The following is a 72,089-nucleotide window of genomic DNA, read 5'->3' on the forward strand; positions in this document are numbered from 1 at the left end:
AAGGACTGTGGTGTAACTCTCCCATTACTGTCACGCAGCACATACTCAGCATTAAAATTATGCTAGCTACATGGGAACACAGACAAATAGTCAGCTGCTTGTTTAAGCTACACAAATTTATATCAGAAAAAATGCATCTACATGTGCTTTTTTGTACTTGTACCTAGGACTGGGGACAGACTGCAGGGTAAGGGAGCAGAATAAGGAGGAGTAAATGGTGCCATGTCACTCGTAGTTCTTCCTTTTCACCTTCTCCCAGTTAGCTTTGGCCAGTCCAGTTCACGTTATGGGGGAACTGCTGTGACTCTTGGTATCCTTCCTTCCTTTATTTCACATATGCAATTCTGTTACACTGTTTGTTAATCAGTTCAACTGGAACTGGCCAAACTCTTCAAAATAGATTAGCCCTAAAAGGTAATTTATTGCCATAAATAAAACCTTAAAAAGTATAAATAGGGTCCACCATCCATATGCTTTGTCTTCAAAGAAAGTCAACACCAGCAATGCTTACAGAACCGTGCTCATCAACAGATTACTCTGCTTGTAGTGATGGGTCTCTCTTTACAGGAAATGCTTGCTCAGGAATGACCTTCTCTAAACGGTGTCCTAAATTATACAGTGTCTCAGAGGGCTGCCTGATTTCACAGCCAGACAGCTAGCCAGCAATAGTAGGTCCACCGCCACTTTAATCAAAGCAACTCCATATTATAAGCTAATGTTTGGAGCAGCTTTTCAGAGAAATCCCAGAGCAGCCAAAGACAAGAGCATCTGTAATGGACTCTTTTGTTTAACAACAGCATGGAATGGCTTTAATTTCTCTCCCAAGATTTTCAGATCTCTGAAACAAGGTGGCAGGTATCGCCAAGTGTTGAGTCTATGGAAATACCCTGGACTTTCTTTTTAATTCTTCTTTCTATGCTCCAGGCAATGGAGATGAAATGGAAGCAAGAGCACAAATTCCCATTTTAATTTGTATCCACTGTGATTGCACTGCTTCATCCTCCTCTTTCAATGGGCCTTGCTTTCTAGCACAAGCATTTTTCCCTTTTACAGCACAAAACCAATCACACCCACAAGGTTTGTCACACCACTAAACAGCAACACTACACTGTCTCGTCCTTTCCTGTGGGAGCAGCTTAAAGGATGGAAAGTCCAGCCAGCTGGTTTTGAAGTGATGGAAGCTGCTGGAAGGAGATTACCCAGCAAAACAAATCAACAAGTAACACTGGGATCTGCCTTCTGCCCTAATAGCTGGTGGGCCAGTCTTACGTATCATTCCTCAAGATGAGTTTTTGCTTTTTTGTATTTTTTCCTGCCACTGGTAGGAGAAAGACACCCATGAATAAAGTCTAAGCTAATACATCCAGAAGGCCAAAGGGTCGTACTATCTCTTCTTACTTTCTAATTCAGCAGGATGACATAACAGACTGAAAGCAGGATGGATGCTGGAGAGAGTGAGTGGCTAGTAAGCAGTACTTGAGAGAGGATCACTGGGAAGGACACCTGGTATCAAACTAAATGGAGCTCTGTTGGTGTCTTGAAGAGTTGCAGAAGTGCTGGTGACTGCCTTCTGGGTGGCAGAGGCTTTCTTACCTTCAAGCCAGTATGTTACCATGTCTCCCTTCCCCTAAGGAAGAAAATGAGTCGTGGGATTATAATACTACCCACCATTCATGTAATAATCTTCTTACTGCAACTCAAAGCAAGTCCCAAAAGGAGACCGATGTGCCTGTCAGCCATTTTACATACAGGAAAACTGAGTCATAAAATTTTCCTTAAAAGACAGTGGCAGCACTATCAATTAAAACAATTATTTGACGTCTCATCCAAAACTGGGTCCAGAAGTATATTAGTCCTCTTATGGAATTCTTATGATGATTTATGATGTTTCTGCATGATCTTTTTTGATTTCAAGCAGTTACGACAAAGTGATGTGCCACACAGTACTTACAAGTTTGGTTAAGTCCTTCATCTCTGAATTATCAAGGTTGTCCCATGAACAAGCCTGCGGAATTAGTCCTGGTTTAAAAACTGAGCTTGCTTTCTTCAGGCACAGGAACTAGTCTAACCCAAGGACTGCATGGTTTAAAATTCAGGGACTCCAGAATACTTTCACACTCCCCTCTCCAAAAAACTGAGTATAAATGTTGCATACACACCTTGACTTGTAAATTTCCACGGCATACTAGCACATACTTTCCAATCTGTTCCAACAGCTGGTACGCACTTGAACTGCACTGTATTTTAAGAGCTGGAAAGAGAGACAATTGTCATATAATCACAACCACTTAAACACCTAAGACAGACCCATCCCCCTCTGGTGCCAAAGACTTCAAGTCTCATTAATGTACTTCCCCTTGCTTTTTTCATGTCTTTGCTGTCGTTCCTTTGTTATTTTAAATGTTCGCACACAAGCTCCAGCATCCTGGGCCTCTTTGTAAGAGCATCTCAGGACAAATACGTGGCTGTCAACAAACACTACTCTTCACATTCTGCACCTAATATTATTTGTCTACTCTTCATAGCTGCCTGGCTGGAGTTACTGATGAGCACCCTTTTCATCTTGCTAAGAAAACAGTAGTTCTAACTCCTGGTCAATAAAAAGACAGTGCTTTCTTTGCACATACAATTTTCAGCAAGGACTAAACATTAAAGAAACTGCCACCCTTGCTCTGCCTTCAAACCTGTAAATACAAGCGGAGGGAAGAGACAATATTACTGTAATGTCACTATTTTTTTTTAACAACATGATTTTTCCTTAATTGGCATTTATCTTGATGTAAACCATGTCTGACTCAGCTTCTGCAAATGATGGAGGAAGGATCAAGGAGGAGGACAGATAGCACAAATTCTGAATACTCCTCCTTTTCTCAGAGAGCAAAATTTTGCCAATATTTGGAAAATTTAAAAAAAAAAAACAACAAAAGCTGGATATTTTTTGCCTCTAACATTCTGCAACACAGAGTAAATCATTATGCTTCTTTGTTTGAAAAAAGATCCCAGACAATAGTAGGACTGGCTATGATTGTCTTACTGATTTTTCTTACATCAGAAAATGACTTTTGTAATATTCACTTTTATTGTTGTTGTTGATTAAATGTTTTTTATTGAAAGTCTCAAAACACTCCCTGTAGACCAGGAAATATATATTTCAACATATCCAGATACATATCTCTGAAATACTATTTCCAGTAGACACATGATATTTTAACTGGTCATCCTGCTTGGGAACAGGTTGCTAGCACTCAGATTCCAGCTGACAGCAATTTTAATTTACATTGCCAGTAACTAATCTATTTTAAAATCATAGAATCATCATAGAAATGATCATCTTAGGTTTAAAACATGTTAATGTAATATGAGATCCTCAGATGTACTTGGCCAAAGAAAGAGGGAAATGAAAGAAAGGCTTAAAAGATAAGAAGCTCTGTCTTTATACAGTTTTTAGTGTTGATGAACCATATAAGAAATAGACTGACATAGAGAACAAAAGATGAAATATGAAGAATGATGGAAGCAGATTTTTAAGGCATTAGTTTTAAAGCAGTCCAGATGAGATGATACAAGGAGCCTGAAAGAAGGAGGAGGAGAAGGAAAGGAGTTATATGGGAGGCTGACAGAAGGAAAATAATGTTATATGTGTTCCATACAGGCTAGCACTTGCTTTGGAAAAATGTATAAAATGGTGAGAAGGAATGGATGCCCATGGAGGTTGTGGAGTCTCCTTCTCTGGAGACATTCAAAACCTGCCTGGATGCGTTCCTGTGTGACCTACTCTAGGTGGTCCTGCTCTGGCAGGGGGGTTGGACTAGATGATCATTTGAGGTCCCTTCCAACCCCTAACACTCGGTGATTCTGTGATTCTGTGTGATTCTCAAATCCTCTGACTAAACCTTCAAAGCCATCATGTAGGATCACTCCCCTGCCTTTCTGCCTTGTTTCTAGTGAATCATGATAGATGTTGAAAGCATCACTTGAAATTAAACTTTAAAACACTTTGGATTTTGCCTAATTCAAATCGATTTACAAAGCATAGAAATGTGAGCCATAAAACTATACAGCTTCATTCCATGAATGAAAGAAGCAAAAACAAACCTTCAAGGTTGTTTGACCTTGAATCACTCCCTCATTCTTTTTTTTCCAGTTCTTGTAGACCAGGGTAAAATATTTCAAAAGGTGAGGTTCAAATGCTCATACTGGCTAAAGATGAAGCTTGCTAACTAAACATGGAGCTCTGTTGTCTCCTCGGATGAAGTGAAAGTGAGGATATCTCCATGATTTAATCTCTAGAGATTTCCGTCTAATCTCTTTGCTGAAGGACAGATACATAATTTCTGTGCTGGTTAAAGACAGACACAGCTCCCATGGTGTCCTACAATCTCCTGTGTTCTCCATCAGAGGAAGTTATCAGCGAAAAAGAGCAGTCATGAAAACATTTTTACTCTAAGTTTGCCTGAGTGACAGGAAGGAATAGAAACAGTGAACGTATCCACTTACCTCTCACTTTATCTGATTCTTACCCTTTTTTATTGTAGAGAACTTCAAAGCCATGAAAATCCCTTTCTGAGACTTGGGGAATGGGGGCATATTGATAAAAAGTTGTAGAGAACATCACTGGCATAATTTGCCCATAGGCAGATTGGAGCCAGAAATCAACAGGGTCCTTACAGTGTTTGCAGTAATTTAAACAGGACAGGACTCAAAACTCAGCATAACATTTTTTTCAGAACTCATTAAGGTTTGGTCAAAACCACATCTGCAATCTGTTCCTTGATACCTTCACTGGTAGATTCCATCCTGGAAGCTGTGTTCACAGTATCTCCAAATAAACAATACCGTGGCATTTTGGTCCCAACAACTCCAGCTACAACTGCCCCTGTTAAAGAAAAGAAAACAAGGTATTTTGTGTTTTTAAATCATACAATCAGTCATACAGCCTCAGGGCTGCTTCCTACATTATCTTATATCTCCTTCATTAACAGGTAAAGACTGAGTGTCAGTATTACATGGGTTATATATCTGACTTACAGATGGCTTCCAGAGCCATGGAAGGAATTGCGGAAGGGCCTCAAAGGAGAACAGCGTGGCAAGTGATGATGGGACAGAGATAGCGTGCACGAATTAAGGCACCTGCAGAATTGTGTTTCAACACGACAACAGACATATTTTGAGAGGCAGTGAGAGAGGAATGCTGCCAATAGGAGTTGTGCATGCAATGCTCACTAGTCAGAAGGAAAAGCAGGAACAGGAAGTAACCTGCTCCTGCTGAAGGCAGAAAATTAGCATTTTGATTCCTTCATGTCAGCCCCAGGGGATTTAAAATATAGATAATGTGATCTCTTGCTAAGACAATGTAAGCCGCTTAATTTCCAGATGCTGGGCTGCACAGCACATGTCCAAATCTGGCTGTCTTCAAGAAGGAGTTGCAATCACACATCAGATTAGATCAGGGAGCTGGGAGTCTGAGAGTGAAGGATAGATCAAAGAGTCAAGAAGCGACTCACTGCTTTGAGAAGAGAGCAGCTGAGAAGGACAAGTAACAGACACAGAATGGCAGTCCTCACTCACAACAGCAAAGGCACTGGGGCCATGTGGTGTTTCTAATGTTGTATTCCACACTGTGTTCCAAATGCCCCAGGTATCCAATAATTTATTCTGTTGGGATGGCCTCTATGAGGTGTTCCGTTCCATGTCAAGAAACTTAACTTCATTTTTAATGGAGAGGAAATGCCACTACAGAAACATTTGTTTGACCAGAGGAGACTCTTTTGCAGTCCTCTCAACATACCTGAATGGATTCCTGCTCTTATCTTTAGGAGAGTGTTGGGTTTGTGTGGGATCTTAAAAGTCTTGCAGACGTCCAGAAGGTCCAAAGCCATGCTTGCTATCTCACCAGCATGAAGGATCCCATTCTCTTTGGGTACTCCTGACACCACCATATCTTAACACAACAATGCAACTGTGTTAACCTTTGGCATTACACACAGATTTACCAAAGGATGCTGCCTAAGTTAGAAAAAACCAAAGCCCCATCCCCTCATAACCTGTGGCACAGTTGTGCCTGCTGAGCAGAGAAAGCCAGAAACGAAAGAAGGGTAGGCCAACACCTCATGTGTGTAATTACCCTAGCTTTGTGAAATGCTGGATTTCCTTCCTACTTTCCCATAAGATTTATTCCCTTCTACCCTTTCTTCCTCCCCCCGCCCCTCCATTGAGGATGCTTGAAGTGGGACAGGTAGTGGGAAAGTGGCTGTTCAATACCTTTTGTCTTTGGGCAGATATTATGAAAAGAGACAATGATCCCCACTAGGCATTGTCCTATGCTTCCTGCACTGACTCTTGCTGTGTAGGACAAGAGGGATGTCTCTTCAGGATCCCTTGGGTGCATTTTTTAAGGAATTTTATGCTCCAGAAGGTGCTCAACCATGCCACAGAAAAAAAGTGGGTTTTCTTCCATATTTCTCATAGCATTTCCTGTCTGTCTCATCCAAAAATTCTGCTAGATTCTGCTAGGCTTTTGATGGAACTCAGTTTTGATGGTTGTCAATCCCCATCAGATTCCCACGGTAGCAAATTGAAAGCCATTGGCCTAAAAATCCAAAAAGAAGAGGTAGCCAAGCCCCTATAGAGTATACAGACGGGGATCGTTGTCATGGTCTTTGCAAAAAAGACAGAGATAATAAAACTTATGGAATGGCATCTATGCTCCCATGGAGAAGGTAAATTTTTCAGCTATATTCCTGTGAAACAGAAGTTGCCAACTGGGATTAATGCCAAGGCTTAAAGTCAGACCTTACAGGTCATAGGAACCAAATAAACAGCAGCATTAGTTTGCTCAACTCATTTGTCCCATCTACAACATTTATCCATTGTAAAAATGATGAAAGTTATGCAGGAAAACATTTCTAAACTTTGCTAGATCTCTGCTAGGATTTCTCCCCTAATTGTTTTGTGTGGTCTTCCCAGTAGTAATAAGTTTTCCAAATCTCCTTCATCTATTCTTCCTTGTCATCAAACCAGTCTCTACCCTGATGAAATACTCATGCCCCATCATTGTCCACAGCTCAAGGAACTTACAGGCATCTCCTATTGTCTCCACCTTATAGACATCATAGTTATCTATGATTTCATCAAAAGTGGTATAAAGCTTGTTCAAGAGATCTACCACTTGGTAAGGTGTGCTGCTGCTGGACAGCTGAGTGAAGCCAACAATATCACTGTTAAAACACAACAGAAAGAACATACTCATCCACTGCCTTAACCATTGCAGATTGGTAATCCTAAATACACAGTAATACTTTCTCAGTGGAACTACCTCAACCTTCTCTTTTTTCAGTATTTTGCTAAAGATCTCACAGAATAGTTTTGTCTTCAAACATTTACTTAAACTGAAAACAGACTCCTTCCATGTAAAAGGACTGACTGACCTAAGCCTTCTTGCTTATCAATGCAGTAAACAATTTTTTACAGCTAGACTTTAACCTGCAACAGATGCAGTAGTCTTCAATTTTGGGATATGTACAAATGAAAAAAGGGAACTTAATAACTGTCCATTCATGACAAGTGAAGACATGCAATTTATGTGTTGCTTCATGCACACATATCAAGTCAAAGACTGTAAATCCATGTGGACTCTAAGGACAAACAATTTTCCTTTACACAGCTAAATGCTAGAACATTTACTTAGGCCTATCTTATGAAACATGCATGTGAGTATAACATACACAAAGTGACGTGCTGCTGTGTGTTACAGCTTCACAGTAATCCCATTTTCTATTTAAGTAATCATAATGAAAAATTGAGAGGTGTGAGAATTTTGAAAGACACTAATTTGCACAGTTAAATGTTGCCAACCTGGTACATAGTTTAGATAGAAATTCTGTGCTTGGTTAGGAGATTCACCTCCACTAGAAGCCTAAAAGTTTCTTCAATAGGAGTCAGTTCTAGTCCTTTCTTTTCTGTTTACCTGAAAAAGATGGTGGCACTTAAGTAACTTTGAGCTTGTGCATGTTTTCCCTGCCTGAGATCATCTGCTACTTGCTTCGGCAACATACCTGTTGTAGAAAATAAAGCAGTCACTCTTCTGATATGGATAAAAGCACACAATAAACAGAATATATTTGTTTAAAGGTATAAAAACAATGTTCATCAATGTGAAACATTCTGAAAGTGTGAAGCACTCTTCAGCATCAAAATCTGCTCTGCTGTAGTGTAAGAATTCACAGTAAATCTCGCCGATAACAAGTCCAGATTTTTCAGATGACCCATAACTTTTAGTTCAAACAAACCAGTAGCTATACATACCAAGACAGAGTAGGGCTAGATTCTAACAGTATGACTCTGGATATACTAGCTGCTTCTTTGTCGGCTCTTTGATAGTGTTTTGTTCCTGTGTTAGGTTTGTTTACTATCTCTTCTCTGACTTTTTTGATCTTCTTTATTTCTCCTATCTTGCACTTTCACAGCCTTTTACTTTTTCTCTCCTATGTGTTATGCCTGTTCCTTTACCCTTTTTTCTTGAAGAATTCCAGAAGATACACTGCCATCAAAAGTAACCTGAGGCCAAAAGCAATTCCCCAATATTTATAACTATACAGAAGGACTGCCAAGCAAGATCAAAGTGAGAACACTGTGGATTCTGGAGTCATAGCTCTCAGATGAGTGCAGTGATTTTTGGGGAGGAAAATATAAAAAGTGGCTAAGCATCTTTCCAGCATTGCAAGGAACAAGTATAGTAATTCATAGCCAACTAAAAGTTATCTATTAAATAATCACCTATTAAAGGGTCTCTGTTCGTAATTAGACAGTTAAGATCAAATTATTATTTAATTTGATCTTAATATACCTTAAAAATAATGGAAAATATTCCAAAAATACTGGAAAAGAATATCCAGTATTTTTGCTATATAACTTACTATACAACAGACGATCAGTCTTCTGTTTTTCGTGCATTAAATCCTGGGTTCTCTCAGAAACCAGTATCTCCAGATGTTTGCTATATTTCTCCATCTAGATAACATAGAGAATTACATAAAATGATCTTTTTGCTGAAACAGATTCATAGTTGGACAGGATTTAAGAATGATTCTGCTTTAAAAACATTCAGATAAGCAAAGGCTCAGTTCAGATTTCTCCCTAGGTAAATTTATGATTCCACATTCAAGATTGTTGATTACACATAAAGGGGCAGAAGCCAATTCCAGACTTCAAATCCTGTGTAAACATTTGGGATCAACTCCAATGCAGAGACCAAGCTGCAGGCATGGATTAAAATATGTTACCAAACCCAAAGGTTTCTAAGTCTCAGTGTTTTATCAAAAGCCCACAATGCTGTTTCATAAATTATCCTGTTATGCTATGCCACACTACACTTTTGCATCCCTGCTCTATGTGAGGCAACAGGCTGTGGAGGCAGGAGTGTCTTTTCTCTGCTGATGGGCTCAAGATACTCTGCTCAAAATACGTCTGTAAACATGCTATTTGTGGCATGCAGGGATTCTATACCTTTAGCACTCTAAGACCACCACCAAGCCACAGCAAAAGGGAAATACAGTTTCCTGTGTTAAAAACCAAGCAACATTTGACTGAAGAAACAAAAGTGTTCAGCCTGAACAAAGTTGAGAAAGTTAAGAAAAACTGACATAATGGAATGAGAAGGAAAGCTGCGTCTCAAGCAGAACTGCAGCTACAATCAGCCCACCAGAGGTTAATGAATGATAGTGGATTTTGTCATCACATAAGGGGTACGAGATCAAAAGACAAACCTGAAGGATAGAGGTGAAAGTTATTGCAAGTGAGCAGAGTGACTTGGATTGGATTAAAAAACTAAATTTACCAGAGTCATCATCATGTCAACAGGGCTAACTTTATTAGGATTCATCTTGGACAACATTTTCTTGACTTGTTCAAATGTAGGCCTTTGCGCTGGATTATTTTTTCTGCACCTTCTGATTAACTGCAGCAGGAAAAGAAAGTGAGTGAGAAAAGCAAAGAGCCTTTTGTCATTCCAAGCACAGGCAGTGTTTCGAATTAATACTACTATTTTCTCAGTGCATACTGTGCATGTGAAGCCCTATCTGCAGCTGGTGAAAAGTGGCAGAGCTATACTGAGGCCTCCGGAGTTCTACAGATTTATGCTGAATGAAGGACATTAGTTCATGAAAATGCTGCTGTAGGAAATCATTAATTAGATGCTTGTCCTTTCTGCCAAACACTGTTTAAGCTCTTCTCTTGTGCTATGTGTTGTGTTATGCTATTGGAGTCACATATTGTTTTCAGAGGACTTGACTGTACGCAAAATTCACAAAAGATTAAAAACTGAACTGCTTCTTAAGAATGTTAACTCCTGACTAAAATCCAATAATGCTTATGAGAAGTTAGTTACATTTAGGTTGCTACAAACCACTAAAGGTGAATTATACAGCTCTCGAGCTGAAACAAAGATGTCACGATTTTGTTCTGATTTAATTGAACTGGGAGAGGGTGTACTTTGTTTTATTAGGCAGTTTGAGGCTACTGCAGACACAGACCTTTTGCATGAGAATCAAACCAAACTCATACTTTGCCTGAGACACATATTTCACTATTTGAAAATCCTTTGCCAGTAAGCTAGACATATTACTAATATAAACTAGGTATGGAGCTCAACACTTTATAATAAAATGAAAATGCACAAAAATCAATGACTGAATATTAAAACCATCATTTATTACACTGACAATTTAAGGGGATAACTGAATCTTTCAATTTGTCAGAATGACTGTTTTTTTTATTAAGGATATTAAAGCCTTGTTTGAGATGTAGTTCTTGATGTCTGGATTGTTTACATTCGCCAAAGGTAATATTGCCATAAAACTTCTGTGACGTCTTAAATTCACTTCAATGAAGAATTTTTGTACACAATATTGTATCTTACTCACCTCTATGTAATCTGTGGGACAAGGGCAAGCATCCTCAGCCTTTCCTGAAATTAATTCTGCCAAAGGTGGGCACCAAGAATATTCAGCTGAATGCACATCATCTTTCTAGAGAAAAAGGGTTTAAACAATGTTGAAGTGCTGTGTTTTTCATACTACCCACTGAAAATATATTACTATGATCATCATTACTTTTATAGTATCTTCCCTATCACTTCCAGATCACCTTTCTTACAGGAGAGTACAAGAAAAAAAGAAAAAAGGATATAACCTAGTCTAAACTACGTGGCCTTGTTTAAAAGCTTTTTCATGACTGAAAGACTTTAATCTCAGTGTTTATATGAGGTAAACAACTTTGAAAACACATAATACCTGGCAAGATATTGGGAAACTTTCAAGAAACCACGAGGCCTACATTGGTCTATTATCACAAACTGTCAGAAATGGAAGGATGGCTGTTTCAGGTCTTCGTGGTTAGAATTCATGTTAAGTAAATTACTTCAGACAAAACCTGGTCACATATCCAGAACATCTGGTTTCAATTTCAAGGTGCATTTTTTTGTGTTTGCCATTTAGCACTGATCACAAGGCAGTGCAAATAAAACGTTTTCCTTATGGAAAGCATCTCATTTTCTCTTCTAGCGTATTCTTACCACTGCAAGACTCTACCAAAAGGGCCTGTGCGTGGCAGAAAAGGGAAGGAACAACAGGAGAAAAAGGAAGATATTATGGCATACTTTCCCTCTCCACCCCCATTGCCATAAAGCCTCACAGAGCTAATGAAAAGGCAGTTTTGGAGCTACATTATTTTTGTCAAACACTATTCTTCAAAGTCCTGAAGGGAAGACTGGTAAATGCATGAGGAAATCCTGCTTGCATCTTCCATTGGAAATGTACTTGCACCCACAAAATCAAGAGGAAAATGCATGCTTAAGAATAAATTAAAAGTACAGTTACTCAGAGTTAGGTGTGCATCTTCAACAGAAACAGAATCAAAATTGTCAAGCAAACTTCAAAGTTCATCTTTACTTACTGCCATAGGGTCACTTCTCGTGGCAATTTCCAGTAAAATGATGGCATAACTGCAGGATAAATGCAAACCAAAATCTTAAGGAAATAATTTAATGGAGTCAGTGATTTCTTCTTTCCCTGATTTCTTGTTCTTCCCCATTTTATAACTGAAAGCCCAGTGTCCCAAAAGGAAGGAAACAGTGCTGCTGTTACTACTTTGTGTTTTCAGAGATCTATCACTGGTCATTTCATAGCAGTCTTCTCTCAGTTATCAGAGATGAAGCATTTGTGTTTGATAGACAGGAAAGCAATTTTTTCTGGAAGAATTAATGGAATCCAGACTGGGTATGTGCAGGGACTTACGTAATACCTACCAGTTAAACATACAGGACAGGTTTGTGCTGTAATCAAGGGGCAGCAGCAGGTTCATCAGGATTATCAGCTGGAGGAGTGGCTTCTTTTCACCATAGATCGCTGTTCTGGAAAATCTCCATAAAGTCAATGATGAGACAGTATGTCCAGAGTGGATCTTTTACAGTAAAGTACACATTTTTGCTTGTTATTTCTGATTTATATTTTCAGCAGCAGCAGCAGCAGCTTCCTCAGACGTACCAAGGTCAAACACATTCATCAAGGGTGAAGAATGGAAAAAATGGGGTAACAACTGGGTGTTCAGTCTCGTTATTGCACTCACTAGAGATCTTTTAGAACCGTGATCTTCAAGAAGCCAGCACCTCCTCCAGCCAGCAATCCTGATAAAGATGCTGTTGCTTCTTTATGTATTGAAACTGTGTAATAATTGACTCCCAGTATGCATCTCCATGTGATATCATTCATTTTTATGAGGAATATTGGTTCGCAATCTATTGTATTGCTAATGGTTGCTCTGAGCTGTAAGGCATTCTAGCTGTATAATGGGGTATGTCTACCTATCTTTCAGTCCACTCATGGACCACCAATGGCAAGTAAAATAATGCATACAAACCATGCTGAATAATGTAGAAATTAATCTGATGAGATTTTTATGTTAATTTTGGGATGATTTGGTAGTAGAAAGGAATACCCGTCCTGGTAAGACAGCAAAGCTGAAATAGATTTTTAAGGAGAATAATTAGATGATGGTAACTCTGATAAAGCAGTATTGATTTCATTCAGCTTCAGCAGCGCTGTTCAAAAAAGTCCTAACACAGGGGATAGTGAAATTCACATAACTATTACGAATCAAGAGGATCCAGTCTAGGAGAAACTGTGACTGGAAACAGCCTCTTCAGCTCAAACAGGAGATACTCTCATGTTCCTGTTCTCATTCCCATTTTAGCTTTCCCATCTGACCAACACATTCTCTGGAGAACTTTAAAATCAAGTGATTCACCTATAAGAGCACACAAAATTTCAAGTCCCACTACTGCAGTTTCTACTCATTTTTTATTTGGGCCATACCTTCAGGAATATTAATAGAATTTTTGCACAGATAAAAACTGAGGATTTCAAGACTGGGACACTGCTCCTGGCCAGCAAGCCCACATGCATGTATCAGGAAAGCTTAGCACCAGCTCATAACATCAAACACAAACTGTGTTAAAATGCAGGTTCTGAAGAATAGCTGAGTTAAAAAGACAACCCTTTTAACGCTACAGGGTACATACATCTCTATCTTTCTTCCCTAACTGCACATTGCTCCTCTCCCTTTTCTGATTTCATCTTTTACTGATTTTTCTTTCTTACCAAGAAAGGACAACTTACAACAAAAGAAGACCTGGATTTTGCAGGCACAAGGACTGACAGAAAGACAGATTCAGCAAGTGTTTACTGAATCTGTCAAAATTTCATTGTAGTCACCTATGATATGAGTAAATCAGCTCTATTTTAAGAGGAGTCTTTGGCAAGAAATGGCTTCAGGAGGCTACGTTGCCTGCGAAGTCAAGTAATGATATCTAACCTGAACATGGGCAAAGTGTGAACTGGACAAGTACCAAGGAAATATTTTCTGGAATGCATTTTGGCTGTGGGGCAATAATAAACTGCAATGCATAAGACAATCCTAAAATTACTGCTCAGTTGTAGCACAGTACTTTCTGTCACCAGTTCGTGTTGAAAAAGTAAACACCAATACAGGACAAATTTCAATAGTCAGAAATATCAACACAGTGACAAATGGCCTTTAGTTGAGCTATTCTGAAGCAAATTCTAAGAGTATGTTTAAGCTTACAGATACAAATACTACTGAGACCTCAAAATCTTGCTTACATAATCTTATAGAATAGATTACAATTCATAATATTCCAGAACAATGTATATGCATACATTTCTTTACTAGGGATTAATGTGCATTAATCCAGTAAATCCTATATACAAAATCATGTCTTCAATTCATATAATTTTTAGTGAATCCTAATTGAGAAAGAGGGGAAGACTGAAACTTATCTGTCTCTGCAACTAATTTTTCATTAAAAGCCCCATAACAGTCACTTAAGGCAGTAAACATTTCTTGTGGCCTGCTGCAGGCCAGAGTAATACTCAGAGCTTTTGATAAAAGGTAATAATAGCTACTCTTTGGCAAATGTTGTTAATGAACAGCGCTAATAACTGTCCCTCCTTCTGCTCAACTGTGTTGCACTATCAGCATTTCAATCTCTAATTGAACTCCTGTTCTTCACATTCTGCTAGCTACCAAAGTCACAAGGAAATAGAAGACTTCTGCTGGGCTGGGAATGTGGCAAGAAAAAGTAAAAGAAAAGGGCCACAAAACATCTTGTAGTACCGTTCTGCATTCTCCCCTTTCAAATGCTTTCAGCAAGTCACAGGAAATAAGCAGACAGAGGAAGTATCATTGTTATGAAATACAATACACCAAGAACACAGTGATTTTCCTACTTAACACAGAAAATTCATGCAAGAACCAAGAAATACAGATAATTTTCTAAAAAACCTAGTTCAATGACTTTTTCATTAGAGATTATTCTCTGAAAATTCAGTTGTAATCCCACTTATTTGAAAAGTGGTTGGATAGAAGCTACCCATCACTAGCAAGTCTAAACCTGATAGTCAAATAAGCCATTGCAGAGTGATCTCCTATAAAGGCTTTCAAAAGGAAAGTGACAGAGCTATTCACTAGTGCATCTATTTCCTTTTCCTACCTCTATTTTTTCTCTGCAAACCAAATATTGTAATTTTGTGTATGCAGCAAAATAATGTATTGACACAAATTATAGAATTATGGGATGCATATGTGCATTATGACATCCTGGAAAACTGATGCTATTAACTGTTAAGGTTTTAAGGTATTGACATTATTGAAAATTATCTACCTTTTCATAAGAAACAGCAATAAAAAAGAATTACTAGATAACAGCAGACCTTTATACCTTTTTTATCTACCAGTCCACAGTAACCTTTTATTAATCATTAGACCAACTCTGCATTTATATAACATCAGTGAATTCAGTATTTGATTACCTACCTTGAAAGAGAGGATTCTGTGATATATATACTGTTCTGTATTCCAGAATCAATCGTTTTTAAAATACAATTAAACATATACCTGGGGTGACCACAGAATTACACTGATCCTAATTGTGATTAAAGAATAGTCATCTTGAGATGAGATTTTTAAGTATGAGAAACAGGAATAGTTAACTACCTGTAGACATCTGTCACTGAATTGGGTTCAAAGTCTGAAAAGGAATGGATTTCAGGAGCTGTGTAAATCTGTATCAAATGCTGCTGGTATGAGCCTGACCCCTCAGGAGAATCTTCTTTTCTGTATGACTGTAAACCATAATCTAACACGGAAGAAAAAAGAAAGCAAACTGTTGAGTGGGTACTTCTCTGAAACATGTGCATTAGCAGACAGTAACATAACTAGTCTAAAAGAATTAATTTTCACTATTTGAAATACACATCTCAGTCTAAAAAGAGTGTGTATCTGGTGGTCTTGTCCCTCTAAATCAATTGCAAATACAGAATCTGGAAACCAAATATTTGGGTGAGACTGCATGACAGCAGGGAAGTTGAACTACATGGCCTCTTTGAAACAAAATTCTTTTATGATTTTACAAAATTATATTCAGAGAACAAGCTCACTTCGTTGCAAGAGTTAGCATGCAAATGCAGGTTTCTGTTCTACTTGTCCCCTGATTATTGTCTGTGGTGGCTGGTTGCTAGAGTAATTACAGGTTAGACAGACTAGAACTACTGCAAATCAGATGGTGGGCTTTACTTGCACACCACTAGCTTCAAAACAAAGGCAGCATAAACATGACACATCTTTGCAGCTATACTTTTAGCCTAACATAGAAGAGATTCTCAGCATGTGACTCAGCGTTGGAGAGGAGAAAAATCCAACTGACTTCAGTTTTCTTTCTAATATAACCAGCACTCTGCTGAGTGCATGGGAATGCAGAATCAGACATCTGGTTTTGTCTGGAGGGATCTCTAGTTAAAATGGTCCTAAAGCTTCATTCTTTATGTTGGAAGTCATTGGAGTTTCTCAAATAGCTCCCACATTGCTTATTTGTGAGGTTTGTTTAACATTATCATATCCAGATAAAACATGAATAATTGAAGTCTCTACAGTGCTACCAGTTAACTTCTGAACAATTTCACAGAGACGGGTTATAGAGTGTGATAACTACTTTGAGGAGGAAACAGAAGATATGATCATTGCTATCATTCCCTTTGGCAGCTGCAAATTAAACTAGACTCTCCAGTGGTTTTTCTGTCCCCACAGGAAGTCTTCCTGTATCAGGAGCAGAGCAGACCTGTAACTCTGTCTCTGGGAGAACACAATTCAGTTCTGTGTACAGGACTGAAAAGCTCCAAGATGAGTCTGCTTTTCTCCATGAAATTATTTTGCGTTTACCAGTCAGCATCACCCCATGTCTTTACAGCACTGTCCATGGCTCAGGTTTTTCTCTGTATCAAAACTGAGAATGAGAGACTTTCTGCTCAGACTGGTGACAGACTCCATCATTTGTGGGATCTGATGTGTGCATCAGTGACACTTGTTAAATGACTTGACATGATAACGTAACATGAAATTTGCTTCAGCACGGGGCAGTTCTAGTGAAGGCTGGTATAGTCAGCATTTCCACATGAAATGTCAACATGGAAGTGCTTGAGAGGAGTGTTGCATTAGTGGGTTAGCTTGACAGTTTTGAAATGTTGTTTCTTATTTTCTTTTTACCTGCAATTTTACAAACCCATCGGTCATCTATCACACAGTTACTAGACTTCAACCGTCCATGATACATTTTGTGGTGGTGAAGATAGGCCATTCCTTGCGCAATATCAGTAGCAAAAGAAAACCTGAAAGACAAAAATCAGTGAGCTAGTATTTCCGCTAAACCTTCACTCAAGAGTGGCACCAAAGCTGAAGCTGACAGAAAGCCTCCCTATCACTGCGATAGCTTTCAATTTGTGTCCCCATGCTCACTTTTCCAAAACACTTAAGATGGGTGCTGAAAGCCCTTAACTCCCACTCAGTTGTCTAAGTCCACAGGCCTTCAGCCTCTTTTAAGAAAGTTGAGTTTCTTCTAGAAATTCTGAGTACCTTTGTATCCTTGAGAGTGCTTTCAAATGTTTACAAGTGAAACAATTTTTTATTAACTTTCTCACTTTACTAAGAGGGTTTCCTCCCTTACAGTCTTTTTCTTTGCTGAAGGCAACATAAGGCAGAAGTAGAAAGAGTGTGCCAAGATTATTCTTGAAAAACAATGTCATTGTCTTTGTGGAAGTTTCATTGACAATGTGAGATCATTTTCTATATTGGTAAATATAATGAAGTGTAGGTTGGCATGCTAATCATTTCACCAATACGTCTTCTGAAACAGAGATGCAGTGATTTTTAATTAAATGGGAATGCCCAAGATATTTGAGAACAAAATGAAGTTACATGTGAAAAAAGGTTTAAAACCAGTTTTGCAGTATAATTAGAGGTGGGTTGAAAAGTCATTTTCTTTGCAAAACCAGCACTAAACATGATTGCTCAAAAATCCAGAAGAGAAGTTGGGCCGGATATTTTAATTCACTTTCTTTCTTTCTTCATACTCTCCATATCACAGTGCAGAGGTCTGTGTATCCAAGGACTTTATCTAAAATTAACATCTTGTCCTAAACTGCACAAAGCACAGTTTGTGTCATTTAGCTTATCTAAAGTTTTTCTACCTGAAGCCCCAGTTCAAAGGAATGTCTTCATTGAGTAGAACATCACTCAGGCTGCCTTTGGGGCAGTACTCTGTCACGATGGCAACATTTGGCACTTCTATACAACCTCCAATGAATTTGCAGAGATTGGGATGGTCAAGTTCCCTGTGAAAATCAACAGAAATCACAGCACACTAGCAATTTGCATAGATACCCCTCCTGCTTTTTGTAGGGTAACTGGAAAACCAAGTGCCTTGTCTCACAATGTAGAAAGAAAAGTAAAATCGGCATAAATAAATTTTGATCTGGTGTCAAAGCAAAGTTTGAAAGAAAGAAAAATATGAATTTACAGTTACATTTGGATAGATTGTAACCCCTAAAGAACCAGTGTAAAAAAGAAACAACATACACTTCTTAGGTTTCATTTCTTACCTCACTTGCTTCACTTCTTTACGTATGGATTTGGACAGCGTGAATGTCTTCTTCATTATTTTCTTTATGGCCACTGTTCTACCATCACTGAAACAGAATGAAATGCTGTTCACAGGCCAACTTCATAAGCCAGGCAGACTACAAATACAGACTGGATATTTTTTCTACAGTGGATAGCTTCATATCTCTAGAGATGAGGCACAGAATTTAAGCTTTTCTGTATGTGGGTGTAAATGTGAGTCTGAGCACATGACAGGTGATAGGGCCCTGTTTCTATGATAAGGGAAGCATTAGTGACTATACTCAAGCATCCTGCATGTGTGGATAACATTTGGAACGTGAGAGTGTTAGAGTTAGTTGAGGTAGTCAGATGATGGAGTATCAGCAAAGGAAATGTTAGAGTAGTGAAACACATACAGCAACATCCCTGCTATCTGTTGCTTCTGACTACTGTTTTGGAGATCCATCACTGATACTTAACATCCTTTTGTTCTCATGGGTTGAAGCATTCTCAGCGATGAAGCAGTTGAGTTCGATAGACAGCAAAGCAATTTCCGTTGGAAGAATAAAGGAATCCAGTGAAGCTACATGCAGGAATTTAAGTGATACCCACCATAAAAATACAGAGTACGTCGTCTGTAGTGTAGCAGGTGTAGGTGCTTCACAATGAGACTGAATGCCCCACTCTTACATCTTTCACCCTTGATAAATGTGTTTGACCTTGATTCATCTGAGGAAGTTGATGATGATGAAAATGTCATCATTCAGAAAGAAGTAGCAAAAATGCTTACTGTAAAAGACCTACACTGGACACAGTGTCTCATCAATGAAGTGGCTGTGATTTTCCAGAACAGTGATCTATACTGAAAAGGAAGCTGCTCCCCCAGATGATGATCCTAAGTACATTCCTCTATTCTGCAAAGCACAGATCCTGCCCTGTGTATTCAAATAGTAGGTATTATCTCCATCTTTGCACATGTTCCACCCCTATTCCCTGACTATATTATTTTTAGGGGAAAAATTGCTTTCTGGATAGCAGGATATGGCTATACTGTTTGCCCGTATAGTCATAATGATATGTACCTTTATAAAGTGATCCAGAGGTGAAATGCTCCGTATCTTCAGTCACACCAGCTGGTTTAAGGACAAGATTTCTAATGTGCTACTCTATAGGATGCTACTCTCTAGTGCAAAGAACCTAGCTGTGCTCTGCCTGCATTTTAGAGAAAGGGCTTTAGAACCAAAAGGTCTTGGTTCTAAATACATTTGAACAGTAAGGGCCATTCACTAATGGGTGTAAGAGACATTATGCAGCCACAGACTTTACCAAGTCCCCAAAAGAAAAGGAGAAATGACAACCAAACCAGAATCCTGGCATATAATATATGCCACAGCCAGTATGTGGTACAGAAGTCAGATGATGATGTTAACTTACTGGATTTGGCCTAAAAAGAGAAAGGCAAACTTTTGCACTACCCATAAACAGTAAAGGCAAGAACTGGAAAGCAATGTGAAACTATAGTATAGTAGGTACTACATGAAACGAGCAATGTATTGACTTACTATCTCCCAGTCTGGGTGAAGTAGTGTTTCCTGGACATGTTAGCAGTTGCTGTGCAGGAGCTCAGAGCAGTGATACAGCTGGCATTGGAGTCACTGCATGCTGGGTGAGCACTCATCACACTTCCTGTTGCTGTCCGTACTATGCAATCTAAATGGGATGTGGGATGAGAAAAGGGACCTGAAGATGCATATTATTGACAAGGTAGAGACTCCAGAGGCAGACAAATATGGGAATTCTCCAAATCTTTGCATCTCAGTCTTGTTAACACTGAAGACAGAAAGCCATTGCTTGAAATGTGACTGCTGCATAAAAAGTAAAAAAGTTTCAGAGATGATTCATTGCCAGAGATTTTTCTCGCTAATCCTCAGGATTTGATGCAAGTTTCACTTCCCTGCTTTTGGGATGGCTAGCTCTTGCTGCTACTTAGATGCCGAGGACAGAACCCAGGGAAGCAGAGCAAGCCCTGTTCCATACTTTAACAAGTCTATTTGGAGCTCCTAGAAGATTGTAAAGGGATGTGGGAAGTGATTCTGACACCAGAGGGAAGTCAGAGCAATGATACAGTCAGATGAAAGAAAATCAGTGATCTCAATGTGTGTGTTTTAATATCTTAAGGTAACCAGCTCAAGGTAAGAAAATGGATTTGAAAACAAATTTAATGAATTACATATCATTTCACCACTGCCAATTAAAACCCAGATTTAGCCAATTTGTCTCAGCATTGCTGAAACCTCTCAACTCTCCCTGGTATCAGTATCTAACAAAGTGTTGCTGAGGAAGTTCAGCATCTCACCTTGCATCAGGACTGCCATGTTCCCACACCATAGTATTCTCCATATGCAGCTCAAAATCGTGTTGACGTTTGGAGTTTTTCTACAGCTTTCCACCCAGAAATATATCAGAGATCCCTGAGATAGCTTTGAGAATAAGAGTGTGTGTGTGCATGTGCATACATATATATGGCGCAACGCACCAACAGAGGAGTTATCTTGAAAAAATAGAGCTAAATTTTCACAGTACAGGCTACATATCCTGGGTACAGGACTGCTGATGTGTTTCCATTTAGATAAGTGTACATGTCAGGCTACTGTGTGTATCTCTGGACAGCTCTGTCAGGAGAAGGCATACTGTCTGTTTCCAAATCTCATCATATTATCAGTCCTCATTGCTCTTAAATTGTTAATTATCACTCCCAGGTCTTAAACAGTATTGTTGCTTCACAGGCCTCTCTCCAAGAAAACTATGTCTTTAATCTTGGGTTTTTCAAATTACTATTTAATGTGTTATTTTTTGATCATGCTTCTAATTTCCCTCAGTCTCTTTCTATTGTTTCTCCTCCCTGTGATGTTTATGACCTCTTCTAATTCATTGTCATCCGCAAATTTGCTTGTGTTCCTTTTTGCTGTATTGAAAGGCACTTTTCCTTCCATTTTCCATTTCTGTTTCCGCAAATTGGGATTGAAATTCAGTTTATGTATTCAGATTAATTTCTAAGACAACATCTGTTCTTTACAGCAACAAGTATATCATATCAAAACTAATTAATGTTCAAATCCAAGGCTGAAAGTATATCTACTATATATTAACACAGGAATGTCTTGACACTTCTACAAGCAACACAATGACGTAACACAGATAAAGCAGATATCTTTCTAGCAATTCCTCACAGAGGCAGAAAGTGAGAGAGTGAACATCAGCACACACCTATCAACTTCATAAGATTTCTATGGATTTACCCTTTCTGAGTGTCTAGGCATTTTCCTTCTGAATACTAAAATAATGAACAGCAAAGCAAATAATCTATACCTATTTTACGTGCAGCATAGTAAAGCATATAATAACATCTGGTTTATTCTTAACATGGTTAATTAGAAACAATTAAACAGTATTTTATATCCAGAAGGTAAAATGAAAAAAACTCTGGCCACAAGGAATTACTTTTTGCAGCAAGTCTGTCACAGATAGCATACACTGAGAGAAATTAAGATCTCATTATATCCCTCATTATATTTGTGCAAATCCAGGGCAAAATAGTGAGACTAATTATACAGAATGACACATTCACTGAAGCAACTGTAATTTATTTTGTCCAAGTCCAGAGGTTATCTGTTTATTTTGTTTAATAGGCCTCTTTTTTAATTGAAAAATCACTATTAAAAAACCAAGGAAACTATTTAAAATAATGTTGACATCTAAAGTTTCAATTAAAAAAAATCAGTGATCAGCTCACAGAGGTTACAGGGATGAAACTTTGGATATGTCTTTCACAAATTCTTTCACCTTAAAACATGAAGATGTACTTATGATGGAGATTATTTCTCAAAATTATTAAGGAAACTGATCATAGTATCAAAACGACAAGTTACTAACCTTGTTTGATGCAAGTGAAGTCTATAATCCAGCTTTCATCCCAAAACATCTTTTGTTTCTGATATTCAAACCACTACAAAAATAAATCAAATTCATTCCTGATTAATCCTTACTGTCTTTGAAGGAATTAAACCAGAGATTACTGGGTTTTTCAAACACGAAAGTTTATGAGTATCCAAACAAAATCTGATGTTGAAGCGTCCATCATACGAGTAACATTGCAAACAAGAGTTATTAGAAACAGGCTTAGAAGAAAACAGCATCTAATAAATGTCTTAAAAACCAGTACATTCCTTATTCTTGAATCTAATTACATGTCATAGTACGCATTGGCTACAAACTCTCCCTTATTGTCATTACTTCTTATGCACTGCATTTACCTCTCAGCCTGGACATCAGATGAGTGATCTACATCACCTCATGTCATGGAAATGTCCTATGCTATGTAAGTGCATGTCAAGAACACACTACATCCCAACCCCAAGGTAAGGAGCAGTACATCTTATATCATGTAATAGAATTAGCCTCCAAGCCACAAATGAGATCATATTATGTCAAATATGCTAAAGAATATTAGGTAGGGATTCTGTGGGTATTTTGTAAAGAAGGCATTGCTCTAATAGATGATTTTCTCTAGAGCTGACATGCAAAACTAACATAGAAAGCATAAGCACGTGGTTTCAAAAGAGGAACAGCAGATTGAATTATACAGCTGTTACAGCTGCAGTCAGTGCCAAAATGTCAAACCAGAACAGCATTTTACCATCATTATAGCATTTTCTATAGTGTGGAATTTAATATTAGGAATTATGCATTCATTGAAACAGGTAACAAATGTCCAGATAATACAGAAGGAACACGACTTAGAGATTGTGATGGTGGTTTTGGTAGAAATTTATGACAAATATAGAGATCACTGAATCAAAATTAAGTTGTATCATTTATCTCAAAAGGCTTCTGAGAAAAAATATCTACATTTTATCTTGCAAAGGTACAACTAAAGATATATTAGCTAGAAGTGACCACTGGGCTTGCTACAGAGATTGATATCCAAGGAATCCTCTTCTCTACTTGACTGATTAAAGAAGCCAGATGGTTCTTTTTACTTTATCTTAATTACTGAATTGGACAAAAGGATCTTTCCTATCTTTTTTACTTACCACCTAACTAAAACATGAAAAAAAGAAGATACTATTGCAGAAGTAGTAGGAGTAAGTATACAGAAATGCAAGAAGAAAAAAATAGACCTCAAAACCTACAGAAAAATAGCAGAAATAATAGATAAATTTTGCTACAAGGCCTTTAGATAAACCTATGCAAGGACAAGAAACTCCATTGCTCTTTCTAAAATGTCAATTGTTTAAAACGATCTGAACTGCTAATCTGTCCAATTGCATATTTCTATCAGATTATGTGGTTTTACAGGACACTTACTATGAACACATTGTCACAAATGCCTTGTGGATTGTAAATGCTCAAATAGTTTTCAACAGTGCTTCTGTTCCTAACTCACAAACCCCCACGAAGAAGCACAGAACTGAGAAGAAAACTAATGTGATTCAGGCCTCCTGTAGTACTTTACTCAGTGGGCCATCAGCTTTCTCCTGCTTATTCCCTCTCAGCGCACCTGCCTACCTCAGATGCTCACTGCAACCGCAGTACAAGATGGAAAGAGAAGGAGTCCCTGAGGAAAGAGGAGCCTATTGATTTGCAGGATTTACAGGCCAAAGCCCAAATAAATTATGTTACATACATAGTCAATATAATGACTCTAAAACTGCCATATTCACTCGCTAAATCTTTGTCATGAAATTCAGAAATGTATTTTCTTTCAAGATGCAGACACATAAGGAATATAGATCCTCTTTCCCAGAGGTACTGTGAAGTAATAAGCCATAATAGCATGCTGTCTCCTCTTTATACAGACATTTTCATTCAAAGGCATCCAAAACTACTTCTTTCATATTCATACGCTCCTCTCTCCACATTCCCTTTTTGTTTTTCCTTCATGAGCCTGTTATAATAATTGATTACTATTATACAAAATCAATCACTTTGAACTGAACCAAACTGGTTCATTCACACTAAGAAAATAAACCTATTAAAAAAAACCCCAACAAAACCAAAAATAAAACTGAAAAAAAAAAAAAATAAATATCATCTTCTCATTATTTCTTTTGAGAATATCCCAAGTTCAATGTTTTCCACTACAAGTTGTATTTGGACTCTGAGATTTAATGGCCTCTGGTGGAGCTAATCCCTTTATGAATTTACCTAATTTGTTTTTTAATTCATTTGTACTTCTGGTCTCACAGGGTTTTGAAGCAGTTAATTTCAGAACCGGGTTTTATTCTGAGTGAAAAGTAGTCTTACTTTACTGGCACCCCCCAGTTCCCATGCTGTGAAAAACATCTTCTTCCTTTACCACTATATATCCATCCCTCTTGTTACATTCCTCTTCAGTCTTCTGTCTTACAGGATGAAAATTCCTAGCCCAATGAGCCTTCCCTCATAAAGAGGCCAAAAAGGCTCTCTACTTTCCTTCTGCTTTCTTCCATAGCACACAGATTCTGGATGCAGAAGAAAATTTATCGCTCTACTAACAGAGCCCTACTCTAACTAACCAAATCATGGAAGTAAGAGAAAGGAAACAGGAGAAAGGATACTTACCATGACTGTCAAAATGAAGCCAGTGCAGACTAAACATATTGGTAAGACAATTGCTATCCTAGCACCAGCAGACAATGGGCATTCCCCACAATCTGCTGGACAGATAGAGCAGCCTTCTTCTTCCTCACAAAAGCCATCTCCACAGACTGATTAGAAAAGGAAACACATATCAGAATATTTTAAGGCAGTTTCATCCATTCACAATGTTGTATTCAGATTTAAACACATGGTTCTTGAGCTGGGAAACCTAAGAGTACCAGAAAGAATAAATTTTGAAGAATCCAGAGGTAGGACCCTGGCAGCTGAAAGAAAAATCTGAATTTTTACAGTTATACAGGATCTCTCTGATCAGATTAAATTGTTAATGACATCAGAGCCTTTGACATGTTTTGTGTATAAATCACTTCATCACTACTCTGTTTCTCATTGTCCATCTGTTTTTTTCTGAGAATTAAAGTTCCTCAAGGCAGGAATTGTCTTTTGCATTCTTTGTACTTAATCCAGCCCTTGAGATTCCCAGGAGCCTGTGACCCTTCCTCAGCAGCAGCAGCAGACATTCTGCGTACTGCAGAATGAAACCCTGCAACCTGTACTTCAAGGATTTCTTTTTCTTCAAGGTCTTATGAAAATTATCAGCAGTATCAGATTTAAAACAAAAGCCGTAAAGGACAAAACTCCTTCTCCCATGTCCTGAATAGTGTTTCAATTTTACCTCTATGACTAAACTAATACCATGGTGTACTTCAGCCTCTGTTCAGCTGAAGATATTATTCTGTCACTATGTAATATATTTTTTAAAAAAAGCCTTAACAAAACAAAATGCAGGGCTCAGTAATATTTCTGCCTCATTCCATTTAATTCCAGTATAATATCAGGATAATCACAGAAGTCACTTTCTGCCTCAGAGGTAGAGCTGCATTTTTAAAATTTCTTTTCAGATAAATTGTAGGTTTCCTGGAAAACTCATCTGCAGCTGTCTTGAAATGAATAGCAAGTTCTTTAGTTAAATACATCCACTCACAAGGAAGTTGCTTTGGTTCTTGGTTTGGTTTGGTTTGGCTTTTTTCTTAATATTGGGAAATCTATTCTCAAACTTCCAGAAGAATAGCTAACAAGACTACTGTGATGACATCCTTATTTTACCCAATATTTTTCTTCAGATTGTGTGTTTAATTTATTAAATAAAGTCCATTTAAAAAATTTTACATTGCTAAGATAATTGTTATGGCTATTTCTGTTCGCTGCATACAGCTGTACTAAAGTGAATGAAAGGCTGATGCCTTTGGCAGCAATTGAATTTTAATGTGAACAAGGGAACCAAGAAGGGTTTCTACCTTTCCAATATGCTTAAGGCTAGTCTGGTCCCCTTCAGATGAAGAGTGTCCAGATCCTCACAATATGCTAGCTGGAAGAATATTTTCACATCCCTATCAACTGCAGGAAAGCCTTGTAGTATCTGAAGCCGTTGATCATGGTATTTGGCTTTACCTATTTGATAAGAGTGTCTTCCTGCTGTTCTAGATTCATACACAGGTTAGAAGCTCAAACATTTTTTCAGATCTTCAGTGTTATATGAAGAAGAATTTTAGGAAGACTTTTGTGTATTTTCAATGAAAAGGCAGGGTATGAGTTCCTTTACTCTTGTTAACTATGCATGAATGATAAAAGCATTGAGATTTGCAGTCAATAAGCAGTCCCCTCACATCATCATTTTATATCATACCTACTGCAGGAAGGACTGTGGTTTTTGCTTCCAGAGCAACTTGCATTCTCCCAACTCTGATGTGTGCGATGAGAGAAGTCACACCCACATGAACTAAAACAACCTGCCAAACAAGTAAACAAAGCAGCAAGCATCAAAACTTCACTCGCATGTAGTAGGCTATTATAATAACAATTGTCCAGTCATGGTGTCTTGCAAAAAAATTTGTGCATTTTTTCAGAATGAGGAAGGACAGGTGTCCTTGATTGGAGAAACAAACAGAAGCAAGAGAGATAACTTTTGTGGGAAGGCAGGTCTGATTCCCTTTCTGGTGTGTATTCTTTTCACCGAGCAGGGCTATTAGCCTATGCATTCTGCCATGTTCGCATCCCTATTACTTCTGCTGGGCAGAAGCCCCCTAATGACCATATTAACCTGCAAGACAGTCCAGTCAGTAACGCAGTATATTGTTAGTGTAGGCCTTAAAAGGATAGATTAGGCTATCCTCTTCCCTCCCATCCCCATTACTTCTACTAACTACCTAAGGAGTAGTAGTGTGAAAAGCTGTTACTTTCAAGTCAAGTCAAGTCAAGGGAATTGTTATTACTCAGCCATATGCATCACTTACACACATAACACTGACAAATAAATGAGATGGGGAACATGTACATGAACCACACTAAACTATTAGCAAGTAAGCTCTGAAAAGAGCACACCAGTTAAAGTCCTCTATCCAATAAATACACCTTACCTTAGCAGTCCAGTTTCTTTGGCTTATTTTGCCAGCTGTAGACAAAGTGTGAGTAAATATCTGGCCATCATCTGGGATCCACGGACCACATATTCCTCCTCTACCCTTTATCAGACATATTGGTTATGTCAGTAAACCACAGCACAATGAAAATCCTAGCTCCTCCTCTTTTACTTTCTTAAAATGACTTGTATTCTCTAACAGCAAATAAAGCAATGTTTTATAACCAAATCTATTAAAATGCTGAAACACAACCACAACTGTTCTGTGGAAAAATAAAGGATAAAATAAGAGAGAAGCAATTGTTCCTATACTGAGTTAAAATCTCACAAATGTTATTTAATACACACGAGCCAAAATGTGGTCCCAAATTTTAACTTCAGTAATCTATCAAGTTAATACACTTTTTCAGAATTCACCATATTAGAAACAGAAACAGAATTGTATTCCACTTCTTTTATTTTTCTAAAGGGATTTTACTGCAGTTTCACTTTTGATAGAGCAGCTTTTTTTTTTTTTTCTTTAATAAGGGAGGAAGGGATCTCTTCTGTGCCTGTTTGCAGAGCATTTCTCAGTAAAGCTGTTCAAGATGTAAACCTCCCAGCAATTGCAGCCACAGAGGATTATTTTGGCTGTCTGAAGATCTTGCGGTTTTTTGTTTATTTGGAAGGATTAAGTCTGTTTATTAACTCCAGATATTTCTTCAGGCACTTCCTTCAATGCACTGTAAGATATAGCCCCAGTCAAAAGAAATGGAGTTCATGTTAACTAAGCTAAGGTGTTCTAAAAGTCATGACACTGCAAAAAAAAACCACCCAACAAAACATCCTCTCAAATAATGGAAAAAGCTTGCTTTGAAGTGTAAGTTCAATCTTATGCAATGATACTAACAGCCTTCTTTCTGTATGACGGCCAACCTGCTTAGACTTCTTCTAAGCAGGAACTGAAATATTTACAGTATTACAAGGAAGTCAGATGATGCACGTTGGCTACATGCTTTCACCTTTTCTGCATCTTAATTCCAAGCAGAACGAATTGTGAAAGTAAGAAATAATGGAGAGGTCACCACAGTGGTGGGATGTTGAAGTTCTTTACTATGGTTCTACACAAAAGTTTTGATGTGAAGGTTCCAGCAAGGATTCCTCTTTTAAACAAAAGGCCTGGTATCAGCTAAGCCCCCCAGGGAGTCATTAATAAAACAGGTTCTTAAGAAGGGATTGCCAAGAAGTAAGCTAGAGCTCTTGGGGAGACATTAAGCCTTCACACAGAACAGTACATGAAATAGCTGCAAGAGGAGTATAGACTAGATTTTCTATTACACCATCTTTGATCACAAAGAATGTGTCAGATTGCCAGAAGGGGGATCAACTAGAAAGACTGGGCAACTGCATGAAGTTTATTGTGCAAGGTAAGGCTTACCTCACAGAAAAAAAAGAAAAAAAAATGTGTCCCAAACTGTATTGTTAGAATCAGAACTCTAAATATTCATACAAAGACAGACAGGCTGTTACAATGAGACAAGCAGACAAGTTAAGAATGGACCCTGCCTACATTGCATGAACAAATTTTGTTATCCTGTAATTGGATTCCTTTTTTCTTTTCTCTGATCTAATACAGAAAAATCATTCCATCTCAGCATATGTGTATACACGCTTTGTTCTACAAGTCACAGCCAGTGATACTCACTCCACCCACTTTCAGTAATTCAAGCAAATCATTCAAGGTCCCTCTATAAGTTGCAGAGATTCCACCTGGCATTTCGCCCTGATTGCTTTAGAATGAAATGATCTGTCTTTATTTCTCTATTGACTGTTCAGAGATCTGACTGAAGTAATACTAAAGAGATGAAACTGGCCCAAATATACATAATGAGAGATTCTGAATACTGCCTTGTCCAAAAACCCAGCCATTTGCTTTGCAGCCTCAGCATCCAGTGGAAAAAAATCTAAAAATGGCAGATATCCCCACAGTGGTTTAAGTGAACTATAGATTTGGTCTCTTTGTAATCACAGAAAGACCTCATAAACTTGAACCTGGTTATTACAATGCTGTCTCATCCCGTAGCAAGAACAGAGCACATGGTGCTGCACTGTTATACTAACCATGAAGGCCAAAGGACAGGAGTGAATGTTGGCATGGTAGACACAGCAGTTCTCTCCATTTGCATCTTTCCAGCTGGCAGGGCATTCATGCTTCTCACAGAATTCCTTTGCAGCAGTAGCATTGCTAGCCAACCAGCAGAGAGAGAGAGAAACTTTATATTTATTCTTCATTCCTCAAAATTGCAACAAGCATATGAGAGCTTATTCTTTATTCTGCACATAAAAATTAGCAGCAAAAACATATGCAGTGAAATAAACACTGTTACATCATATCTTTCTTTTTTGTTTTGCTTCTGATTGAAGCACTACTACAGCAATGAAGATTGCTGTCAACCAGACCACTGTCTACTGCCATGCAGTAGGGACTTCTAGCAGATACTATGCCACAAGAAGGCAGCAACCTCCACTTCTCTCCTGAGACTGACTTCATGAGCAGCTGGGATTACTTGGCACTGCTACACCTAGGACACAAAAAGATACCACTACTCTACTTCCACTATCAGAAATATGTGTCCCTGGCTACTTCCGTTCTCAGTGTTTTCAATTATATACTTTCATCTACGCGTGTGATTCATACTTATCATCCAGCTCCAATCTTTGCTCTGCAACCCAAACAGCCAAGGAAAATAATTATATTGGACAATAGTATCAGATGCAATTCCACAAAACAAAAGTTTAGAGCAAAAAGTGGACTTTATGAATAGACTGTTTGGCAAAACAAGGTGGGCCTTTTGAAAGTCTGTCCCTGAAAGACAAATGTAGTTACCTGGAAATGTGTGATGCAACACCTCTCCCCACTGTTTCCTTAGTTACACTTTCAGTTGATTACTACCCAAATAAATATGGCTTTAAATTAAAATCATTTTCTGCCTAATTCCATCAGACACTTGTCTTTATGGAAGCTTTTAAAAATTTATCCTGTATTCTGTAACTTTTATTCAATATCTTCATCATGGCTTCACCCAATTATGCTGATGCCCATACATTGGCTTGCCATGTTTGGGTCAGCCACTGTAAGCTTAAGAGTCAACCAGATAGTCTTCTAGTTAAAATGAGGTGCAAACTTGATCCCTTTGAAAAACTGCAGCATAGATTTCTCTCTTCTTAAATATTCACCATCTGCCTCTATGTGCAACATATGTATAAGTACACAAAAAGCAGAATTTTCCAGATTCCTCACTGATTTAAGGCAGTGGGTCCCCCTGGAAAGACTAGAAAAACTGCTTCATTCCCAAGCACGGAAAAAACTTGCTTTATGATTACTAGGCATAAATTTCAGAAAATGTGATAAACAAATTTTGCAAAACTGTGTAACTGTGGTACACAGATGATCAAAATACAATATCAACTTTTTGCCATTGTAAAAAGTTACAGGGTTATAGATCATCTTTCAATATGAAAAAAAAAAAATCTCTGGATAACAGCTTTTACAATCTGAACTTTGCAATGTGAACACTCAGACTGGCAGAGAAAAATGTGAGGTTTTCCATAAACATCTCTTTCACCAAGTACAGCACAGGAAGTGGGGAAATACAGCTGCAGCCTTTGCCGCAGACATTGTTGTATACGGATGAAGAATTGCTATGTACAGATGAAAGTGTACAATAAAGGTGTATTAGCCTTTTAATGATCTGGAGTTGTATACATAAACATTCTGTATTTAATCTCTGTTGTCTACAGTTACCAACACAGTCTCTGAGTTGATATATAAGCTTTTGGACTTATTTAAATCCCACGGAAATCAAAAGAAGTTCATCACTGAATTCAGTGGATTCAGGGTTGGGCCAGCCTCTTTTTCATATCCATGTTGTGCACTTCAAACACACTTATGATTAAAATGACACAGTTAGTCTGGGACGCGTGCTTAAACTTCAGCTGTGAATTCCTTGTGTAAAGAAGGTGAGAAGTGATGTTCAGAATTGCACTGAGACAGTAATGCAGATACAGGGTGACATGCCCTATCCTTGACCATGCGAGCAGGCATGCCATGATGGCTGCTCTGAGAGCAAAGCTGTTGCAGAGGAGAAAATATCAGGGCACACAGAGCTATAAGACACCTCAAGAGATGCAAGAAATTAGCAAGGAGCCCCAGAATATGTGTTCCAATTATGTTACTGAAAATGTTCACACAGAATCCCCATAATCTCATAACCATGAAACAATTTTTATAGGTGATAATACCTGTGAGAAAGGATTCCATTTTGCACTGCATATTGATAAAAGTTGTCTGAAGCAAAGACTGCATAGGTTACGTTGAAGAATTCCCCACTGACAGCCTTTTCTGGAGGTCTTTGCACCCATGCCATCTCCAGGCCTAGAAACAACACAATCATGGACCAATGTATGTGCTATACTTTTCTACTTTACAGATGCATATAAATGTAAAACTTTCTCTGGAGTGATTTTCATCTATTGTTCCTATTGCTTTTTGTGAGCCCAAAACAGTCATCCATTTTAGTGCCTGTACAGGTAAACACAAATGCACAATAACTGAACAATTCTGATACTCACTTAGAAAAGATCAAGCAATTGGAGAAATACAACAAAAAACCTGGTCATACAAAATAAAGTAACTTCATTCCCAGCATAATGCAGTGCTGCTTGTCCTGATACACTTGCTTTCCTCTTTGATCAGGTAATAAACATCGCTCTTCATTCTTGGCTGCTTTCACTGAGGCACATCTCATTATGGAAGAAGAACAGACAACTCTAGCACACATGAAATTCTGCCAAAACTCTTAACCTCATGAGATATAAATTATATATACTAATAATTATACATTTAAGAAAGTATTTTCATTTTATAAAACCATGTCACATCTTGAACAGAAGACAGTGGAAGGAGTGCTACTCAGATATCTGTCATTTTCCATTTCCACACTCTTACTGGGAAAGATGATTTATTCCAGCCATCTCTGCTGTCCCTGGGACACCTTATCACCTGCTCTGAGCCTGGGAATGAACTGAGATAAGAGGGGGCAGAAGTTTTTAATCCATATTCTTAAACAACACTACCAAAATCTTGCCACTCCATTCACCTTCCTCTTTCCATATTGTTACATGAAGGTTTTAATTTGCACCACATCAAATCACTTACATCATCAAGTGTGTAGCTCTATGTTTGTCAGGAAGTTTTAAATCCCTTCTGCAGATGATGGGTAAACCTGCCTTTCAAGAGATCCTCACATTTTTGTTGTTGTTGCTCAGTTATAAACTCTTTCATTACTCTGGAGTTGTTTTTACAAGTGTATTCTTCACTTGCACTGTTAGTGAAGCTGCTGGTTTTTCCCCTAAACATAATTCCCTTTCAGATATAAAGAAGTAATTGTAAAATAACCTCTTGATTTCAAATCTATCTTGAAAAGTAAAAACTCATTATAAATGCTAACACTAAGAGAAACTACAACACAAAGATTTACAAAAAAATGCTAGTGTGATTTGCACTAAAAGGTAAGAGAGAGCTGAGCTTCAGAGAATGTGTGAGAATGAAGGCAAAAGGTCAGCATAAATTTCAGTTAAATTACTTTCTACTTCCCTTTAAAGGTCTCACAAAGATAAATGAAACTCTTCTTTCAACAACAGACACTCCAACATCTAAATGCTTTGAAGATCTTGTGTTAAACTCACAGCAATGAGGCTACAGTATATGCCTCTTGCTTTGCTTTTAGCAGTGCCCAGAAGATGACAGAAGAACCATAGAGAAAGCAGGATAGAGCTTGGAGTTCATTCTAAAACTGGTTGGAAAGGATATATGTTAATTAAGCAACCTACTCATATTAGCTTCCCTTGTACTCAGTTCACACTTTGATTATTAGCAAGAATAATTTTAAACAAGTCATCTGATCTGATAAATAGTTGTTTTAATGTTAAAGCAATAGTAAATTCATACAGGGATAAAAATCATAGTTGACAAACATCTAGACAGTCTTTGAATTTCACTGTTCCAATGGAACTCTTCGGAAAATGTTTAACTGGAACACTGAGCTCAGAGTGTAACCCAGCAGTATATTTCCTGGAGTGTTTAATCAGTATGAGTTTCTCAGGTGTTCTTGTTTTTTCTAAAACCCCTATTGAAACATATTGGCTCTGGTCTTACCTTTTACAACATAAACAAAAGTGTTCCTTTACATCAGTTATTTATCAGTTACAGAGTCACAAAATCACAGTCAGTTGAAATCGGAAGGCACCTCTGGAAATCATTCAGTCCAACTCTGTTGTTCAAGGCAGGGTCACCTAAAGCACGTCGCTCTAGATTTTATCTATATGGGTTTCAAAAATCTCTAAGGAGGAAGAAACCACAACTTTCTACTGTTTGATCACCATTACAGTACAAAAGATGTTTCTTCTATTTAAATTGAATTTTCCGTATTTCAGTTGCTGTTATTTGCTGTTCAATCTCAAACAATCAATTTCCAACATAAAAAAATATTCTATTTTTTATTATCATGTAAATTTGGTTTTGAAATTGACTGGACTAAGTAGTTAAAGATCTCAGATTTTTTTTAATTTCTCATGGAACACAGTTTTGTGCAAGGTGGAAAAGCATGATGTGTAGAATCAGTGATTTTGCTTACTGGCTTGAGTGTTTAAACACAGACCACTTTTGAACCGACACTACAAAATCTCAGCAATGCAGAGCTGCATGCCTGATTTGTTTGGATTAAGTTGCATTTGGTTTTCTAATAGAAATAAAATGTTTTCAGTTTCTTTCTGGGGGAAGGGATTCAGCTGTTGCTATTACTTTTTCTTTTGAAAACTGGACAAATATTTGCTCTGAAGTATCTTTTGGTGTCTTTCACTTATTTCTCTAGAGAGGTTGTCACTGATTCAGATGCTTTCCACCATGTGTAACATTCGTCATGACTGGTATTGTTCTGAGCACTTCAATTTTGAGTTCTCAACCATTCCTCAAGGAAGAGGTGATCTTTCTTGTGAAGCTTTAGGACTCACTCACCTCCACAGTCCAGCATGTTATACTCATCTGGTTTATCCAGGGGCCAACAGTCATAGTCTTTGTTATCTAAATCATGCCATCCCTCCACTAATATCACCTGCTAGAAAAAAAAGCATATGAATAGACTCCAAAAAAGACAGTAAGAGAACAGAGGAAGGATGAGTTCTGTTTCCAAAATTATGTTTCTTGTAAAGAAATAAAACCAAATGCAGAAACATAGCATGGCATATTTCGCTCTCTTCAACTTCTGGAGCAAAAAATGACAGCTTCCTAGGGGTATAAAAACTCAATCAGTATATTATTTTGATCTGTCCAGAAATTAGCCATGGAACAATAAGGGGACTTACCCTTCTCTTGCAGAAGGTTTTCTCTACAAAGAGCAGGTGGCTCTAGGACCATATGCAGAGAGACATTTGATTTAAAGAGTCTTTTTGTTTGCTTTTAAAATGGCAGCCCCCCTGCTCCAAACTGCTCCATTTCTTTTAATGTTTTACACCTAAACTCCTTGAATAAGTAATTTTTGTTACACTTTTACTAACACAATACAACTGTTAATTATATAAAAGTTAAAATACATAATTATAGAGAATATTAAGATTGCATAAGCCTATTACAGGTAGAATACAGCATCATAATAGCATACAGATTGAACTGCAACAGTAGCAGAATACATACATTATACCTGTATGTATGTTATATATCATAATGAATATATTAATCATGTATTAAAATATACACTCTAGGGTATATATGAACAGAACAGAATATGTTATGATAACGCATCATGGTCTAATTCCACTTCTAGTAAAAGATAATACTTTCTATTCATATAATCTACTATTATTTTTCTATATATTATTGGAGGATAATCACCTACTGATTATACAATTACTCATCACAGTATTCATGGAATAAGACAGAATGATACAACTGATTTTTCCAATATATTCTCCTGTTACTTTTGTTTTCTACATGACTAAAATAACATTCAACAATTGCCTGGTATAAATAGCTGTCTTATTGCAGTAAGCCATATACAGTTCGTTCCGCATGCACAGACCACAGAAATGCAAGTGGATCTATGTAGTTTACCTACCAATAAACTGAGGAGGCTTCGGAGCCCTAAGACTGGTGTTTTGACAGCTCTCATGCTCCCTAACATGCACCCAGCTCACCAAGTATCAGGGCTGCTTCTGATGTTGCTGTTGCTACTGAATTAGATGCCCTTGCCTAAGAAGGGGTGTTGCTAGGCACGCTGGTCCTGGCAACTCCAGCTGCTGCAGCTGTTCTGCCTCCTCCTTCCCTCTTCTCACCTACCCCACTTCTTCTCGGTTCAGGGTGGAAACATCCCTCTGCACCTCTGTTGAACCTCTCTGAAAAATCATCACTTGTCTTAGGGGCAGCTCTGCTCTCAGACCATTGAAGTTTGTGCCCCTGTCAGCTCAAAGCTGGAAAAGCAACCGGAGGATTTTATGTCACTGCCTTGTCGAACTCGGGCAGCATCTGATCCTTAGGCAGATTAATCGATACTGTGGAAATAAAAACAGAGACATAGCTGGGCCTGCGGGAGGAGAGATGTGTAAACTCCATGGCAAGAAAAGGTCACCTATGTAAGAAAAACTGTTAAGACTAGAGGTTGGACTAGATGATCCCCTGAGGTTCCTTCCAACCGGAATTGTATTACACCCTACGACTTCAATTTTTCAGTCCCTGGTGTACAACAGCTTCTACCTGGGAATTGTCCTGCTACATGCACAGGTGAAACAGACCTCTGCCTAGCCATGCTGGTAACATAAAGACATGGATGGGACCATGACCATTTCTGTCTGCTGAAGTCACTGCCAATACAGAACTTCAGTTGTGGTTCAGCTCTCATGAATATTTCTGTGTGTTTTCTCTGGAATTCTGGCTTTCAGCCCAAACTGACATTAAGGATCTTATTCAAAATGCTTGGACTTCACTATTTATTGCATCAAATTTGCATGAAAAAAATGCAACGTGTGTCCACTTCAACTTGAAAGGGGTTGTAGATCAATTAAAAAATCTGTTTGGAGTTATTCATAAAAGAGATATTTGTATAAACTAATATAAACATTTTAGGTTGGAATTTTATGTTTGTAATGAAATCCTAAACCTCATTTCTGTTGTGTCTTCCTGTGCTTCACTATGACCACTTCACCCAAATCATAGGTTTCAATATATGGAAGCTTTTAGACTCTTTCAGCTTGGCTACATGGTAGAAAGAGAAAAGAAAAAAATTGCCTTTTTTGGGGTAGAATTATCTGCTTAAAGGAACTCTTCATATAGTAACATCTTGGAGAGGTTTTACTGGTGATTTTTTTAGGGTATCTTGTGCTTAAGGAGGAATTTGCTGGCAGGGAAGCTAAGGATTACGACTTGTTACACCCTTCAGCAGCCAAAAGATTATCAGACTGATCCTATTTTCTTTAATAGCGCTGTCAAATATTCACATGACATTAATATCATGATTCAAGGACTGTAAAGATCATACATTACCTTTATAGATACTTGTCTATCACCAAGTTCAGAATTCCTGGAGAGTGGCCAAATACAAGTCTCGGAATCCTGAATTAAAGATGGACTGATCAGAATGGCTGGTGATGATCTGATTTAACAATCTATCCCAGCTATTTAAGAAGCACATTACCACCTCTGCATTTAAGCACTGGAAATTCTAAAAAGAAACCAGTGAGGACTATTTTGCAATATAAATATATGAACCTTGGTAAAAAGAAACAATTGACAGCTTAATGAGTAATGTATTCTTCAGGTCTATCTAAAACTCCCTCTATAAAGGAAATCAGAAACAGACTTGAATAAACTGAGATGGTCATCTCAAACCTAATGCTCTTCGCTTTACTTGTGCTCATTTTTCTGTTTGTAAATTATGTACAGTCACATAATTTGCATTAACATCTTACATTGGATCATACTATGAATGAGTTTATTAACACAGTCAGATTCAGTCTAGCATAGATTAACTGAATTCTGCCTACTGCCACTTGACTGACTTCGTGAAATAACAGTTCTTTGGCTTTTCTTAGAAGGATCTCTTAATCTGAAAAAAATAGGTAATTTCTGATTGAAATTACGTTTATCAAATAACTTAATGTTTACAAATTTATTTCTGTTGTCTTGGCTGTCCTCAGATGCTACCTTAAGCTACAACATTTCCATTTCATTCGTTAACTCAATAATAACTTCTACTACTGAACAGAGGGAAAATAAAGATATTTCAAAGTTTTATAGGCAACATCCCTGTAGATATTGGTTAAAACATACACTTTTGTTAATGTTTTGACAATAATCTTACAACTAAAATGTAAATATGCAATATTTGTAGAAAATAATAACAATGGTTACATATTGCTGAATGCAACTTGCCAATTATGTGCTTTCAAGTGTGTTAGGAAAGCCATTTCCAGAAACATACTGAAACAAAAATTACTGTGATGAAAGTTTAAAATATCCTCGAAAATATTTGTCTGTTCTGGCATTCAAACTTTCCATATGGTTCTTGTCTTGATAACAAGCTGAAATAGAGATATTTAAACTACTTCATTTTTAGATTAAGTTCTCTAGCAAGACACTTAGTTTTAACGAAAAATAATCAAAAAAATTACTGCTGCGGCTCATTTGACATTTCAAAATTCTGGCATTCCAGAGATACCATTTATCAGAACTGTGTTGTTATTTGTGAAATCAGTAGTTAAAACTTAAGTTCTTGAAAGAACACTATGCAGAGTATGTTCATCCTGCACGTGGGTTGGCATCCTGCTCAATGCTACACCACCCCGGACTCCTAGAATCTAAAGGGACTTCAGATTATATAACCTATTCTCCTTTTATAGTGTTAGCTCAAATAAAAAGCATTTTAAATGACACAGAATCTGAGTGCCTTTCTTACAGTCTGTGTGCCTTTCTTACTGGGATCGTAGCAGACTAGCAAAGCTTCCGATAGTCACCGTGTTTGCAGGGCCGGTGAGCGGGCATGGCCAGTACTCTGACACTCCCCTCTAGTGGTTTCATTGCAGAACAACGGCAGGCAGATTCCCTCCTGTGAGCAGTTTGGTTCAAGGATGGCCTCCCCTCGATGCACAAGCTGCCACAACTAGCGTACCCAGCAGCAGTGCAGCAGAGAACCTGCCTGATCTCAGGTTCTCACCTGGGAGTTTGGTGGCAGCAGCTGGTGGCCTTCTACCCCTTCCCTTCCAAACAGCAGAGTGATGCACTGGACAGCCACAAGAAATTCCTAGGGCTCTGGCCTATGGCCATGTTACCACAGCACAGCTAGTGATCACACCTCCACCAGGTCACCACAACCATTTGTTTACACATTTTTAACCTAGAAAAAGTGCTTTGCTGTCCTGTGTAATGCAGCCCCACAGACAAAGGATATTGATCTGATCTTGTAATTTCACACTGACACAAACAAGTATGTATGTCAAAAGAGGTCTTCAAGCGTGGGCTTCTTGTGTGCTCTCCCCGCAGTGCTGGTGCTCCTGTGTGTTCACGTGGTTCAGTGAGACTCAGACTTCAGCTGAGCCTAGATTAGCAAGGTTAAAAGACACCACTTGACTTTCTCCAGAATTCTTGGCGATTTAATTAAAAGACTAAACATTGTCATGAAGTTTGTAGTAGATCAGTAGCTTTAGAAGTACTGAGTGCCCTCAATTTGCTGGAAGTGCTGAACAAGCAACAGGTGTGGGTCTGGTGAAATGCTGGAGAGCTGTAAGCAAGCTCCTGAGCCTTGCATTCACACACACCATCCCTTAACTTTGTAGTATCTCTCCATTTCTCTCACACACTCTCCCAATTATTGGAAGTTTGAGAGAATTCCTAAGAAAGAGGCCTCGGGCTAAAAGAATGGTGATCATAAAAAAAAAGTAATGATATATTTGTCACTAAAGATCTCAAACATTAGATGATTAATCTTTGATGACAGTTTAACTCAATTGCAGCAGAAGGAGCAAACGGTTACATAGTTCGCACAAAGGAACAGAGTTGGGAGGCAGTATGAAAGCATGGAAGATCAGAGAGTTTTGTAAAAAGGTAATTACAGACATTGAAAACTATAGCTAAGAAACTGCTTCATCTCACTACCACCCATGATGTTATACATACCTCACAAACTCACAGAAACCTCAAAAATGCAAAAGGTACTCATTGGTAAGTCTTCACTGGACTCTCAAGTTACCGGGAATGCTGAACAATTTTATGCTTTTACAGATGCATTCCTCAGGTCCACCGTAGTTCATGGGGCATCACAAGATGGCTTGTTCTGTTGCTGCACTTTGGGTTTGATCTGCAGCTTAAGATCTCAAGCTTAAAAACAAACTTGAACACTTAATTAATTTCAAAAATGTTTGAAAATGCATCAAAACTTGAAACAAAAGTATCATGTATACTGTCTGCAGGTTGTATGAAGACTGTCACCTGGAATACGCCACAGACTTGTGGAAGAAATATTTCTGTTTAAGAATATGAACTATTTTCTGTTTAGAGGATTGACCACTACATAACCTGTTGTGGAAGGAAAGCAACATTCCATCATTTTCATCATGTAATGCAATCTGTAAATTGTCTTCTTCTAAAGAGAAGGTGGAAAGAATGACATCTTGAATTTTGCAAGGAGAATACTCACAGCTAGAAAAATAACAGGTAACAGTGATTATCTCTCTAGTTGAAAATGCTGTTGGTCTTAATAATTTGATATAACATACGACTGAAAATATCTAGTGACTGGATAAGAAAAGTTGAACTCACAGTTCTCAGAGAAGATAACAGGAACTTCACTTTCAAATTGATTCAGGTTAACCTTCAGAAAATCCTAGCTGAAGTATATAACTTAAAAGAGATTTCTGCATCAAGGGATTTGCTTGAATAAATATTGGGTTTCTGTTACTATAATGCAGCATGTCAATGCTATAGTTGTTCAAAGGGCATTCATCAAGTCTGAGAATGTGAGAATAAAATTCAATTTGATAGGATGACTGCCTGAGAGGCTTAAGAAGAGCTGGTCCCAGTTCAGCACAGAGTAATATGAGTTTTCTGTTTAGGAAGAAACTGAGCCAAACATCACTGATGTTCTCAAACGCCTCCCATCTTTCAGTCCTCCCACACAGGCAGAAATGTTATAAATTTTTGCAGTGCTTAAGATCAGCAAACTGGGCTGCTCTTAAGATCTACTGTGGAGGATCTGGGTGTCAGCGAGAGATGGCAGCTGCAGGACATTTCTGTTCTTATCTGCGTCATGCTCCTAAGATCCACTGGTCACTCCATCAGTTGTAGTGGCATTCAGCTGAAACCTGCATTTTGCCTCAATGGGTTCTTCCTCTCTTCCTCACCTCTCACTGCATGATTCATTTATGTTTTCAGAATTCTTGAATGATTTTCTGCCCATATTTTCATGCACACTAGCACTGCACATTTATTGACATTGCACATACTCTTTCTCGCTCCAAAAACACATCCTCATAAGCCACAATTGCTTCCACATTTCTAGGGTCTCATGTGATCAGGAATTCCTAAGAGACACTGAGAGGTCACTGAGACAGGAGGTCTCTTGACCTTTTGTAACTGAGGGATCATTTAGCCTTTTGGATCATCTCTGTGGACCAGCCCTAAAATGAAACAGAAGTCCAAACTGTTCCCTTTCTTCAAGTCGTGGACATTTCTGCATACGTCAGGCTAGATAAATGTTTGACTAGCCTGTTTTTAATGACCTTCAGTAGTGAGCCTCTCCCACTTCCTTTGTGGTGTAGTCCAGTGCTTCATTACCTTTTCTTGTTAGAAAGTTTTCTCTGTGGTCCCACCTGCTTCTATCTTGCTATTGTTTCAGCTCAGTACTTATCCCAGCTACACAGAGAAGAGTTAGCATGTTCTGTAATTTTTACATGCTTGAAGTCTCTTCCATTCTGGCTGTTGCTAGTTACTATGTATCAAGATACCATACAGAAATATATTCCCACACTTCTTCACAAGGAAAAAGGATTATCCTAGTTTCAGAAACACAACAGAGAAATAAAGAGTGAGTAAAGAAAATGTGTTGAGTCTAAGCAGTACAGATATTTCAACAGTGGGAATAAACACTTTCTCCTTGGACCTTTGGATGCAAACAAGTGATCCCAAATGCAGCCCAGATCATAATCACGAGACCACTCTCATACTGTAATCAAAATAAATGTCACATTTCCAGAAAGAAGTGAAAAACAGACTTTAACATCCCAGTCTTTCTGCTGATGGAGGCGTTGTCTCAATGAGCTTTTTAAATCTGCCTCAAGTGGAGTGAACTTGGTGAACGTCCAGTTTGGCATTATGCCATTTTTAGATTGTTTTGTGACTGACTAGCTGTCAGAACTAGTCTAGTGGGAGAAGCTGAGGATTTTCAGATGCTACTGAACCTGAAAAGATTTCTCTGCCATTCAGGATTCTCTGGTTCTTTGGGTACATTACTTTCTCTGCTGAAGAGATGCCTTCCTTCTGTCAGAAAACACTGGGGAGCCAGCAACTACTTTTCCTGTCATCTTTAGCACCCAGAGATCAATCTGCCATTTGCACTGTAGCTTTGATACAAGGAACAGTGGCTCAAATGCTGACAGAGAAGAAGAGACAGAAGAGAAAGAGTTTTGAAATCGAAACCCAAATGCTTGAAGTGATGACTTACCTGTTGAGATAAAATAAGGTATCCTTTTGTAGCCACATGCAACTATCATCTGATACAGAGCTCAGCCTCACTTTGACCAAAATCCCTGGCACACCTCTTGGCTTATTCCAGTGATACACCAGCCCCAGAATGGAGAACTTGAGAACACACTGTTAGGAGAAACATAGGCATAGTAAGTCAGTATTTGTAAAGAGGATTTTTATTTTCCATTATTTCACTTTTGTATTGCCTCGGGCTACTAGCTAATCAGCTTTTTCTTATCTTTTGATATCTCTCTCCCTTCAGAAAGCACTCTCCAGAGTGATATCCAAAATGGTTTCTAATGTAGTCTGGTTAACAAGAAGCATGGGGTGTCAGTGTGATTCTGCCATGAAGTATTTCATTGCTCTGCTCTGACAAATATTAGTAACTAAGTTGAGCTGTGCCTTCTTGTCTTACACTTCCCTCCAAACCTCCACTTCCCTTATAATTTAATTTCTACTTAATAATTCCTTGGTTTTTAAACTTCCAAAAGCAGGAGATTCTCAAAAGCATAAACAGCAGCCAGAGGTCTGATGCCCACTGAATCTCCCCATGGTTTACTGCCGCTTATTTCTTGGGAAAATTCTCCCCTATTTTTTGTGAAAGTATGTGTACAGTGAGTAATAAAAGGAAACACTCACAATGCTGACACAGGGTATCAGGACCCTGAGCATACCTCTCTCTCCTGGAAGCTATGCTGCCTGGTCTCAGGGCTAACTGATAGTGCAACTCTCCAGCCTTAGAGCTATGTGAGGGACAGCTGCCCAAGAAGCCCTTGCAGGGGCTCTCCACCTTTCTCTAGGAGCTGCTTTTACAGCTGCTGGGCTCTCATACTTGTTTTCTGCCAGAGCTACATTGCATCTATGCCCTTACCTGGCCAGGCACCCTGTTGATTTGAACCCTGACCCTGACACATGGATTTGACTCCCTAGCTTGATTTAGGACTTGTCTCATCACCATGGACTCGTCAATCTCCACTTTTGGCTGACACTGTTTACTACCTCCAGACCCACCACGCTTGCCCTCTTCAGGCACTGTAGACCTGCGCTCTGTTTGGGGTAACACTACTCTGCCTGCCTTGCTGTCACCCTGAATCTCTCTCCCTTGTGGAGCACTCTGCCCTTGCTGCTCGCCTACACGGACACCTCAGGTGTAATGCTGCGGTTAAAGAAAAAAAAAGAAAAGTTCAGGAGTAAATATGCAATAAAACAAAATTCCACCCAGAAAGGAAAATGGAAACGTTTTGCTCAAAACCTCGTAGAGTTACATCTCTACAGCATCTTTTGCTAAACTGTTTCTAATTGCAAGTATGGATTAGGGTAAAGGACTTACTCTTTACAAACAAACAAGAAATTGTTTTCATAGTAAGTAGGTAATTACCAGAACAGAATTCTATGCATGCTTAACTTCAAACACAGACGTTATAATAGCTTGGAATTTCCTGGTGTTTCTACAGTATTTTTAAATGAACAGTATTATCACTGATTTAGATTGATTTCCAGGCACGCTCCTGCTTCAAAATATCTGCTTCAAACTGGGTGTGGTTTTAGAGATTTTTGTAAAGTGTATATGGGCACTTTAGTTTCTTAACAATGATAGGTTTTTGTTAATGCTTGACAACTACCAGTCGTTGCATTGGTTCATAGTCTCATTCTTTCCTTAGTCATAAAATAAGACTAGCTGTGTCCTCTCTTCATGCTCCAGGTTCTTATCCCATTAATAGGAAATAATTGAGATATATTTTATTCTCTTTATTTCAGTGGGAAGAAAAAACCCACCTTATTACTACCTTCTTTAGATCCCATGGAAGCCAGATAAGCAGCTCCATACTTGATGTGAAAGTTTAGAGATGCAAGTAATTCATTTGGAAGAATGACACACCAAATTCTTAGCCCTCCAAGCATGAAGTAGGACAGATATCCTATCATTGTCAGACAACACAGGATTAAAGAGCAAGGTTACCTGCAGAAAAGGTAGGGAAACTAGATATGCTAAATGGGCAAAACAAGGAGAGAAATTGCTCTTCTCCCAACTCCTGGGTCCCAGGGATCACAGGGCTTATTCACTTTTCTTTTGCGAATATACACCGGAGTTGTGGACTGATTTCTACAAACCCTGAAGTAAGACTGATGTTAGTATATTTCGCATTTAAGGAGAGAAGGGGTGCATAAGAACCTGAATATCCAGGGAACTGGTGTGCTTCTGTGCTGGTGAGAAAGGGATGCCATTTTATATGGTAGCTTGTGACAAACTCATTAGCATATTGGAGTGACTCATGAGGACCATTATAAAATATCTTAGGGTTTTTTTTTCCCTTTACATTTGAGCAGAAGGATGCTTTTCATCTCTGGCTCGGCTATTTCTGATACTAGCTAGGACATGTTTCAAGGCATTCTCCATGCTTTCATGCAGGGCTTATGAAAAGACTATTTTTACCACATGACTATTAGTGAGTCTCTTCAGTCCTCCTGCCTCCCTCAGGGTCAAATTCTCCCCTGAAATTGTGCTCTGACTATGTAAGAGATATATATTGAAATTCCATGGGGAAGCGTGGCTAGCGTAAAGCTGAAGAGAAGATTACTTTGCGGTTTTGGTTAAACACAAGTGGATCATTCTCTTAAATAACTCAGTGGTTATTTTTGTTCCCTCTGATGTACCAGTGGTTCAATAAATACTCAGCACGTAAGTTTGGTTCTTAAACCAACTTACACCTTGTTCTGCTTCAAAAAACGACCACAAATCTAACCGAGTTAGTAAGCTTTTGTGAAACCACTACAACTCTGTGTATTATGACTAGGATATATTTAAAATCCAGTCTTTTTGGTCCCACAAAGAGGATTCTCTTCTCTTTTAATAGTAGTCTGAGATCACTTCTACTTCCAACTATGGAATGAACATGAACTACCATTAGCAGCACCATTTTGCTGCATTACTTTATATTCATAGCATGTAACCAGTGGGCCAGACTCTGAATGAAGAAGCAACATTTCTCACCCCATTCTCGTGTGCTTGGGGGGCACTTTTATTTAAAAAAGAAGTCGTGATATGTAAGAGAATCATATAACATAGTCACGCAATATATGAAGTATTGCAATGCATGTATTGTAACTGTGCACAGTAACCCGGGTTAACCAGCTCTGGTAAGTCTGCCCAAGTAAAAGTTTTGGGGTATAAATGTTAAAGCCTGGGAAGAAGAAAGAGGGAAAGAAAATTTGTTTCAGAGTTGCCTGGATTTGTATGACCAATAGGACCATGTGGAGCCCTACAGGCTGTATGCATTCTAAGAGAATTTAAATAGCCAAAATATTTGTGGTTAAAGGAGCAAGGAGCAAAGCAAGGAGTACCCAGGACCGCAAGAAAAGTAAAGAGTAGCAAGCAGGATCAAAGACCAGAGCTGTGAGGACAAAGGTTTACACATGCCTGGCATCACACAGTGAGGAAGTGCTTGTACCTCTGTATTGAACAAATATGTTTCACTGGATTTCTGGGCTGAAAGTGACCTTCATGGGATGCAGACGTACTCCAACTGCTCTGTCGTGCTGTCCTCTTTTTCCTGACTGGAAATCCTGATTGCGAGATGAAACTAGCTGAGAGGCAACAGATTTGCTGAATGCCATCCACTGGCACAAAGAGACTGCAAGAAGGCCCTGTCATTAAGTTCTGGGAGATGGTAATGAGAATTTTTGCAGAATGACGTTCCACAGGCAAGTAATGAAGTAAAGGGACAGGGTTTACTGTCCCTCCCTGACAAAGGGAGTCAATAATCAGTTTGGTCTGATTTATGTGAGAGTGATAGGAGAACCTTAAAGGAAGAGTAAGTCTCAGTGGTTAGGGAGAAACAGGGAAGTCCTATTCAGAATTGTGAGATCTGTATTTACTCTTCATTTGATGTATGAAATGACAATGACAAGAGCCAAGCACATCTGGACTTACGTTGTGGTGCCATTGAGGGCATCTTCTCTGTCTCACATAAGAACTGTCATCAGTATTTGTTACTACTGCCTTCTGTAGTGAATGCAGAGACTCCATTTTTCTTTAGAGTGTGCTGAAACAATAGGCTTGTCCAAGATCTACACGAAATAGTGAAAAAGACACTTGTTGATACAACAGAAGTGTCAGCTCCCAGGGCAAACTGCCAGAATCCAAGCAAACAGCTTGTATTATTTAGATGTGTTTTAAGCAATGACATACAAATTATGTTTTCTTACAGGTAAAAGAAAATTCTAGTCACATACCTGATATAGATTTTCCACCTGTGTTTATAAATCCCTAGATCTGCCTGTGCCCTTGGTATTCTTACTAAGGGATTTGGTTTTAAAATGGAGGAGAAAGGTCCAGGTTCACACTAAGGACGTTTAGACACAACAGCGAAGGAGCAATTCAAGTTTCTACCTGTCCATAAACAAAAAACAAAACTGTAAATAAGATGATAATGGCCATGCATCATTAATGTATCACAGTGGGGAACTCTGGTAATGCAACATTTTTACAGATATATCTTCATCGGTTTTCTGTAATAATCTTTTGAAAGACCATTCACTTGGATTTAGCCAGGGTAAATGTTACTATTCTTAACATATTTTTTTCACGTTGTTTTCGTTAGCCAAGATGTTGCTCTTCTATTAATACTAATTTTTAATTAGTTCAAGAATACACTCATTTAACTCCTTTAGTCCTAGGACAGCAGTAATCACAAACATAATTCTGTATAGGCGACATTCATTTACTGTTACCGGAGAATCTCAGTTCTGCCTCAGTGGCGAATCATATCTCACTTATTAGAGGCAACAATAGTGATGGTTAGAGACATACAAAGAAACACCACAAAAGTGATTTCTTTAAAAACATGTTTTTTCTTATTCTAGCTTTGTCACAGTGTTGAATGAAAGGAAATAGATGGAAGGAACAGATTTGTCTTACAGCAGTAGATTTATAAAATGCAGATAAATCAGCATGGAGAAACTTCTAAGTTTTTGTGTCCTTTTATTGGGTTCACAAGCCTTGAGTTAGTGTTGGCTGCAGAACTGTAACCTGAATTTCTCCCTCCCTCGACTGCATTAGGCATTCAGCACACCAAAAAATATTTCAAGCAATTTCCTTCAGAATTGTTTCCAACTCCATGAGCTGGTCAGTTTTGTCAAAGCTGTCCCAGGATGCACCATTGTGCCACCATAATTATTTCAGGACTTTCTACCTTCTTTTTTTATTAGTAGTTGGACTTTAATACTCTGCTAAATTATGAGGAAAATATAGCCTATCTCAATTGCCACGATTAAGTCAATTTTCTTCTCAGTATTTTCTTCACCTTAATATAAACTTTGGTAAAAAAACACTAGTAAAACTAATTTGTCTGTATTTTTCTACCTCTAGCTTAAATGCCTTTTCTTTGGAAGATGTAATATATTTTTCAGCTTAGATCTTATGAATTTCACTTACATCTTGTTTTTTAACTGTTTCATTTAAAGCTAAGAGATAGATAGATAGATATAGATATAGATATAGATATATTTTTAACCTGCTTAAAAGATTGTCAGCAGCACTTACTCTGAGAGCTGTTTTCTGCAGAAAAGACAAAAATGGATTCTAGGAAACAGGGACTAGTGGAAGGGACATATTTGCCTGACTTTCTCTCTAATGCAAAGTGAATTTACAGAGGACCTAGGAAGTGCTGAGCTACCTCAAAAACTGAGGGTATTGCAACTACTAAAGGCAGGAAGGTGGTGACCCTATTTTATCTGCTTTGAAGCTCCTAGGGCACTAGAGTGAAAACAGACAGAACCCTTTGTCCCAGAGGGAAAAAAAAATCCCCAAACTCAGGCTCAGCATATCTAATTACAGAAAACAGCAGTACTAGGAGGAGTTAATAATTTGGCTGCTATTGAAACTCTGTTATGGCATGTTCCACCTCTCCACAAGCACAGTTGAGCGATAGCAGTACAGTTTACTGAATCCCTCCTAAAACAATGCCAAGGAGGCAGTTTACAGCACTCATGCAGACATTTAACATAAAATTACTTACAATGGTTGCTTGAAACAGGACTCTTAAATGCCTCATAATTCATGGACCCATATTTACCACAAGCAGGAGACCTACTCAATGCTCTTGCAAAGCAATCTATTTTTTTTTTAATCCATGTATACATGCTTGAATTGGTGACATCCTGGTCTCCAAATTAGAAAGACATGGACTTGATGGATGGACCCCTCAGTGGATAAGAAATTGGCTGGAAGGTCACACTCAGAGGGTTGCGATCAGTGGCTCGATGTCTGAGTGGAGACCAGTGACAAGTGGTGTTCCTCAGGGATCAGTACAGGGACCGGTGCTATTAAGCATCTTTGTTGGAGACATGGACAGTGGCATCAAGTGCACCCTCAGCAAGTTTGCTGACGACACCAAGCTGTGTGGTGCAATCAACACACTGGAGGGAAGGGATGCCATCAAGAGGGATCTTGACAGGCTGGAGAGGTGGGTGAACCTCATGAAGTTCAACAAGGCCAAGTGTAAGGTCCTGCACATGGGTCGAGGCAATCCCAAGCACAGACACAGGTTGGGTGCGGAGTAGATTGAGAGCAGCCCTGAGGAGAAGGACTTGAGGGTGCTGCTGGATGATAGGATGAACATGAGACAGCAGAGCGCGTTTGCAGTCCAAAAAGCCAACCACATCCTGGGCTATATCAAGAGAAATGTGGCCAGCAGGTCGAGGGAGGTGACTCTGCCCCTCTACTCTGCCCTCGTGGGACCCCACCTGGAATACTGCGTCCAGCTCTGGAGCCCCCAACACAAGAAAGACATGGAGCTGCTGGAGCAAGTCCAGAGGAGGGCTACCAAGATGGTCAGAGGATTGGAACACCTTTCCTACAAGGACAGGCTGACAGAGTTGGGCTTGTTCAGCCTGGAAAAGAGAAGGCTCCAGCCAATTTCTTATAGCAGCCTTCCAGTACCTGAAAGGGGGCCTACAAGAAAGGTGGGGAGGGACTTTTTACAGGGGTCTGCAGTGATAGAATGATGGGTAATGGTTGGAAGCCAGGAAAGGGCAGGTTTAGACTAGATATAAGGAAGAAGTTCTTCACCCTGAGGGTGGTGAGACACTGGAACAGGTTGCCTAAGGAAGTTGTGGATGCTCCATCCCTGACTATGTTCAAGGCCAGGTTGGATGGAGCCTTGAGGAACCTGGTCTAGTGGGAGGTGTCCCTGCCATGACAGGGGGGTTGGAACTAGATGGTCTTTGAGGACCCTTCCACCCCAAAGCATTCAATGATTCTGTGATTCCATGACTTCTTCTTTCTAACTAAACAGTCCAGGTATTTTGATCCCTAGAGCTGCCATTTCAAAAGCTCATCTTAAAAATTTCATATCCTAGTCTCAGTTGAAGGGTCTGTCAGAGTTTATAACTAAGCAAAGTCTTTAATGGTGGACAGACCAAAATTTCTCAGAGGAAAGAAAGAAAGGTGGGGAATGGCATGTTGGTTCACAGGCTGTTACCACTGACTCACGTGACTGAAACTAAAATGCTCCAAGGATGCCATTGCAAGTGAAAACCTAAAAGAGATTGATATCCTTATATAAACAGATTTTGCCTGGTCTGGTGGGCTACTTCTGTGACTTTATCTAGCTCAAAAATGTAGATGGCATTGTGCTAATATAACATTACGGGTCAGCAGACATGAGGAACTGTTCCACCTCTGCAATAGACCTTCTCTGTGTTAGTGTAATTTGTTGACCTGTGCTTGCCTTCAGCTTTCCTATTTTTGAAACAAGTAACTGACTAAATAACAACCTAGAGATTAGAAAAAATGCTTTACAAAGGTTGATTGCTGCTGCTCTGTACTGGCTTCTCAGTTCTGAACTAAGGTGAGATACTGTATATAACTATAATGTGTATTTGCACACTGAAATTTTTAAAACTCAGATGAAAACTTTAGTGTTCAACATAAGTCCTGCAGGAAAATGTTCAGGTAAGAAATCCTCATGAAATGTGAAAAAATGGCTACGTATTTGACTCTTGATTGGCTCTCCACAAACTATTTGTAACAATATATTAGTAAAGCTATAGAGGAAGAGTAAGAATAAATAGGACTGCTCTACAGGTGTGTGTATGTGTGCTTACGGACAGCTGTTGCAAGCTGACATTAAATAAAATTCAGTATCCAGTATAATCTTTCGGCCTCTTTCCTAAAAACGAGCTCAAATGCCAAAATGAACAAAATTTTCAACTTCTAGGATCCCAATATTGGTTTTAATTCAGGTGTTCCTGCTTCCAACTAGGATATGATTAACATAGATACCATGTATTTGTTTTCATCTATTTTCACGCCTTCTTAGAAACCAGTTTTTAGTGCCTGGGAAATACCCCTTTTTTCCCCCACAAGGAGTCAAGCCACAGCCCTAGACATTTTCCAAGAGCCCCATTTGAAAACGTACTTTCCTCAGGACGCTGTATTATCTTAGTAATTGCATATCAGTTCTAGTTCTTGCTTTTTAAGAATAAATGGTATATCGTGAGCAATCCTGAATTAAGAACAAACTCTCTTCCTTGCATTTTATAGGGCTTTGCCTGTAACCTTTTTCAGCCTTGTAATAATGGCTCTAGCGTCACTAACACCTTTAAAGACACAAAATAGCAAGGCCCCAGCTATCAATTGTGGAAGAAAGTAGAAGTTCCTTCATAAACAATTGACAATATCAGTTAAGGGCAGATGATCCTGACTTTCAGTTCTTGTCTGGTGTGGCTGCTTTGATAATCCCATCTATTTTACATCAGGTGGCTCCAGATTGTAACTCTCTAGAGCACGCCATTGACTTAGCAGTGCACAAGACAGATATCCTATCTTTCAAACAGGGTACTCACCGCTTTATAAGGCAGTATCACTGCATTAAACTGTACCTGCTAACCACTGCTCAGCCACTGTAGTACCTGGATGATGTCTGTGTCCATCCTAAGACATTTATTAATGTTCTGCATTTCTATACAGGATGGAAATTTTTGAGAACGTCTTCTTGAAAACTGTCTCTGTGATACGATTAAAATAGTCTAACATGTATTAAAGGACAATGCTTAATAAAATTTGCCCTTTTTTAGGGCCTGTGCTAAAAGATGAGAAACTAAGGCATGGAAATGTTCAGTGTCTTCCTAGAGACACAGCGCAGGCTAAGGATACGGTGAGTGCCATATTTCAGTCCTTGGTGAGCAAGCCACTTGCTTGTGTTGAAACAGACTGGAATTCTGCATAGCTTGAGCACTTGAAGACTTGGAAGTTTAGTCTTTTTATCTAGTCAACAGAAGTCCATTGGCTTTGGCTTTCTTGGCATTCCCTGGTTTTCTATCTATTAAAGCTTCACTTTCTGTCTTGCCATTTTATTTTTCAATAGTAACTGACACAACGGGGAATCACATACAAAAGGTATATGGTATTCTGAATCAACAGCACACTTTCAACTCTCACTGATGTCTTTAAAATTTTAATACTTTATTCTAGTCCCTTGATACTTCAATTTACTCATTGGGAAGAGTGGAAGGAATTAAAATTTATACATTGGGGGTAGTAAGCGCAACTGTCAACTAAGCCATTGCAGATTGTCAGTCAAAAATTATTTCATTAAAAAATCTAAACATGAAGTTATGAAGTAAAGTTTATGCAGTTCTATTGGACATGTGTAAAAGTGGATACAGAAGAGGATGCATTGGATTTTTTTACACATAACCAGAACACACCACTAAGAAATAAATATCATCTTTTGTAGGAACTGTGAAACACAAAATGTTGAAGAAGCAAGAGTAAGCAGAAGAAACATATTTCGGTGACACCAAACATCTCAGGATTCCACACACCCACTAAAACACAGAAACAATACCATCCTATCACAAACACAAATATAAACACAGTTCTCTCCATTAAACACAGCTCTTGTGAACTATCATGAGAAAAATCTAATAATTCACACACACTGACTTTGTAGTGCATCAAAAATGCAATTTGTATAATTCACTGCTTCTTTAATCGCTGTGATGCCTGTGAGATTTGCAGTAGGAACACCCTAAAGTACTTGTGATGAAAATGTTACCCATTCATACAATGGCCATAGATTCTTAAGAACACTGAACTTCTTAGAGATGTGGTAGCATGTTGAATTAAACAACTGGGAAGGAAATGCATGTTATATAGCATTTTTGTCTTTCAGTTACAGTGTTGGTTTGAAGGAAGTAGCAACAAAATTAGGAGATGTGTCAACACCAAAAATTAGGTATTAAAGAATGAAGAAGGCAAATGATTTGTCTAAACATAACAAAGCCAAACAAATCAGACCAATTTAAAAAATGCTGCACAAAGTTTCTGGCAAACTTGTTCTGTGCAAACTAGTTCAAAGCTTCTTATTTCCTTACTTCTTAGAGGACAAGCAACAGCAAAGACAAATATTCAAAAACATGTAAGACATTGAACTAGTTACCTGGCACCAGTCAGACGTTTCAGGGAATGCCTAAGGACCGCATTTGAAAATCTAGAAACACCTGTCAAGAATTTACCAGTCATGCAGCAAACTACTGGTTAACAGGTCTGGTTTCCTGGTTTCCTTGGCAGCATTTTTTGCTGACAGAATGATAGCTAAAATACTCAAATGTAAACAATGGAAGCTACATGAGAGCCAGAACTTGGAGTTACTATTCCCTGTTGCCAGAACTAAATGGTAGTTGTAACAATCTGTAACAGCCATCTGCTGGTTACAAAATAAAATCCACTCTTTGTCATAAAACATATATGTCTATAATCATAGGTAATGTTTCTTTGTTCAGCTATTTGATTTAGTTCAGTACGAATTAATACGCAACTACTTGAAATAACAGTGGGACTGTATTTATTACTGATGAAGTCAGTTTTTCTTTTATTCAAGAAATGTCAGCACCACCACCAACCAGCATACCTGGAGCTAAAGGTCAGCAGAGGGGGGCTTCAGCAGAAAGGCTGAGATCTTATCAGCATAGTTCCTTTCCTTCTCAGAGCTACAGCATTTCTTCAGGTTAAAAATGAGAATGGCTTGTGGAAAAGGCTTCCGTTAAGCTGAGGAGCTAGGATTTCAACTTTGCAAACTTCTGCAAAGAACAGAAAGAGTAACAGTCAGCCAGCATTTTTCAACAGTTTGTTTTGCTGGAACTCAAAATGATTTGCCTTCATTTTTAACAAGCTGCCCTGTGTTCAAGGGACAGGATCTTGCCTAGATTTCCGCTTCTTGCACTTGGCCTTCATGTTTCTCATGCTGACAGCATCATGGCAACCAAAGGAGAAGACAACACGGGTGGTGGAAATCCCAGCACTTTGGGGGGTCCTTGGGGGTGCAGAGGCCTCCAGGCAGTACCAGGGCCTGCAGCCCAGTGGGGCAGAGACCAAGGTATTTGGGGGGGTGGGGGGGTGGTGGTGGTGTTGCTTTGTGAGACCTCCACCCTGTGAGTTCTCCCAGGAATTTATAGAATCATAGAATCATTGGATTGGAAGAGACCTCTAAGATCATCAAGTCCAACTGTCAACCCAACACCACCATGCCCAGTAAACCATGTCCCGAAGTGCCACATCTATATGTTTTTTGAACACCTCCACGGAAGATGACTCCACCTCTTCCCTGGGAAGCCTGCTCCAATGCTTGACCACTCTTTCAGCAAAGAAATTTTTCCTAATATCCAATCTAAGCCTTCCCTGGCACAACTTGAGGCCATTTCCTATCACTAGTTATTTGAGAGAAGAGACCAACCCCCACCTCACTACAACCTCCTTTCAGGTAGTTGTAGAGAGCGATAAGGTCTCCCCTCAGCCTCCTCTTCTCCAGACTAAATAACCCCAGTTCCCTCAGCCGCTCCTCGTAAAACCTGTTCTCTGGGCCCTTCACCAGGTTCACTGCCCTTCTCTGGACATGCTGCAGTATCTCAATGTCCTTCTTGCAGTGAGGGGCCCAAAACTGCACACAGTATTTGAGGTGTGGCCTCACCAGTGCCGAGTACAGAGGCACGATCACCTCCCTACTCCTGCTGGCCACACTATTTCTGATACAGGCCAGGATGCTGTTGGCCTTCTCGACCACCTGGGCACACTGCCGGCTCATGTTCAGCCAGCTGGGTACCAGCACCCCCAGGTCCTTTTCTGCCGGGCAGCTTTCCAGCTGCTCATCCCCAAGCCTGTGGCACTGCATGGGGTTGTTGTGACATGTTGTGTTATGCGTCCCACTGGCCATGTCCAGGTCCTTGGGCCTGGCCATCCAGGGCCTCTGCTGGGCCCGCCCCTGCTGCCTCACAGTCTTCCACAATGACTGCCTCTGGCAGAGCTTCTGAGCTCCCCAGCTGAGCAGGGAGTCAGGAAATGTAGGGTGCAAGGCTGCCAAAGGGAATCCAGCAGCTGTGGTATACTCCTTTTGCCAAAAATGCCAAATCCCATGGATTTGTAGGAAGCGTGCTGCATGTAGGAGAGATCGTGGTGTGTTACATGCAGAAGACGAAAAACAACAACAAAAAGCCCATATTTTCCTAATAACTATGCTTCCGGAATTTGCTCAGCAGAAAGGTTTTAGAAAGCATCCTTTTACCCCGTGTTCGCCAGCAGATGGCAGATTTACATAACGTACTGGCTGACCCGGGCTCCCTGAGGCCCGAAGATGGCGGCCAGTAGTGGTCGCGGGAAGATGGCGGCGGGTGGCCTGAACGGAGGAGCAGGCGGGCAGGGTGTACGGCGCGGGCTGCCTCCAGCCTGCGGGACGGCTGGCGATGGCGGGCAGCCCCAGTCGGGGGACAGCTGCCCGCAGCAGCGCGGCGGGGGTGAAGATACGTGGAACCTGAGGCTGGGCACCGGGCGGCCCCTCAGGGATTTGACCCTCTGGGTGGCGTGGGGCAGCCCCGGGGTCGGCCTTGCCTGTTGCCAGCAATGTGGCTACTGCGGGCTCTCCAGAACGTGCTCTCTCCCTTTGCCTCCCTGCTGGCCAGGGCAGCACTTGCCTTTCTGCGGAGTTTCAGCTGTCCGGCAGCCTTGCCCGCAGCTGTCCTTCATCCAGCCCTCCTCTTCTGCCTTTATCTGTGGGGTCCTGACAGCTGCTGCTGCCTCTTCCCTGCCTACCATGTACAGCAGAGAGGTGCTAATCGTGTCGGTTCACTAAGGGCTGGATGAGCTGTAGAGAGAGAAAAAGAATAATAAAACAAACCCAGGCATGGTGGATCAACTGGATCACAGAGTCACAGAATGTTAGGGGTTGGAAGGGACCTCAAAAGATCATGCTTGGTGTTCACTGGCTTCTGCTTCTGTGGAAGACTGGTGCTTAGTGATATGCCCAGGGTTGCTAGTCCTATGCTCACTGTGGAAACCACCAGACCATCCCCATCAGCCAAAGCCCTTCAAGGTCAGAGTAGGGGATCAAGGCTAGCTGCAGAAACCCTGGACCTCTGACTTGGTTTCCTCAGGATTTTTGGTGCTTTGCAACATAATTCCCAGCATGAGAAGTCAGTCTGTGCTTGGATAAGATAGCGCCTATATGACCTTATCTGATAGAAAACTGAAAAAAACATGTCTTCGTTTTCTTTGCTCTCTCTGTTGAAAGGCAAGGTGATAGAGCTTACATGAGCCAAATGTGTACTGGTTATTATTGTGCAGTAGAATTCGTTATACAAAAAAATGCGTACTGTGTGGTTTGGTCTAACTTGCAAGAGCTTTCCCAGAAAAAAAAACAAAGACTGTAGCTTCAGAAGTTCTCTTTTTCCTGGAATTTTTGGAGCGTTAGCAGCTGCAGCAGCTCGAGTAGACTAAACCAAATAGGAAAAAATAGTAGATTGGGAACGTGCACTTAACAGGAGACAAATATAGGTCCAATACCAAACATACAGTAACATATCCCAGATGGTGTTGCTGAACTGAAGTAACGCAACATGACAACATTAGTATTTTCTATCCAATTCCTTTATAAACACGTTTTTTTACTAGCACATCAATTAGAGAGGCTTTTGGCTCTCTATTTTCTGACCTTTTTCCAGAGAAATGTCCCAAAGAAGAGGAAGAATTGTTCAGTAAAGCAAAGATCTCAATGACAATTCTTAAACCTCCCTGGTTTTGCCATACTTTGATGTCCATTGGCTGTCCCATGGGTGAGCCAGGCTGGTCTGGGAACATGGTTTCCTTAAACTAGGGCTGGTGTTTTCCTTTGTTGGTGTTGTGAGGACAAATTGCTAAGCTGGGTTTCACGTGAAAAAAACCTTGCCACCCTTTAAGTGGTGTGAATATGTTGCTCTGGGAAACTCAGAAAAACATTATTAAAACGAATGTTTTTTAATTAGCAGCAGTGATCTGTCTTTAGTTACTAGTCAGTAACTGTGATTGCTCAGGATTGTTAAAGGCAAGAGCCATCTGTCATTAGATGCTTCTACTTGCTTTTGTTTCTGTTCCAGAGTAACTTCAACGTTCTTGAGGCAGGGCTGTAGGCTGTGGTACAGGGTGAAGATCAGTGCATATGGTAAATTGGGGTTTCACAGCTTTGCAGAGCTACTGAGAGTCTAAGTTACGGCTGCATGTCCCCTGCTGGTGCTGTGATACAAGTAAAACTTGCGGAGAGCAACTGCATGAAGGTTGCGGGGGTCAACATGAAACTGCAGGGCTTTTCTAGCAACTGGAGAATACTTAACTAGAACAAAGTTTAATTCTCTGTTCTGAATGTGCAGTCTTCACATTCACGTATTCTTTTTCAATACTGTACAGGTAATATTCTTCTTAATATCACAGCAATTTCTACATTATGTGCTGATTAAAAGTATGCTGAGAACTAAGGATTCATGGTTAGAGAAGTGATGAGAAAACAGTCTTTTGCTTATTTGTTGGTAGCTGGTATAAAGTCCCTATACATCTTTTAAAGAAGCAGAAGATTATCAAAGCAGGAAAGAGACCTAAGCAGCTATGGAAACACAGCTGCCATATTGACATTTCTGTTAGCCATCCGCACAACAAATGGTATCTGACTTTACGGTCCTTCAGCATTGCTTGAATTTTATTATAACACAGTCTCAGTTGTTACATAACTTCAGAGATGTGACTAATATGAGTAGTGGTAAGTAGAGAAACGTGTGGTGCTCCTTGTATTGGAATTTCAAGATTGACAGTATTAATTCGAGGAGAACAAAGATAAGGAATTTTCTATGCTATGTTAAAGTGAAGATTCCATTGTCTGTCTTATAATCTGTTTTCTCTTTTGCCAAACTGATCACTGGAGACGTAAGAAGAATGTCATGTATAAAGAACTGCATGCTGCATAGGATTATAGAATCGTAGAATCATTCAGGTTGGAAAAGACCCTTGAGATCATCGAGTCCAACTACCAACCCTACTCTACCAAGTACACTCCTAGACCATATCACCAAGTACCACATCCAAATGACCTTTAAACACATTAAGGGATGGTGGTGACTCAACCACCTCCCTGGGCAGCCTATTGCAATGTCTGACAGCCCTTTCAGTAAAGAAATCTTTCCTAATGTCAAGCCTAAACCTACCCTGGTGCAGCTTGAGTGCATTCCCTATTGTTCTATCATTAATTACCTGTGAGAAGAGACCAGCACCTGCCTCTCTACAAGGTCTCTCAGGTGGTTATAGAGAGCAATAAGGCCTCCCCTCAGCCTCCTTTTCTTAAGACTAAAGAGCCCCAGTTCCCTCAGCCGCTCTTCATAAGACCTGTTCTCCAGGCCTTTCACCAGCTTTGTTGCCCGTCTCTACACTCTCTCCAGCACCTCAATGTCTTTCTTGTGTTGAGGTGCCCCAAACTACACACAGTACTCGAGGTGTGGCCTCACCAGTGCTGAGTACAGGGAGACAATCACCTCCCTACTCCTGCTGTCCACATCATTTCTGATACAGGCCAGGATGCTGTTGGCCTTCTCGGCCACCTGGGCACACTGCTGGCTCGTATTCAGCCACTTGTCAACCAGCACCCCCAGGTCCTTTTCTGCCAGGCAGCTTTCCAGCCACTCATCCCCAAGCCTGGGGTTGTTGTGGCCCAAGTGCAGGACCCGGCTCCTACAGTTGACCTCGTTCCATTGATCCAGCCTGTCCAAGTCTCTCTGTAAAGCCTCCCTACCCTCAAGCAGATCAACACTGCCACTGAACTTGGTGCCATCTGCAGACGTACTAAGAGTGCCTTCTATCCTTTTGCCGAGATCATTGGTAAATATGTTAAATAGAAGTGGCCCTAGTATTGTCCCCTGTGGAACACCACTTGTGACCAGCCACCAGATGGATTTAACTCCGTTGATCCCCACTCTATGGGCCCGGCCGTCCAGCCAGTGTTTTACCCAGCAGAGCATATGCTCATCCAAGCCATGAGCAGCCAGTTTCTTCACTAGAATTCCATGGGAAATGGTGTCAAAGGCTTTACGGAGGTCAAGGTGAACAATATCCACAGCCTTTCCCTCATCAGTCAGGCAGGGCATCTTGTCTTAGAAGGAGAGGTTCGTTAAGCAGGACCTGCCTTTCATAAACCCCTGCTGACTGGGCCTGATCACCTGGTTGTTCTGTAAATGACTCATGGTGGCACTCAGGATGATCTGCTCCATGACCTTCCCTGGCACCGAGGTCAGACTGACAGGTCTGCAGTTTCCCAGATCCTCCTTTTGGCCTTTCTTGCAGATGGGTGTCACATTTGCTGTTCTCCAGTCCACTGGGACCTCTCCAGTTAGCCAGGAGTTCTGGTAGATGATGAAAAGAGCCTTGGTGAGCACATCCACCAGCTCTTTCAGTACTCTTGGATGTAGCCTATCCGGCCCCATTATGCATACATACAAGGCTCCTCCTTGAAAGTCAGTTAATATGCCTGGAGTATAGAGAGCCTGCTGTCTGCCGGGCTAGTGAAAGGAGGAAGAAACTCTGTTGAGAAATAGATAATTTCTGTATCTTAATAAATGCTGTTGGGATAAAGCAAAACAGTTCTAAGTGTGACTAAACTTTGTACAAAAGATCTCATTGTACCATTTGGTGGAGTTAAGTATGTGACAGTAGCTTCCTGTGATGTCATTCATGAAAGCGTGATTTTTAGCTAAATTGAGTTTGTGATTTCTCACTTTCAAAAATGTGAAAATTGGTACTGGACAAAACATTCCAGAAATCTTTCAGTGGAGCACTTTAAAATGCCTTTGTTAGATACTGGACCACAACTGCACTTCAGAAGGGAATTACAGCATTTTCTGGTCCCCTGTCCTTGTGCTCTATTTAAGGGTAAAATGTACTCTGATTTTCTTGTCTCTAGGCCTGCGTGGGTCAAGTTAACTGTGTCAGTTCATTTCGTATGGGCTGGGAAGTAGCTGTTAGATAATGGCAGCTTTCAGTTCCTGCTGAGCTAGGCTGGATGCGGCCTGTCGCTTTAGAAATCACAGAGCAAAAGCAGATCTATTTAAAATGGTGCTTTGAACCTGTTCAAAAAACTTTTTCAGAAAGTTGAGGTTTCATGTCCATTGCCCTCCTAATTATGTCTAGAAGACATTTGCACCCCGACATGCATTAGGCACGCACGTCTCCATGCAGATGTATGTTTTCAACAGTTATTTGATTTATACATCTGAGTGGTGTTTAAAAAAAACAACGAACCAAACTTGTTCAATGAGTTTCTTGGGTGTGAACAGCTTGACAATTTTGTCACACTAAACAGTGGGTACAGTTGGTACTGTGAGCTTCTGTAGGCAGAACTATTAGATCAAAGGGAAGTCATATATGGTAATGTTATATATAAATGCATAGAAGTTTATATGTGCGTCCTCTTTCCTTCTGCAGTAGGTCCATTTCTTGCTCTTCCATTTCCTACTCTTTGCCAGGAGGGACAGGAGAGAAGAGATGTCTTGAACTGATAGGCACGTGGAACATGCTAGGAGTCATGCACCTTTGAAGGGTGAAGCAGTAGACATGAGTAAATGACAGATAGAACAAAGGTTGTCAATTTTCTCTTAGGTGCTGAGTTGAGAACTTTCAGAAAAAATAGATATACTCAGTGCTGGTGAGCCTTGCACTGAATAGCAGCTACCAGAAAGTCATTCCGTGTACACAGCTTCATGGTTTATTTTGAAAGAGAGACTAGAGTGTTCAGAGATATTCTTTACAGATGTGTGAATGTTATAAAACTGGTATAGTAGGTTATTTGAATAGTGCTTAACCGGTTTCCGTGATTTGCACATCATCTGAATTCTGTTTCTTTGCAGGATGTGTCAGCCTTGGAAACTCCCAGATTTTGATTTTGAGTTTTTAAATGCAGTCAATTTTTCACATTAGTGTATTTGACTGAACCATGTAACTCAAATGAAAACATGTAATTCAAATCTATGGCACAGTGCTTAGCAGAGATAACTGACATTGCAAGGCTCACAAAATTGCCAGCATGTTGCCTTTCCTGTTGAGTTGCGTTGAAGAGCACAAGAGTGACTCCAAGGATAGGTTTGTTTTCCTCCTGTGTGCTCATGGCTTGCAGGAAACATGGGTTGGAAAGTATCCGGGCTCCAAGAGACAGTCAGGGTGAAGAAACACATCTAGAAAGATGAGAAAGGCCAGGAGGTGGGCTGTGATCCACACAAGGTTTTTGCTAGACCACTTCCTGCAGGACCATTTCAGCCATCCCTGCTCTCAGGTCTGGCCACCATTCCATTTATACAAGCGAGTTGCTTCTCATTTCTGGCTAGTTGTGTGATGCCCTCGTTCTCTGCACCTGACTTAGTGCCAGACAGCTGTGCCGAGTTGGGAAGATGTCTTGAGAAAGTATCTGCTCTCTGAGCTGTTCCTTGAGTCTCCCATCTACACCTTCTGATGGGCTATCACTTTTCTGAGAGCAGAGAGCACTGACTGCATACATTGTGACCCTATCTAATGAAGGCAGTACTTGCATTCAGTATACTAAATTGTTTCCCAGAAAAAGGGCCTGGATTTCAGAAGTATTCAGAAGGACAAAAGACAGCTTGAAGCAAGGCTATGGCCACTGAGAGTCCTGGCACAGAGTTGTCACCAAGTCCAGTTCCCTGCTGCCATAATGGTTTCTGTGAAAGCAAATTTCCTTCGATTACTTTTTTCAGCATGTAAAGCTTTGTTCTCCAGCTCAGTTTGTCTGCTGCATCACTTATTGCTGATAGCACATTCAGTACTCATTTCACAGGGGGCTCCTGATACTTCTGTGGTTTCCTAAACAGCAGCCTTCTGAACTATGGCCTTACAATCTTCAGTAATAATGCCAAGTTTCAAATAGTGAACAAGGAGGCTTCCCTTGATGATAAAACGAGCAACAGGAGCAACCCATGCATTACAAAATTAGTAGTATTTCTGGCAATTTGTTTTAGAGAATCACCATCCTTAAAAAATAGTCATGAGAAATTTGTACAATTTTGGCTGAAAATTGTGAGGTCTCAGATTTGCTTGCTTAAATTTACAATCTTAAGGGAAAACAAACAACTTTCACTAAGTTCTTACATAAGGATTGCATAAGTCCCAAAGTAGGTCCCTCAGGCCTAAAAGGGTACATCACGGATTTGATTTTAATATAGGCCACTAAGCACATTCTGTTAAAATCTGGTTTTCCCAGCCCCATTTGTGTTTCCTTTCCCTTCTAAGGTAAGGAATTTTTCTTTGCCTGTCACTGTTATGTCAGTTTGAATTAATTGCAAAACTCATCTGGAGGAAGTAAGGAAGGATAGTGAACCTGTGCCATCACAAGAAGGTATGAAAACTGCATAGGTGCCTGCTCGATCAGACAGTGAGATAACAGTCCTTGAGCTTTCTCTGCAGGACACTGGAGGCCTTAGTCAAGGCCAGGGCAAGTGTAAGCTGAAGCTCCTTCTCACCTGTGAAGACTGAAATGCAGCAGTTAGGAAGGGACATGCTGTGGTGTCATACTCACTTGTCACCGAGAGCTGCGCCCAGTCTGACTTTCGGAATTGGAAAAGGTTCTAGCAGTGCTTTTCCCTTACCCAGGTGAAGATGCTGTCATTCTTCCAGTGCTGCTGTGTCAGCCCTGTCTTGCTACAAAAGTGAAAATGGCAGATCAGTTAAACCATTAAGCACCTGCTTAAATTAGCACAATTAGGTTTTCCTGGGTATAAAAGGAGTGAGAGAGAGAAGCTAAACTGGCATCTGAGTTAAAGAGTGTTTTAGGATATTGTGATCAGAATGGACTCTTAGGTACCTGATTTAAAGCTACAAGTTTTTAAACTGCCTGGGCTAACAAAGACGCTGGAGGCCACTCATGGTTTAACCCGGCAGGCAGCTAAACACCATACAGCCACTGACTCACTCCACCCACTCAGTGGGACAGGAGAGAGAATTGGGGGAGAAAAAAAGTAAAATTTGTGCGTTGAGCTAAAGACAGTTTAATAGGACAGAAAAGGAAGGGAAAATAATAATGAGGGGGAAAAAAAGGAAGAGATAAAACACACATTGGTGAAGTGGGCCTTACAATATTCTTCCCAGTGGGAAGTGCATTATCTACTGAGGTAGAGATCTGAATCTAAGCCGTTTTCCTGCAATGCACCTGGGGGTTATTGTATTCTTTCTTTTCTTATGGAAATAAATTGGAACACTGTATGTGACTCAGCTGAGTCAAATATGAGCCAGTGCGCAAGTGCTTCTTAAAAAACTTGAGTAGGTAGATAGAGCAGGATGTTTCAAGCTCTAACAAGTCTCATCTTGTAAACTCTGCTTTCCCATCATTGTCTAACTCAACAGAACCATCTACTGTTCTGTTTATACTGTTTTGACAAGCAGAATAAACTGATAATTACATGTTTTTTCTCTGTTTTTGTGTAAGGCCCAGGTGAGAGCATCAACCTGGGGGTGTTGGTGGATGAAAAGCTGAATATAAGCCAGCAATGTGCACTCGGGACAGAAAACCAGTTGCACCCTTGGATGCAGCAAGTGTGGCCAGCAGGTGGAGGGAGGTGACTCTCCCCCTCTGCTCTGCTCTGGTGAGACCCCACCTGGAATACTGCATCCAGCTATGAGGCCTCCAGCACAAGACAGGCATGGACCTGCTCGAGCGAGTCCAGAGCAGGGCTACCAAGATGACCAGGGGGCTGGAGCACCTCCTCTATGAGGACAGGATGAGAGAGCTGGGGTTGTTCAGCCTGGACAAGAGAAGGCTCCGTGGAGACCTTATAGCAGCCTTCCAGTACTTAAGGGGGGCCTACAGGAAAGGAGGGGAGGGACTTTTTACAAGGGCGGGTAATGGTAGGACAAGGGGTAATGGCTTTAAACTGAAAGAGGGGAGATTTAGATTAGCTCTAAGGAACTACAGAACAGCTTCTTCCAGAAGAGGAACATCGTCACTGTGAGGATGGTGAGACACTGGAAGAGGTTGCCCAGAGAAGCTGTGGCTGCCCCCTCCCTGGCAGTGTTCAAGGCCAGGTTGGATCGGGCTTTGAGCAACGTGGTCTAGTGGAAGGTGTCCCTGCCCATGGCAGGGGGGTTGGAAGTAGGTACTCTTTACAGTCCCTTCCAACCCAAACCATTCTATGATTCCAATTCCATGGTTCTATTTTAGGATTTGACAATTATTGTAAAGACAGGAATATTACTGAAGCTTACAGTGTTTCTTTTTGTGAGTTGTGTCATTTTATTTGCATTGCTGCTACAGTATAGATTCCAGTTGAGCTAAGTATGTGTTTACATTTGTGAATAAACTTAAATGCATTAAGGGATTAGAATTTTAAACTAATACATTGTTTAAGGTTTACTTTACAACAAACATCTAGAAAGCCAGAATTTGGGGACAAAATTGTTAAAACGGGAGAAATATATAGCAGAAGCCCATTATGCTGGTAATGGTCTACAGAAGATTTTATAATCATCTTGTTGATAAGTGGAGCCTCAGTCAGGTCTGTAGCAACCAAAAGGTAATGCTATGATTGGATAGAGAAGTCCCTATCACAAAATCCACAAATCTGCCACTTTGTTTCTTCCCCATACCCCAGAGGGCAAAAGCATAACCTTGAATGAATTGCTATCCCACCGTCCTAGGTCAGAGTGTCAGCGTGGACGATGGAGGAAGTTCTGACATCTGTGGAGCATGTACATGCATGCCCAAGACCGTTCAACTTATATTCAGTGTCAACCAAAGGAAGTCTCTTTTCAGAGTTATTGTTGCTAGCTTATTTCTCCAAGAGCGCTTTCCTGTACCCAGTCCATACAGTATTGACTGTGTTTAGCCCATATCCAGGGCTAAACTGTGACAGTTGCTGTGTCACCCAACAACCCCTCACCAGCCAGGAAGGGCAGTCTGGTAAAGGAGAAGAGACCCATGGGCTGATGTGAAAACATTTAATGAACAAACACCAGTACCAACAAACATGTACAAAGTTATACTCAGCCAAATGAATATGTAGCCATCACAATCAATGGGAGAGCAGTCCTCAGGAGCAGGGAGAGGCCAGAGGAGGAACAGAAGAAACCCCAGCAAGTGCCCCACAGGAACTCCTCTTTCTCAGCCAGCCTTCCCACTTTATAATGACCATGACATTATGATATGGGCTACACCTGTATCTAGCTCAGGTCAGCTGCCCTGGCTGACTTGAAACTCCTAACAGCTGGCATAGCACGGCTGGGCTGGGATTCTATCCCAGTGAAACCAGGACAAGTATTCTCCTGACTACTGGGTTTCCACTGCAAAGCCATGTGGTTTGGCCAGCTGTGTTCCTGCTTAACACTGCAACTGTTTGCTATTTTACTGCATAAACAAGGGTGTGCCTGTACCTTTCTCTCACCCACACTCCCGTTTTAGTCCCCTAACAAGATCTATTTTCCTTGTCCTTTTGACTGCCTCTTTTATCTGAGGAGAGGTAGGCTTTGGATTGCTTCTTGCAATGCAAAGGAGCTATTGCATGTCAAGTGTTTTCTTGGCTCTTCCCTTGAGTCTTTCTAAGTGCAGGATTTTTAGGTGACATCTACAGCTCAGTGGGCTTCAAAGAAGTGGAAAAAATCTTGGCTTTTTTGTCACCATATCCATAAAAAGGGTGAATGTGTACAGCTTTCTCCTGTAGTCTTCTTCAAACATCTCCCAGGTACAGCTGTGCAGGTGATGGTCCCTGAGTCCTTGGATTTCTTTTAAAAGAACAGCTCCCCTATTTACTTTCTGTGTTTTGCTCTTGCTTGTAGATTTCTTTTTCAGTTTATTTCACTGCTTAATTGGTTTTCTGTGACTGTGCAGGTATTGTTTGCATAAGTCAGTCACTGCAGATTAAGAAAAATTTTTTTGCCACAACAGTATGTGTTCTGTGACAAATAATGGACTAAAGCATTTTTCCTATTCTCACTCATACTCCAGAGCTTTGCTTAGTATATGAATAGAATATATGCATAGCCCAAAGATAATCCACTTCTCTTAGCATAGCACCAAGAAAAAAGTTTAGGCAGCTGTGTTGTCTTGTGTTGAATAATTTCTTAGGTAAACAATAAAATGGGGCATGGCATAAGTGTGAGTTAAGGATAGGACTATGAGCACAACAAATCCTCTAACTTGGAGAGAGATTACTGCAGAAACGCAGGTGTCCTGATATGGGACGATGGACAGAATCAGAGGGGACTGAAGGTGTCTGCTCTGCCTAGTTCTTGGTAGAGCATAAACTCTATTGGACTGAAATGCTCCTGCATCTTCTTATTTCTTGCTGCAACAAATGACCTTATTGAGTGCCAAAACTGAAGCAAGAAGAGTTGAAACATTCTTGTTTAGGAATAAATCACAGTTTTACTCTGGTCTTAGTTGACAAAATGTGGGAGATGCATCAAGAATCTGTTTCAAAAGGACAGAAAAAAAACCCAACAAACAAAACCAAAACCAACACTAAAACAAACCAAACAAAAAACTCACAAAAACCCCAAACATGACCTCTTCTAAAAAACCACTGGGTGCCAGTATTGTCTTATTATGGTGATATCATTTCACTGCTTTTCTCTTCTGTATGAATTGTTGCAGCTTGCCCTTAGCACTGACAGAAGTCCTTCCAAATAGTGGTTTGTCCCTTGCATCTGAAAAAGATGTGTAATACTGGGCAGGGAGTCATTTTATATTTGCTTTACCTGCACATCTGCAGTGGTCAGGAGGTCTGTTCTTATGATGTCTTTTTAATAACTAGCATCCAAAAGGACTGCTAGTAAATGCTAATGCCTCAGGCATTGCTTTCCCATGCTGTATACCCCCAGAATGATGCTTCTGCCCAGCAGTGGTCATTCCTGCGGCCAGGTGGAGTGGGATAGTTCGGGTGGCCTTCTGCCACCTTAGCAACCAGTTTCCAAGACAAAGTGGCTCACTGGCTGCAACCAGGTTGCTATGAGGTACTTGAGAGACAGCCTTACATTACTTGCCATTGCCTACTGTTTGTTTTCTTCCTCGTCTGCCACAGCTTTCCAATTCAATGCTTGTACTACGTGATGTTATAAAACCTTCTTATGGTTAAACATTGATGTGGGTTTTTTTAAACACATGTGGCAGAGTGACTAAAATGGTATTACAACTGAAGTTCCTATGACATCTCTTTGGCTCTAGCTTGAGAATGATGTTTAAAAGTTGCAGTGTTTGTATTCAGTGTTGTATTTTTCCAAATGCTATCAGTCTTGCCAGGAAGTTTTTCTGCCGGTCTGTTAACATGGGGAGTCGATTCAGTGCGATAGCTCTGTATTGTCTCACAGTTTAGATGATGTATGTGATCGTTCATTTGGATTCTGTTTCAATGGATTCTTGCCTAACTATATTGTTGATGTTGAGCACACTCAAGTTTTGATGAGAACCATTAAGCTCGGTAATCAAAGAAGTCCTGCTGAAACTGTATACCTGCCTTTGTAGTTGGTAATTAGTTTAATGAGTGGCAGTGAATTTAAGGGATCAGCAACAGGTTTTTTGCTTATAGACAGCAAGCAGTAACTAACACAGGCAGTGACTCCAGGAGTGCAACCAGTTTATTTATTAATATTCAAAAACTCAAATCAATCTATGTCTAGACCTGAAGTAATTTCCCCTTCTTGCCAAAACTCCAACGTGCTAGATCTCTTCTGCAGCGCAGTTTAGTATGTAGGATGTAAATATATCTAGAACACCCTAAAAACACAGTGTTTAATAAAGATAAGTATTCTCCTGGGGCATCATGCAGTCCAATACAACACACAGTATGGAACTTAATTTTTCAAGAAAAATTTGGTTTAGAACCACAGCTTTTCCAATTGTAAGTGTAAATAATTAATCCCTCTCTTCTGCTGAATTTATTTCACAAATATTTGCGGTCTCATTCCTATGTAGAAATCTTAGTTCATGAACTTTCCACTATGACTGTTTGCTGTTTAGTACACAGTTATAACCTTATTTCTGGGTCAAATTTAAGAAGACAGTTCCTATGGTGAGTTAAGTCATGCCATTACAGAATAAAGCTCCTATATTTAGAAGGAACTTAGTGAACAGTAAGCAGAGAGACAAATGTATAGTGTAACTCAAGCACACCTAAGGATGCAACTGAGTAATAGTATGCACTGTTACTGTAAAAAAGTTCATGATGAAATCTATTGCATTTTTTTAAATTTGTGGACAGACTGTTTATTCATTTCCATATTTTGTAATTTTTTTCCCCCTAAAATTCTTTATTCAAATGCATCTGCCGTCATGGTTGTGTTAGAGACATTTTCCCTCTGATCCACACTGGTAGCCTCCTGTACACAGCTGAAAGGACAGAAAGTGTGTTCATGGGGATTCCTGCAGGGAAGGTAAACTACAGACTTCTGAGTTTTTGTACTGAATCATTTCCCTCTCCCTCAGCCATCTCTCGGGTATAATGTTCTGTTGGACTCACATTTGTATTAATTCAGTTTCTGGTGTTGTAGCAACCTTGCTGCCCTCGTCTTGGAAGTCTGATTTGAAGCTGTCTTGCTGCGTGCCTGTAATCTGCTGCTAGCTATATGTCATGTGGGAGTCTCGTCTTCCCTTGCCACTCATAGCAGTATGCTTTAATCTCCTCCCTAACAGCAGGCCTACGTGCCAAACGTATCTTCAATGGTGGCTTCCTGCCCGGGGCCCCATATGGTAGAACACTTGCTTTCCAAGCTGTTGCCCAGGAGCACCTGCAGGAATAGCACAGCTTCTTTAACTGATGGTGAGGGGGCCTGGAAATGTGGCCACATGCTTGGGATGATCAGACTTACTGGCTGCAATGCTCTCGCCAAGGCACCAGCACTTCCTGTAGAAATGTGCCACCTGCTTCCCACTCCGACATGCCACGGCAATGGCACGGGCTGGGGTTATGTCAAAGGCATGACGGATAGCTGAGCCAGCTGCTGCTGTCCCACACTGGGTGAGATGGAGAGGGGAGTGTCTGGGTTAATTTTCAGCTCATGTCGCAGAGCTGCCAGGAAAGAGGCAGCAGTGTCGAGTTGTTAAGAGAACAGTGATACACTCAAAATCTGTGAAAAATACTGAAATATTAGCTTTAGTAGCCCACTGCCAGGAACAAGATTCAAGCACTGGAACAGGCTGCCCAGGGAAGTGGTTAAGTCACCATCCCTGGAGGTATTTAAAAGATGCGTAGATTTGGCACTTAGGGACATGGTTTAGTGATGGACTTGACAGCGTTAGGTTGATGGTTGGACTTGATGATCTTAAAGGTCTTTTGCAATCTAAACGGTTCTATGATTCTGTGATTCTGATTCCCCAATCATGGGCTCACGCTGAAGTGCATACAGAGTACATTTAAAATTGAACTTATGGGTGACATTAAGAGCAAGAGAATTAACACTGGCTCAGCAAAGACCTGAAGACCAGTTTTGGAAATTATCTTAAAAGAGCCTAATCTCCTGTCCATTGGAACTGATGCGACTCTTTAGATCTAGCTGCAGTGGTTGTCCAAATGCAAAAATATGAGCAGTTGTGAAACAGGATCAGTGAGACAGGAAACAAAGATTAAGACCTTTTTTTTACCTCCTGCACAAATGGAAGGACAGCAGCCCACAAGTATGTTTGCATGAGTCTTAACCGTACTAAAATTCCTTTGGAGACTATGCAAATGTTACTTTTTGCATTCTCATCAGAGAATGAAATACTCTGAGGTCTGAAATAGCAATCCTATGACCATCAGGCGAGAAGATAGCAACAACATGAACGGCAAACAGAGGAAGGAAATCCATTCCAAATCCTACAGAAATTCAGTTCTCTGTTTCCAAGCTGGTAAACTTGGTAATGGGAACAAGTTAGGTAAAGAATGTGATCTGGTGAAAAGTAAGCTCTGATACAAATGTTGACCCTTTAAATATTGTTGTTACTGATGACCTAAACTATTTTTCCCCCGGAAGATACATTCGTTCTGGTTGGTGCAAAGGGCGTGCAATTTAGTATTTAGTAGCATTTTATTTGTTAATTTGCTTTACAGAAGTGTGTCAACTGAAAGAAGGAAGAGAACTATTCTTTTTATTATCTCATATTGCAAGCGTGCTCAACTTTTATGCTACCCTTTTCTGTTGCATCAAGTCCCTAATGGACAATCTCTCTTTCCACTTCTCTTACCTCTGTCCCTGGTGTGTGCTGTAAATATGAATTCTGCTGTGATCCTGAAACTTCCATAGGCTTGCTGACCTTTCTCAGAGTAGAGGCATTTCTGTAGCTATATTTAGGTATACCACAACAGCAGACCAACACAGAGCATCGAATATATGCTTCTACATAGTGCTTGGAGCTCTGATGTTCTTCTGTTTTCGCTCTGTTCAGTAGCTTGTTGCTCTGGGATGGGTGACACTGGATCAAAGGGTCATGAAAGTATATGGTTGCTGAAGCAGCAGGACTTGCCCTTGAGCCTGTGTTGATCAGAAGAACAGCTTGCTGGAAAGCAGCTTCTGGACTGGTTCCCCTGAAAAATGCTGGTAGTGGGTGAAGGTGTTGTGGCCCTTGTACTACACAGCCAGTAACCTCTTGTACTGAAAACCTAGGAGAGGTACCCAGGTGAAAATGGGCAAAACTTCAATGAAAAATGAAAGCCTATATGCTTCTGAGTCTCATTGCCCAGATGTACATCTAAATGCTGTCAGGAGCTGCAGAGCATGCACCAAGTGCATTCAGGACATTTATGGAAGAGAGGGAAGCAGATGACCTTTAAAAGCTTTGTTGCCCATAACTTCCCTGAACTTGGGCAGGGCCTGCCAGCCTGGAACATGCCCACATACCAAAGAGCAGCATCTCTAAAACTGGAAACCAGCACCACTTCTGAATATTGCATGATCATCTTGTGGAACTTGTTGGTCTTGTTGCTGAGTCCACTGAAGATGAGAGCCTGAGAGCTCCTGCATGTGTATGGGTAGTAGAGCATTTTAAGATGGGTAGTAGAGCTTCTAAGAGTAGTAGGGCTTTTTAAAATATGTTAATAGCAAAAGGACAATCAGAGATAAGATCGATCTGTTGCTTGATGAGGTCAGTCACCTCACAAACAGGGACGTAGACAAAGCGGAGATGTTTAATGCCTTCTTTGCCACTGTGTTCAACACTGATGAAGGATGCTGGGACCCCTGGAGCCCTGTGTTGGAAGACCATGACTGAGTGGGATGATAAACTCCCAGCTGACCCTGAACTTGTTCAAGACGTAGTGCTCCAGCTGGATGCACATAAGTTTATGGGGCCTGATGGGATTCATCCCAGGGTACTGAAAGAGCTGGCTGATGTCATCATGGGACCTCTCTCCATTATTTTTCAATGGTCTTGGGAGTCTGGAGATGTCCCAGTCAACTGGAAGCTGGCAAATGTTGTCCCAATTTTCAAGAAGGGAGAGAAGGAAGACCCTGGTAATTACAAGCCTGTGAGTCTCACTTCAATGCCTGGTAAAATTATGGAGAAGTTTATTCTGGGAGTTATAGAAAAACACCCGAAAGACAACGGCGGTCCTTGGTTATAGCCAGCACACATTCATGAGGAGAATGTCCTGCTTAACCAACTTAATTTTGTTTTATGACAAGGTCACCCATCTAGTTGACCAAGGGAAGCCAGTAGATATGGTGTCTTGTGATTGTAGCACAGTTTTGATACTGCCTTGTCCTGTCCTACTTGGTGGGACAAGGGGAGGTTGTTTTGGATCTCTGTGTGGCAACAAGGAATAACAACAATTACCCAAAGGTTCAGAACTTCAGTTAACTGTACGTAACAACATCAGGTAACCGTAACAATAACAAGTTTTCGTACCCAAATTGAGATTTGGCAAAGGTAGACATAATTATAGCACTTATCGGAAGCAAACACGACTGCAACACTTGGCCCTTATAATAGAAGTGAGCAAGAGGAAGGAAAGGAAAGAAGAGGAAAGAAGGAGATAAAGAGTAAGATATCACCACCCTTGGATCGCATGTTGGTAAGGTGTGACTTGCAGGTTGATCCTCAGACGGTGGGCGTGCATGGTCTCTTCGCTACACAGCCCTTTTAAAGTCTTTGTCCCTTCCCCTAAGAGGTGGGTTTACTGGCCACTGCAAGCATGTGCATACTGTGGTAAGAACCCTCTAGAAATGGGTTGGGGGGGATAGTGGCATCAGGACATGCTCACTCTCCCCACTCGAGTGACTGGTCATTGACCTTGTCTGACATGCAGGCACAGAAACGAAATATCACACAAAAAGGGAAACAGGTTTGCGAGAAGCGCCACCCAGTGTCTGCAGGATGTCATCCTCTGTTTTCTGCCCTTTTTGTCTCATTCAGGCAAGGCAAGTGTTTAAGACATTTCACAACATCCCTGTGGTCGGCTTCGATCAGTATGCCTAATGTCTCTCACAGTGTCCTTCCGGACAAAGTGTCGAGC

At 40.1% G+C, this 72,089-nt stretch overlaps 1 protein-coding gene across 1 annotated transcript; it reads right to left on the reverse strand.

Annotated features, from left to right (window-relative positions):
• Window positions 1-1,462: 1,462 nt before the first annotated feature.
• Window positions 1,463-35,766, reverse strand: LOC104343776 (atrial natriuretic peptide receptor 1). Its single transcript, XM_086480047.1, has 23 exons — window positions 35,713-35,766; window positions 34,617-34,713; window positions 31,844-31,976; window positions 29,663-29,786; window positions 27,561-27,665; window positions 26,831-26,933; window positions 25,108-25,253; window positions 22,438-22,510; window positions 19,939-19,948; window positions 18,504-18,590; window positions 18,093-18,236; window positions 17,113-17,234; window positions 15,568-15,709; window positions 11,953-11,998; window positions 10,920-11,024; window positions 9,836-9,955; window positions 8,916-9,009; window positions 7,967-8,054; window positions 7,078-7,217; window positions 5,789-5,941; window positions 4,778-4,876; window positions 2,160-2,251; window positions 1,463-1,627 (listed from the first exon to the last, which is right to left on the reverse strand). Exons 1-23 carry the CDS (start codon window positions 35,764-35,766, stop codon window positions 1,463-1,465), a joined length of 2,442 nt encoding a protein of 813 aa, XP_086336173.1.
• Between the last annotated feature and the right edge of the window lie 36,323 nt (window positions 35,767-72,089).

Source organism: Leptosomus discolor, chromosome Z (assembly GCF_034619465.1).
Source record: "Leptosomus discolor isolate bLepDis1 chromosome Z, bLepDis1.hap2, whole genome shotgun sequence".
Taxonomy (NCBI): Eukaryota; Metazoa; Chordata; class Aves; order Leptosomiformes; family Leptosomidae; genus Leptosomus; species Leptosomus discolor.

What these genes read in the sequence shown, in the direction of transcription:
- LOC104343776 (XM_086480047.1), bottom strand. Translation starts at nt 35,766, where the DNA reads ATGAGAGCTGTCAAAACACCAGTCTTAGGGCTCCGAAGCCTCCTCAGT. An exon ending in CCTTTGAACTGGGGCTTCAG is followed by an intron (nt 17,235 to 18,092) that starts GTAGAAAAACTT and finishes TTTGTCTTTCAG; the next exon opens with GTTTTCTTTTGCTACTGATA. An exon ending in CCACGAGAAGTGACCCTATG is followed by an intron (nt 11,025 to 11,952) that starts GCAGTAAGTAAA and finishes CTTTTTCTCTAG; the next exon opens with AAAGATGATGTGCATTCAGC.